General features: G+C 41.0%; 1 protein-coding gene across 2 annotated transcripts; it reads left to right on the forward strand.

The window, feature by feature from the left end:
* The first annotated feature begins 9,173 nt into the window (after positions 1-9,173).
* On the forward strand, positions 9,174-20,377 carry LOC139754007 (uncharacterized). 2 transcript variants are annotated; one of them, XM_071670968.1, is made up of 3 exons: positions 9,174-10,064; positions 17,458-17,789; positions 19,698-20,377. In XM_071670968.1, the coding sequence occupies exons 1-3, from the start codon at positions 9,444-9,446 to the stop codon at positions 19,948-19,950; spliced, it is 1,206 nt and encodes a 401-aa protein (XP_071527069.1). In that variant the 5' UTR covers positions 9,174-9,443; the 3' UTR covers positions 19,951-20,377. The 2 variants fall into 2 exon arrangements, with proteins under 2 accessions (XP_071527069.1, XP_071527070.1); XM_071670969.1 differs by having other exon boundaries at positions 19,701-20,377.
* The last annotated feature ends 51,712 nt before the right edge of the window (positions 20,378-72,089 follow it).

Here is a 72,089-nt window from a genome sequence, read left to right on the forward strand (position 1 = left end):
TCTTCTCTCTTGAATTTTGTTCATTATCAAGTAGCTTTATATCAAACATTTGTATGCTGCCAGAGTTTATAATTTCATTACTTAGTCTGTTCTAACCATCCACCACCCTCACATTAAAACAGTACTTCTTCAACTTCTTTCTAACGAGCTTCATGCCTAGCTTGTTATGCGTGTCTGTGTTTGTAATTGCCTATCTGCGTGGTTGTGTAATCATTAAGCCTCATGTCTAGAATTTCATCTACTGTCATACAACTTTTAAAGTCTTTATGCTGCCCACATGCACAATCTCATCATTGGTATATTCATTTCATTCAATACTCCTATTCTAATGTAAAATTATCTCCCATCTTTTCGAACGAGTTTCTTGCTTAATTTCATATTTTGGTCTACGTTGTTCGATCTTTGTATTTTTCAAAAAACTATTCATTGGTGATATCGTCAAGCTTGTTTGGAAAATCAGAGATTGAGAATAAGTCGTTCATTACTCTTTCCTCTTTCATGTTGGATAATTCATGGCTTCTGAACGCTTATTGTACATCAGCTCTCGTAAATCTGATCTCATCTTTACCGTCTGGTCTTGTTCTTTTCTTTAAGTTCTTTGTGCTTCTTTTAGTGCGATGACTGAACTTAAGATGCATAATCTAATTTCAACCTTTTATAGGAAGCTACCAGTTCACTGAATATTTCCATATCAACATAACTGAATGTAACTCTATTTTTGCCAGTAAGCATTCTCTCCTTTCCATTTCTTTCAAGGTCGGGTTCTGCCGACAAGTTAGATATAGTGTCGACTCCCACGTCCCTCTACAACACAAGATTCCTCGCAGCATATTTTCATTTAGGTAACATTCCTATCGAGCGCACGTTTTCATTGTGTCCCATTCTAATTGTTTTGTTTTTCGTCGGGTTGAATTTCACCATGCAAATATCAAACCAACTTTTGAGTTTGCTTATATCTTTTTGAAAATAGACGCAATCTTCCTCACTGTTTTCTTTCCTCGTGACCTTGATATTATTCGCAAACACTATCTAATGCTGGAGGCTCAAGTCATGGATACAGGTGCACCATAAGGCCGGAAGTTACCTGAAATCTAAATGAGGTTAATGAGAGGGGGGGGGGGGAGAAAAGAGAGAACAAAGGTAACTTCCTATCCTACTCTGCTAATAGCTTCTTTGCTCACTTGACTCTGACTGGAGACTGTGGTTACAATCTCTATACCGGCGAACCGAAAACATTTCAGCATATTTGTTTGCTGAAAACATATCAAGTCGAAGATAGACCCACTAAGAATAAACATGTCTTTTATTTTTTTCGTTAAATCCAGACCCCCACATGAAACTTGTATCTTTGTTTTTATGGAACCCTTGATAATCTGTTCATCTAGTTTTATTTGAAAAAATGTGAATTTCATAAAGACTTTTTACACATAATTTTTGTTTTCCAACTAAACTGGCAACTGTTTGATTGGCAAGAAAGGAACAGGAACTTACAAGGAAGACAAAACCAATGTTGCTATTGTGTGAGGTTGTCAGGTGAAGCAGCATGATGACCAGCTGGGCACCAGGTAAACACAGCCAGGGACCAGCGTCAGGGACAGGGCACTAGTGTCACTTGACGGTTTAGGGATACATGAAGCCGCACGTCTGGAGCTGTCGTCAAGGAAGTGTAGGATGGAGGAGATAAGTGGTTGAGAAGAGAGCGGTGAGAGGAATGATTTGAGAGTATGTTTGTGTGTAGGGAGAGGCAGGATTGAGGTGGGTAAGAGGCTTTTTTAACAGTGAAGCTTTTTAGGAATGAGAATTGTAGTAAAGAAATACTGGAAGAAATTTAAGCAGCGGAGTAAGCGTAGCATTGACGTGGGAGGAATGCATAGAGGACGAAAGGGAAAAAGAGAGAAGTAAAAATTAATGACCAAAGGAGTTAAGACGAAGGCGGGGACATTTTAAAGGGATAAATAAAGTTACGTGTATCAACGTAGAAATATTTCTGTTTCATTATTAACAGAAAACGAAACAGTGTGAAGGGGCCCGCCTCATGAATGGAGTTAGGAAAGACTGGGAGACTGAGCTGGCTGAAAGAGTGAGGCTTTCAGCAAACACTGAGGTAGGTATCGCTGACTGGAGGATGAGAGAGAGAGAGAGAGAGAGAGAGAGAGAGAGAGAGAGAGAGAGAGAGAGAGAGAGAGAGAGAGAGAGAGAGAGAGAGAGAGAGAGAGAGAGAGAGAGAGAGAGAGAGTTTCTAGCGTGTACCATATATGCACGACATCGTCCTAAGGCGAGACAAGTGTTGGCAAACCAAAAGACCAACAGATTTTTTATGCCAATAGTTCACGACTTACTGCATGATACGAAGCGAACAAAGTAATCTCTGATATTCCAGTAGCATCTGATCTCATGCAACAAACTCTTATCAGCTCTCTGTGTACAGTAAAAATTTCGATAAGACTGGATCGAAAGCCAGTAACCTTTATCAGGGTAAGTAACTGCCTGTTGACATATGAATGGAACGAATGTAGGGCCTTCATTGTTGTCTGTCTTTACGAGAACGAGACGGTTGTCTGTTAGCTTCGTGTTGTAGCTGAGTATTGACATGTGCAGGAGTATCTGAGTGGTGCAATCTCCCTCCCCCGGGAGTCCGTTCCACCTTTGATACGGAAGAAAACATGGCTGAGTCATGACTCTCTGTACATCTATCACGTCTTGTTGTAAACATTTTCTAATATGACAAGTTATTTGACTTTTTATAATTTTCTTCACTTTTTCACACACGAGTATTTCCAATTTAGTGGTTTCCATGACAGACAATATTTTCATTGTTGGTTTTCTGTGGAGGTCTGGTTGACTCTCCTCTTGTGTATCTTTGGGTGTTGGCTCGGCAGTCCTCGGGGAGACGACGGCAGGTGTGCACTCACCTGTAAGATAACAGTAAAGGTAAACTGGACTTCATACATACATGACTCTTCTCTCTCGCTCCCGGCTCCTGTTGAAGGGAGCAAATATCCAGGTGTTCTCCCAGGTGAGAAGAAACTGTGTGGCCTAAAAATGATGTATATCAACTGACTTATATTTCTCTCTTGTGTCTTCCTTGATGATTTGATTATTACACGAAAGTGTACTTGGGAACTTATCGTGTTTCATTTTCCCCGTGAACTCATAGGAGTATCTTGATATATTCCTTTCTTTCTTTCAAACTATTCGCCATTTCCCGCGTTAGCAAGGTAGCGTTAAGAACAGAGGATTGGACCTTTGAGGGAATATCCTCACCTGACCCCCTTCTCTGTTCCTCTTTTGGAAAATTAAAAAAAAACGAGAGGGGAGGATTTCCAGCCCCCCGCTCCCTCCCCTTTAAGTCGCCTTCTACGACACGCAGGGAATACGTGGGAAGTATTCTTTCTCCCCTATCCCCAGGGATAATCTTGATATATATATATATATATATATATATATATATATATATATATATATATATATATATATATATATATATATATATATATATATATATTTTTTTTTTTTTTTTTTTTTATACTTTGTCGCTGTCTCCCGCGTTTGCGAGGTAGCGCAAGGAAACAGACGAAAGAAATGGCCCAACCCCCCCCATACACATGTACATACACACGTCCACACACGCAAATATACATACCTACACAGCTTTCCTTGGTTTACCCCGGACGCTTCACATGCCTTGATTCAATCCACTGACAGCACGTCAACCCCTGTATACCACATCGCTCCAATTCACTCTATTCCTTGCCCTCCTTTCACCCTCCTGCATGTTCAGGCCCCGATCACACAAAATCCTTTTCACTCCATCTTTCCACCTCCAATTTGGTCTCCCTCTTCTCCTCGTTCCCTCCACCTCCGACACATATATCCTCTTGGTCAATCTTTCCTCACTCATTCTCTCCATGTGCCCAAACCATTTCAAAACACCCTCTTCTGCTCTCTCAACCACGCTCTTTTTATTTCCACACATCTCTCTTACCCTTACGTTACTTACTCGATCAAACCACCTCACACCACACATTGTCCTCAAACATCTCATTTCCAGCACATCCATCCTCCTGCGCACAACTCTATCCATAGCCCACGCCTCGCAACCATACAACATTGTTGGAACTACTATTCCTTCAAACATACCCATTTTTGCTTTCCGGGATAATGTTCTCGACTTCCACACATTTTTCAAGGCTCCCAAAATTTTCGCCCCCTCCCCCACCCTATGTTTTAGATATCTGGGAGTGGATCTAGCAGCGGATGGAACCATGGAAGCGGAAGTGGATCATAGGGTAGGGGAGGGGGCGAAAATCCTGGGAGCCTTGAAGAATGTGTGGAAGTCGAGAACATTATCTCCGAAAGCAAAAATGGGTATGTTTGAAGGAATAGTGGTTCCAACAATGTTGTATGGTTGCGAGGCGTGGGCTATGGATAGAGTTGTGCGCAGGAGGATGGATGTGCTGGAAATGAGATGTTTGAGGACACTGTGTGGTGTGAGGTGGTTTGATCGAGTAAGTAATGTAAGGGTAAGAGAGATTTGTGGAAATAAAAAGAGCGTGGTTGAGAGAGCAGAAGAGGGTGTTTTGAAATGGTTTGGGCACATGGAGAGAATGAGTGAGGAAAGATTGACCAAAAGGATATATGTGTCGGAGGTAGAGGGAACGAGGAGAAGTGTGAGACCAAATTGGAGGTGGAAAGATGTAGTGAAAAAGATTTTGAGTGATCGGGGCCTGAACATGCAGGAGGGTGAAAGGCGTGCAAGGAATAGAGTGAATTGGATCGATGTGGTATACCGGGGTTGACGCGCTGTCAGTGGATTGAATCAAGGCATGTGAAGCGTCTGGGGTAAACCATGGAAAGTTCTGTGGAGCCTGGATGTGGAAAGGGAGCTGTGGTTTCGGGCATTATTGCATGACAGCTAGAGACTGAGTGTGAACGAATGGGGCCTTTGTTGTCTTTTCGTAGCGCTACCTCGCACACATGAGGGGGGAGGGGGATGGTATTCCATGTGTGGCGAGGTGGCGATGGGAATGAATAAAGGCAGACAGTGTGAATTGTGTGCATGGGTATATATGTATGTGTCTGTGTGTGTATATATATGTGTACATTGAGATGTATAGGTATGTATATTTGCGTGAGTGGACGTGTATGTATATACATGTGTATGTGGGTGGGTTGGTCCATTTCTTTCGTCTGTTTCCTTGCGCTACCTCTCAAACGCGGGAGACAGCGACAAAGTAAAATAAATAAATAAATAAATATATGTATATATATATATATATATATATATATATATATATATATATATATATATATATATATATATATATATATATATATATATATATCATATTCATAGCCCAAGCCAGGTATCCATCAATAAACTTTATAACTGATTTACGTTGTAAAAAGGAACTGATAAATAACTAGATACCAATAATGGTATGCCTCTGTATACGTTTGGGATGTGTTCTTAAAAACATGAATATAAACCATTGTTTGTATATCGCAATGTTACCTGACCGAAGATGAGCTCGTAAGAAAATGTTCTATGGCCTACAACCTACAAATAAAACACTTCCAGACAACGTGGGTATTTTCGTGTATTATCAGAGGGAATGATAACTAGACAGTTATACCTGGATGAAGCAGACCTAACAATGTTACTAGCCATATATCGCATATGTACTGTGTCTGGTGTTGAGTTACGTGAGTGAGCAACTTCACAATACTGCCCAAGACATTATACATTTACCTCTGTGTTTCTACTTCTTTGTAGAGCTGGCACGGTTTGTGTTCGATATCTGACAATAAATTATACGAGGGCAGAGACTTGTGTAAATCCGATAATGAGGAAATGGAAAGTATTACGTGTCCTTAATAAGGACAAAGAGAATGAAGGATCATTGCTGTGTGTGTGTGTGTGTGTGTGTGTGTGTGTGTAAGATAATGACACGTTTGTCTTCATGTAAGTGATTGAGTTACGGGTTATACTCTTCAATCCTGCATTACCAGATATTTGCTTCACATATGTAACTCTAACCTGTACTTAAGTTTTCACTTAGCAACGATGAACTCAATGTAGAACTATTTTACATGTGTGATTTTTTTTCTCTGAATACGTTGTTGAGCCTGACTTGTAATCAAAGCTCCAGAGGTTCTGTTGCTCTGTGTTCATCACACGGGGGAGGCACCAGCAGACCCTCCATTCCTTACGGCCTCAGCAAACACAAGTATTGAAGTGCACACAAAGCACTTGACCCAGATGATGGAACACCCCTTAACCGTTTTCTATCGGTATGATCACAATTACTTGTAATACATGAGAACAGCACGTTTGTACTAAAACCGTTTTCTCATGAGTTATGTGCGAAGCCAAAATATAGATATGAATGGTAAACAATGGGTTTGTGTAGAATATATACAACATTTTATTAAACGTGAAATTTAGATACCGTCAAATCCTCCCTCGTCCACCCTCACTTGGGAAAAGACAGATGTTTACGTTTTCTGTGAAGTACGCGAAACTTTAGTGCCAATAAAGGTGCTTTTACCCTCAGGTTTAGGCTAGTTTTGGACTTTATGTGCACAAATTAAAAAGATATCATGCAGTGTCTAGAATCTATACCCCTAGAACGTCACTTTTAGGTATCTAGTCTTGAATTTCATTTCTTAGGCATCTTTAATTATCCACACAAATAATCCTCAGTAATTTGCTGTCAAATGGAATCTCATTATTGCCACTAACTTGGCCTAAAATTCTGGCCAGATGGTCGCATGAAGGACCAAGCGGGAGAGACAACACCGTATTGTGTAAACATATATGACGTAGGAGAGGTCTAGTGGAAGACATGGTAAAGAAATGGTAGATGTTTAAAGATTAGAAATATCTCGATATGTCCTGATTCTAAACATTTTCTTTCGTCATGTATATAACTTCAAAATATCTGTGGGAGAAATCTGAGTCGCTATGTTCGGTATTGTCACGAAATCTTTAGAATCATACGTATACACATTTATAGAAAAATAAACAGCCAAGTGAGGAATTTTACTGATACTGTTGTCCTTTTTTGACACTACAACGATAAGGTGGGAAGGGTACGCATGAAATATATATATACATTATATATATATATATATATATATATATATATATATATATATATATATATATATTCTTTCTTTCAAACTATTCGCCATTTCCCGCATTAGCGAGGTAGCGTTAAGAACAGTGGACTGGGCCTTTGAGGGAATACCCTCACCTGGCCCAATTCTCTGTTCCTTCTTTTGGAAAATTAAAAAAAAAACGAGAGGGGAGGATTTCCAGCCCCCCGCTCCCTCCCCTTTTAGTCGCCTTCTACGACACGCAGGGAATACGTGGGAAGTATTCTTTCTCCCCTATCCCCAGGGAAAATATATATATATATATATATATATATATATATATATATATATATATATATATATATATATATATATATATGTGTGTGTGCGTGTGTGTGTGTGTATGTGTGTGTGTGTGTATATAACAACGATAAGATTAACATAAGAGGACAATGTTTGTATAGATAGATTCGATCATACCGACAATTATGCAGACACAATCAACATAAAAATTTGTACTATTAACGTTTACCCAGTCATATATTAAGAGTAAAGAAGAGACTATAAGTCTACTATACACATTTAGTGTAGGATAACGTAGAACATTCAACACCAATACACCCCAAGCAGACATAAGCATAATAGATAACGAAGTCAGGCTAATCGATCGATCGCGTTTAGCGCAAATGTTACGGGTATAAAAATACGGCTTGGCATCTCTGCCACCCCAGCTGTTCCTGGGGTCTGGTACCATGAGACTCACATCGTTCATTCTCCTATTAAGGAACGCTTACGTGTTCTTCGTATTTATTCTTCGTACCTTTAGTTTGAAATCACCATGCACTGGAATTATAAGAAACCTGAAAAAATCGTTTCTATTGAAAAAGAATTTTCCTGGTCAAAAGAACTGAACACTGAAAACACTAAGAGAAAATGAACTTTTTCGGAAAGTTGCTCGTATAAGTGGTAAATTTGACGCTGTCTCGACATGCCAGGGAAGTCCACGGTTCAAATAACTATAGCCGGAACAATGGAGCAAGTTACCAGAAGAACATTAGACTAGATCTGTCCACAATTCTTCGAAGAGAAAGGAAATATCCATAATTACCTTAAAGTGATTTATTCGAAATAATTTAGATCATGGGAAACTTTATCAGACATAATGACTAAATATTTTCCCTCAGTGAGGACCTATTGTGTTCTATGATGAACACAATTCGGATCAACGTAATTGGTTTAATTGACTGATTTCATGTGTGGACCGAGGCCTCCTATTGTTGCTGCAGGATGGGCTTTACCAGAACCTTACGTCGTTTCTCCCTCAGTGACCCCCAGTGTTATAATCACATAGCAATCCATTATCAGCCATACTCTAGCTCTGGACCCTCCTGTTGCCTGGGTTTTATTCTAATCCAATGAGTTATAGCTACATTTTTTTTTTTGAGGGAGATTTAGGTTGTCGGAGAATGTCCATTGTGTCTCCCGATAAAGTTGCCAAACTGACGACCTCCAGTTACCTTAAAATAACAAAGATTTCGACCTCCCCAGTGAGCAGCTACGTGTTAGGTCGCCACGTTGCTCGAAACTGTTTTCTTCGTCATTTTGAGTTAGTGTCCCTACAATAGCGGCAGGTAACACGAGAGAAATACATGATTGTCTCGGGCATGATGGCAACGCTAGAGGATTATAGCCATTCAGATCGGCAGCTGTTCCACGCTGAACCCAATATTATAAGTTTGGGAATTCTGCCGTATCTCTCGAAAAAAAGAAAAATGTTACTCTTCGGTTTGTCACACATTTACAGAAGGTACACGCTATGAGGTGAGAGAATTCAGAACAGTTTCTGGAAGAGAGACAACCGGAGGAGTTCAGTACTTTAACAAAGACCACCACTCAGTTGAGGCACGTGCCACACCGGACACGCGTTACCTACGGCACGAGCTTCACGTGTGCGTGGGCGGAGCCCAAGGCCAGCCAGATCTCCCATTGGTTTTATATTTGGCGGGAGGAATTCTGATTGGAAGGCTATCAGTCGGTGGGTGGGGCTAATGCACGCGCGTAGGTCTTTCAGCCGCGGCACGCGCAGACGCATTCCGTTACCGCCAGTCCGAAGGGAGGTATTGTGCGCCAGAACTGGGGAAAACGTAGGCGAGTTTAAAGTGGAGAGTAAAACCGTTATTACCCGTCAGTGTTACGAAGTCATCAGTATTGGGGTCCCGCGGGACCAGTGCTATCGGCGAGTGACAGAAACAACCGCCTCAGTTTGGGGGTTATGCAGGAGGAAGATCAGTGACGTTTCGAGTAGTGACACTGCAGCCGGCGGTGACTGTAGCCCGACAGCCATGTCTAGTGACGTGGTGGTCATGCAAAGGCCTATCAAGGTGGAGATCCACAGCCCAGTTAAACCAGAGATCCTCAAGCCCTCCAACGCCGCCAATCTCCAAAATATTACGAACATAGCTGCCAACTTCTCGAGCAAACCCCCTCCAGTAACCAGTAAGGCAACAACAAATACTTCTAACAAAAGTACATCAAACACAACAATTAAAACGACAGACAGTTCCTTCAACCGAAATGTGTCCGGGAAAGTTAATGTAAGAATCCATCCAATCACTTCTAAAGCTTCCGTGATAAGATCGTCTTCCCCACAGGTTGCGAAATCCCCTTTTAAGCCTCTCACACCTATCAGACCTTCTCCAACAGTCAAGACCTCCATCATCACCACTCGGTCTCCTCCCTCCTCCACAGTAACCACCATAATAAGAACGCCCAAGTCTGTCGTTAAACCACTGGGGTCTGCATCCTTGTCGTCGTCGTTGTCCATGTCTACTTCATCATCGTCATCTTCATCGAGTATCAATCTGTCGACAGTCAAGTGCAGGAGAAAAATAAACTATACCGAAGACGAAGCTCGGGTTCCAGTGTCTAGGAGAAATGCCAGAGAGAGAAACAGAGTGAAACAGGTATGATTAATTCTAATTGTATAGTTTTTCCTTGTTTCACCACCATGGTTATACCTAATACATGTTTTGTTAGTACGCTAACACAGGCAGTTGGCTACGGCTGCAGTGTAAGAGAAGATTATCACATGTGTAAGTTATGATAACTGCTTTATGTTGTAGTTTGTGCTACAGGTATTAAGGCTACTAACTTTCCCATGCCAATATAAATGGTAGAAATCAACATTGCTGTTTCTTCGTCATTGATATATATACCCGTAGTTGTAAATACGACTCCTGACACTGGTGTTACCAGCATATATGCTTCATATGTGGCTTTTCATTGATATGTTATAAATGCCGTTGTTTAACCATTTGAAAATGATGGTGCGATCCTCGGGAAGACAGTAACGTCCAAGGATATGGTGGCCTGGTTCTTCATCTTTGCCTCTGAGGGTCAGGACAGTGGTCAAGCCATCATTCCCAGGAGTTGAGCTCTTGTGCCTTTCACCCACCTGTATGTTCAGGCTCCAATCGCTCAAAATCTTGTTCACTCCATCCTTCCATCTTTGATATGGTCTCCCCATTCGCCTTGATCCCTCCACCTCTGACACATATATCCTCTTTGTCAACCTTTCCTCACTCATTCTTTCCATGTGACCCAACCATTTCAACACACCCTCTTCTGCTATCTCGATCACACTATTACCACACATCTCTCTTACCCTTTCATTACTTACTCGATCAAACCATCTCACACCACACATTGCCCTCAAACATTTCATTTCCAACACATCCACCCTCCTCTGCACAACCCTACCCATAGCCCATTCCTTGCATCCGTATGATATTGTTGGAACTACTATTCCTTCAGTCATACCCATTTTTGCCTCCCAGTTAACGTTCTCTCTGTCCATACATGCTTCATTGCTCCCAGAACTTTCATTCCCTCCCCCACCCTATGACTCACTTCCACTTCCATGGTTCCATTCGCTGCTAAGTCCACTCCAAGATATATAAGATACTTCACTTCCTCCACATTATCTCCATTCAAACAAACACCTCAAATAACTTGTCCTTCAAACCTGCTGAAATTAATAACCTTGTATTTATCACCATTTACTCTCACCTTTCTCCTTTCATACACTCTTCCAAACTCAGTCCATAACTTTTGCAGTTTTTCACTCGAATCTGCCACAAGTAATGTATCATCAGCAAACAACAACTGACTTTGTTCTCAGGCCCTGTCATCCCTCACGAACTACATACTCGTCCCTCTCTTCAAGAATCTCGCATTTACCTCCCTAACCACCCCATTCATAAACAAATGAGACAAACCATGGTGACGTCACACACCCCTGCCGCAGACCAACCTTCACTCAGAACCACTCACTCTTCTCTCTTCCTACTGGTACACGTGCCTTACACCATTGATGAGAACTTCTCACTGCTTCTAGCAGCTTACCTTCAATATGCCTTCTCCAGATCCATAGATGCCACATGCAAATCCACTCACCTTTATCTCCCTTGAGCGTAAGCAAGTGAGTGTGATTCGTGATTGTCTAGGTAGTGTGGTTTCTGATGGGTGTCTTAATGGAGAGGTGGAGTTTAAGACTTTGTTGTTTATGTTTTTTTGTCATTGTTCTGTTTGTTGGGGTTGGGATGATCTGTGATTAGAGGTAATATAAGTGTAAGGCCTTTTATTTCTTCCTTGGGGTTGGTGTTTGGATACAGAATGGTTATGAAGGCAAGGGTCTGGTGCTGTTGTATAGAAGGCGAATGTTCTGGGAGTGTTGAAGAATGTGTGGAAGGCGAGAACATTATCTCGGAGAGCAAAAATGGGTATGCTTGAAGGAATTGTGGTTCCAACAGTGTTATATGGTTCCGAGGCATGGGCTATAGAAAGGGTTGTGCGGAGGAGGGTGGATATGTTGTAAACGAAATGTTTGAGTACAATATGTGATGTGAGGTGGTTTGATCGAGTAAGTAATGAAAAGGTAAGAGAGATGTGTGGTAATGAAAGAGTGTGGTTGAGAGAGCAGAAGAGGGTGTGTTGAAATGGTTTGGTCACATGGAGAGAATAATTGAGGAAAGATTGACAAAGAGGATATATGTGTCAGAGGTAGAGGGAGCGAGGAGAAGCGGGAGACCAAATTGGAGGTGGAAGGATAGAGTGAAAAAGATTTTGAGTGATCGGGGCCTAAACATACAGGAGGGTGAAAGGCGTGCAAGGAATAGAGTGAATTGGAACGATGTGGTATACTGGGGTCGACGTGCTATCAATGGATTGAACCAGGGCATATGAAACGTAATGTTCATGGAAAGCTTTGTGGGGCCTAGATGTGAAAGGGGCGCTGTGGTTTCGGTGCATTACACATGACAGCTAGAGACTGAGTGTACATAAGATATAGGTAAATCCACAAGGAAATGGATGATACGATGTCACACATTTCGTATTACCCCTCTCCCTGTGATTTTACCTGCATGTTATATGTATACTGAAAGTCTTTCATCTCCCAGGCATTGACAAAAAAGGTGATTATAAGACATGATAAAGTAGCGACTTTCAGCAAATATAATGCTGCTCCTGATCAGCATCCATGTCCATTGTGGAGGCTGCCTGTGACTGTGTGTGGTCTGTCTGTGGCTGTGAGGATTGCCTGTGGCTGTGTGCGGAGGATGTCTGTGGCTGTGTGCGGAGGATGCCTGTGGCTGTGTGTAAGGGCTGCCTGTGGCTGTGTGCAGGGGATGTCTGTGGATGTGGGTGGAGGCTGCCTGCTGCTCTGTATGGATGCTGTCTGTGACTGTGTGTGGAGGCAACAGTTGCCTCCCTACTTCCCTCCCCTCCAGCTATTGTGTACCGTCCTGACTCGGCCACAGCTGCCTTCATGGTACGTGCACTGCTGCCCCCTGGCTCGGTGCACGAGGTCCTTCCCTCAGCCTGGTACAAGTGGTACACTGCCTCTTTATCTATATAATCTGTTGTACAGGCTCTTGTCTATGTGGGACGTAAAGTCAACCTGGGCAACATGATGTTGATCCAATATATCGGGTGTATAGACTCTTTTCACGCTGGACTCTCGGGATACAGAGTCCTGTTTATCCAGAATATCGATCGTTCAGAGTTGCTGTTTATTCATATATCGACTGTATCCTGTCGGTGATCCAGGAGATCGTTTCGTAAACAAACGTGGATGTAGAAGGTTAACCGTCTCCGTCATTCAGAACTATGGTCAGATTCTGAGCAAGTTTAACCTTTGTCATTTCCATTGTGTTTAGACTTAATTTCTGTCAACCAGTATACTGTTAAGAATATTTTTTCCATAATCCGGACTGTGTTCAATGCTTAGTCGTTAATCCGATTATACTGAAAAGTTTCTCATTCAGCAAGGAACATTATCATATTATTTACCAACAAAGTCTACAGAAGACTGCCCTGGTCTACCAAATAGTTAAATCTAGAAAAGTGATCACTACCAGGATTAAGTGACATATTAACAATTAAGACATTTACATTGAATGAATAGTGTGGCAGCAGTAAGTGTTGCTTCATGAAGGGAGCTTTTACAAGTTTGTCTTCCACGAAGGACGCTGGTTTCACTCGACGAATCTCCTAGTGTCTAAGGTGGATCACTGACAAGCGCCAGCAAACTGTACAAGACTCTCTTCCTTGTCACATTGGATGAAAGTTGAGGTTGTGCATCCGATGCCGGTCTTGGACGGTGCCTCTCTGTCCTCGAGTGATGACAGAGGATGGAAGGAGTGGCGTGCCTTCCTGCATTATTGAAGGAGATCATTGATGTTGGTTCGCGATTGGATATGATATCATTCATTAGATGAAATTAAATTTGTTCACTGAAAGTATGCACATCATCCGATTTTTGGCAGTAGAATTCTGTATGTTGAACATAAAGGCGCTAGTTCTGAAGTTTTGTTGCTTTCTTCGCTGGATCAGTGTGAAGCAAATAGGTGAGTTGCTGTGCTCGAAGGCCACACTTGAGAGGTCAAAGATCTGTTCTCGGAATCAAATTGAGATAGTGAAGGGTTGAGGTATTCTTTACTCTAATGATTCAGTTGGTTTACGAGGAGACGGAGTTTCACTCAAGAGGCTGTAAGCTCAAAGAATAAACTCCTCTCCTTTATGGTCGCTATAGCAGTGAAACACATCCTCAGATGGTGCTTCTAAGATGACCATAGCTTATTGGTATAACTTTCAAAATACGTAAACATGATAGATCATTCGCTTTTACTTAACAATGGATACATTCTTGACAGGTATGAAAAAAGTTCTCCCAGAACTTCTTTCACTGGTTACTTTGCGTGACGCTCTTGTGAGGAAGAGTTGTGATCACTGGATTCGTAGGTGTCATTACATGACACAATGTGTGGTAAACTTTCTAATTGGTTGAATGCGTGATATTACTACATAAAAAGTCCTGATTGGCTCATTTCCAGAGCGAACCAACATAGTACATGAAGACAGTGTATCATCCATGTCTGTTGGTCACGAACTCTCCCTCTCTAAGCAACGTCGTACAACTTTTCATTAGTAGCACTCGCACGGCTCACACCTGATTATGATTTTAATGATTGTATCCTAAGGATCCCGCAGTTCACTCCGCCACCTCCGGAAGCCAAATCCACACGCCGCTGCCGGGCACGAGATCTGTTGGATGAAGTGTAGGAAAACAGAAACGTTTTACCTACACGCAACTACTGTGTATGTCTCTCGTATACATCTATAATGGTACAAGTCCCGTTATCATACGTGTGTCCCAGGCCACCAGTAACTGGACTTTTATATGATTTAAATCAGCTTAATCTTTCCCTAAGTCAACGAGTTCCAAACCTTTGTTGACTGGATCCATTTGTCTCAGACCCCTTACTGGAACCCTGTGGTCTACTCCCACGTGCTCCACACTCACACATGTGTTCTACAGCCATATTTCTGTTCTAGTATGTTCCATCCCCTCAGTGACCAGACTTGTTGTAGTTGACTGTGATCCAGACCTTCGATGGTTGGACATCTTTGTTGGACTGTCATACAGATGGATCCATTCCAGACCAACGCATAGAAGTTCTGAAGGTCCACAGGAGAATTCTGGTTTGGTTTGTCCTTGACCATCGTTGGCTGGTACACTGTTCTCCAGTTTCTCTCTTGCTGTGTATGTTATCATCTTTATTTGGTTGTTCAGTGTCTTACGTATCCTTTCTTGCTAGTTCATGTACTCTTTGTCCTCGGGTTATGGTCTTTCTCCTGGCTTGATATACAGTAATGAGCTCCTCCCATCATGTAGATTTTCTGTTCCAGTACTTCACATCACAAATTCGTCGCTTACTAAACTCTTCAATTCACAAGTGGACTCACATCCTACTCTACGATGAGCTACTTAATTGTTATGCTTATGTTTTGATGTATCTTTCAGGATCATGCCTTGCGTAACCCTGTCTTCTTTAGCATAATGGCTTTGTGCCCCTTCTCATAGTCTCATTGGTTAGGTTAGGTTAGGTCTGGCCTCTCTCATCCTGAAGCTAATATGTAAGTACTTACCCGCGGAGCTCATATGGCTCTCAACTATGTTTGAGTGAGTGTTTCCAACCCTAACTGGGAAAAAAATGTTATAGTTCCATCCTCAGTAGAGCCGGGATTCCTGAGCCTTGACTTATTCGAGTCGAGTTCTAGAAGGCCGTACTTACTGGAGCACTGTTCTCAGTCCTTACTCTCCAGCGAGGTACGAATGACAAGACTTGTTAACAAAAGTGTAGTTTCTTTTCCTTAAAGGTCTGCAGGTATGGATTATCGTACTAAGATCTATGGACAACTTCAAAAATTAAACAAAACCTATTGAACAATCGGCTGAGGAATATTGTAGAAGATTCTACAAAGAAACCGGCTACAGGTTTACCAAAACTCCAAAACATATTTTTTCTTAGAAATAAACTGTTTTATTCTACCATCGTCCCTCCGTGTCCCCGGAAGAGTCAGAGCATGGTGCTCCAGGCAGCCGAATGATGTACCTACCAAACCTGCCACCTTGGCTTTTGACTTTCCTGTCTTATCTATTTACTTTATTAATTGTTTAACGCAAGTAAAACTACAATAGGTATCACATACACTATCCTCCGCGACAAACGCCTCTAACTTTAAGTATCATCTGAGTGTGATAATGAACGATAGACAGATGCTACCTCGCAGATGACTGTCTTTTTGGAGGTAAAATGAACCAGTGAAAATCTAATGAACAGGGTTAAGAATATGATGAGAATTGGTTCTGATTGATGCTTTTAATTTCAGTAAACAGTTCATTATGTACGGAAGTTAACAATGAATAAGTTAAGAAACTGACTGTAATTAGTCTACCAAGAACCGACAAAAAGATAATACAATTCTATAGACTCGGTGTACAGATACCGGTAACGTCCCAACATTCATAGTTTCGTCTTCCTGTAGACTAGTTAACTGTCTCATGAGAACTCGAGTAAGATGATTCGCTTGTCTTCCTGTTACTGGCAAGTCGACGAACCTCTGCTCTAAAAGGAATTGATTTTGTGTTCCTGCCGCAGCATCCAGCTCGCGAGAGGAGTGGATAGTCTCTCTCCCCATCCACGTCCCCCCATCCCCTCAAAGACTCGCGGAAGGTCAAGGTTAACTGGACAAAGGTACCGGAAAGTTCCCCGCCCCACTCTCCCCTTCCAATTTTCCCCATACTCTCCCCCTTCCCACTCTCCCCTACCGTGTCCCCACTCTCCCGATGATTCCCTCCATCATCACTCACCTCTCCCCTCATGTACCCTCCCAGCAGCTCCTTCCTATGCGAATTCATGATTTCGTTGAGGACCAAATAATACATTCCTTTAGGAAACATAACGCGGAATAGTTTACCTTCATATGTGTGTGGAAGTTGGCCCTAAATCACAACATGATATAATTCATGATATTTTATTTGATGTAATTTCAAACTATTGCAAAAGTGTTGCCCTTGTTCTACAGCTGGTATCGCAGTCAGACTTATGATTCCCCTCTAGAAACACATTAAGATTTTTTTCATTTATCGTGCTTCTGTCTCCCAGTGTAAGGTCAACATGACTGATACACCCTTCCTTCAGGTACCACATAACAACTTTTGCTACTCTGCTGTGTCTTCGGTGTTGCATATCTCGCCTAGGATATGAAATCCTTTTTTTCCTTCAAGTATTGCATTGCTAGCCACTTGTGTTTCGGCGCCTAAGGTATTGCAGGGTAATGTTCCGTCTTCACAAGCACCGAATAAGGGTAGTGATTTTCTTCTCTGCCTCCCAGGTATTGCACAGTCCCCTCCCCCCAACCCAACCCAACCCCCTTTATTCCGTCACTCTTTGATTATGGATGTTTTCTTCCCTGCCTCTTGTCCCGGGTGTCCGGCTGGCCGGTCGGAAGGTGTCACAAGGGTTCGCCATCCTCAGGCAGCACGTTCCTCACGCCGCCCGCAAGAAGAAGCTCAGCAAGGTGGAGACTTTACGTTGCGCCGTCGACTACATCCGGGGGCTCCAGCTGCTCTTGGATGACCACCCCACCGCCCAGACGGCCGCACCCATCCCATCCACCGCCACCCACCACCTCCCCACCACTCACCACCACCACCACCACCACCAGCAGCAGCTGCAGCAGCAACATCCCCAGGTGTTTCTGCAGCCCCACCACGCTATAGAGCCGCATATCCTGAAGCTTCCTGCGGCAGATGAGACCTTCCAGTCGCCCCTCTCTCTCTGGTGAGTCCTCCAACACTGTCCTTCTGGGATGATATTTTCCTGGCACACCTGCGGGTGTTGATGAGTGTTATATACACGTATTCACTCATGATTCCAGTGTAATACATTACGGAATGTAGATGTACATATTTGGCACAAAATGTTCAGCTTGAAATGAAAATTTAGATAAATGAGAATGAAGCCAAAGAGATATGAATCAAACAGATATAACAGCAGATGATACTGTACAAGACACAGACATCCTTGACGGGCAGTATGTATACTTATAACAATACGTGACTCTCACTGCATATCCAAACATTATCACACATCAAATCCATGCACGAGGGTCACATCACATCCACACAAGATCCCAAATCGTATCCACGAATGGCCTCATATCACATCGACAACTGGCCTCACATAACCTCAACAGATGACCGCACATCATATCCAAATATGAACTCACATTATATCCAAACTTGGTCTCGCTTCTCATCCACACATGATTTCATATTGCGTATGCGCATGATCCCATATCAATTCCACACATGACCTCAAGTCACATCCACAAATGGCCTCGCATCGCATCAACAGGTAGCTTCATTTCACATAGAAAGATTGCATTACACCACATATACATATAACTTTGCGCCATATCCACAGACGACCTCAAATTACACTCCCATGTGACCTCATATCCCATCTAGAGATGGTCTCACAATATATCCACAAATGGCCTCACATGAAATTGACAGATAACCTTACGTCACATTTACACACGACCTCACATTGCATCTATACATAGCCCCACACCATAACAACAGATTGTCTCATGTCACAACGACAGATAATCAGTTCATGTGCACAATTAATCTCATGTCACTTCCACACATGGCCTCACATTACATCCAGATATAGCCTCACATTACATCGACATAGAGCCTCACATCACATCCACAAACTAGTTGATATCACATCTACTGATGGCTTCATATCATATCCACAACTGGCGTCAGATTACATATACAGATGGTCTCGCATCACACCCACAGATGGCTTGATACATCACATCCACAGATGAAATCACATCACAGCCACAGATATACTTCACAGTAGTACGATTACCACTCCCACAACCTGTGTGGTGATGCAGTTTTACTTTGCTGTCATTCTGAACCACAAGTAGACCTTGGCCTCAAAGTCAACATCACATCTAATTGCAACAAGTGTTTTTGAATAATGTTAGGGCATGAAGACCTGAAAACGCTAAGAATTTCATTTGCTAACGTTTTCAAAACAGTCCGGAACATCACTCACACATATCCTCAACCCATGCTCAATGCATTACAATGAAACATGGTTTTCCAGATTTGTCAAAGCACTTTTTGATTATTCAATTTGCACACGAAGTTAATTCGCTGGTTGAGACCAGTGTCTCCATTCATACCACCATCATACACAATGCATGCATTGTGTTCTATTTCCGGTCATTCCTCTAACATCATCTGAACTATCCCATCCTCAGCAGTGATCAGTTCTCTCATTTCCTCTATCCATCTCTCCCGTGGTCTACCTTCTACATCATAATGTATTGTGCTATAGTTTCATGACCAATCTATCTTTTGTCATTAGTTCTACATTTCTTTACATTTCTCAAACATTTCCAGCCATGCGTCTTTTAAATGAGCACACCACTTAACCCTCTCTCATCTTCATTCTACATATTATCCTTATGCTAACTATACTACACAAATTATCCATCTCTACTTTTCTTACTTTTACCAATTATGACCTGATGTAAATGTCGAAGTGATTTATCCCAATTCATGATTTCACGTGTTATGTCTGAGATAAAAATCTTCAGTCATTTGGGTACAAACCTGAACTTTGTACATCACCATGACTCACGACTCAATCTTTCCTCAGCAGGCAAGAGAGTGTGGCTGGTGCTTTTATCAGGACTTCTCCCACCCACTCCGAGGGCGGCCATTCTCCTGCTCAGTCTCTCTACAGCGACAAGTTCTCCCCGCCCACCACTACCAACACCACCATCTCCCCTGCCCTCAGTGTAGGCGTAGGCATGATCAAGAGTGAGGGCGGGGAAGGGCGTTCTTACGCCCGAGAGGAACAAGACTTGCTGGACGCCCTAGCTTGGTGGCAACATAATATCCAGCAATAGGGGAAGTGTGAATGTATGTGAGGAGCATGGCCGTGTGTGAATGGCGGTAACGGGTTGCGTGTAGATAAAATTGTTGAGTAACAGAGATGTCTCTTTCTGTCGTTCTAAAGTCTCTTGATCCCTATATCTGCTGACTCAGACTCTGGTCGTAGCAAACAACGCAGAGTTCTTACACTTCACTTGGAGAAGTATCTTACAGAAATGTTCATCCACTAGGCAAAGATGTAATCAGATTAGATTTCAAATATCTAATAATGTAAGATGAAATCCCTCTCCGTATTTAGTGCTTCGCTTAATACAGAATATACTCTTGTACAGGGAAATAGTTGTATTGATATAATGGGTACCTTAATATGTGTTAATGTGTGTGTGTGTGTGTGTGTGTGTGTGTGTGTGTGTGTGTGTGTGATGAAGAATAAGCTCAGAACCTGCCAATCTTATTGTGCAGTAAGAGGAAAAGAAGTAGAAAGAAAATTTACTCGATGATAGCGAGGAAAATATGTCTGTTATGAATGTGAGCAAAACTTGCCAATCTTCGTGCTCATTCATCAAGCTAGATCTCCTGTCTAGTTTCCCTTCGTTGATCTGTTATTCACAACTAGTCAAAATGATATTTCTCGTTCCTTCTTAATTTTTGTTTCCCACTTCATTAATTTTCTGTTGCTCTCGATATCTCCTGATGCCTTCCCCTCTCAGTGGTTTATCCTATCTGCTCAGAATAATCTTATTACTCTATACCTTCAAGAAAAATGATGTCATTTGTATCATTTGTTGTTGCCTCGTAACATGACAAATGACTGTCTGCCGGGATATCTGAGCTAATTTTTGTCACCCTGTGTTCTAGTCCAAGCTGCGCTGGAGGTGTCTTTCAGCTCAGGCTCAGATCTCCAAATGTATGTACTTTATTTCCCATCACTTTAGTCATTGACTCAATTTTTTCTGAACTTTGTAAGTAGTTAGGTACAATGCATTGTAGTCTTAATTTATTGATGTACATTTTTCACCAGGTTAAGTTATATTTTATCAAATACCATTGTTAAGTGTGTAGTTGCACCTTCTCTGAACACTATATTACAGAAAAAGTTCCTTGCACAAAGAATGAAGTGCCTCTCTACTACAACAGTGCCTTATGGGATAGTGCCTTATGAAGTAGAGGTGTTCATTGTCTGTATTTATGATTGTAAGTCAGACGATCCCTTCCTGCGAGAAGACTAATTGGTAATGTACTCTGGTGCCAATCTTAGATTTGCCTGGCTCCCTGAAGGTAAAAACTCGTGTCTCTAGGTACCTGAGATAGCTGTAAATAAAATCATGACAGAGGGCGGGGACGCAGACGTATCTAGGTGCACCCAAGTCCTCATCTGATGCCTTCTTTACTCCTTCTTCCTTGCTTTAATCCGTAATAAGTTTATAAATAAAGAATGCAACGGACGATGTTGTATAACAGCCTACAAGACCACACCTGACGCAACCGACTTTGGGAAAATGCTGGTCGTATCCTGGAAGCGTGCCACATATCTGGCTCTCCCCATAATGATGATTAAACCTTACCTCTAATATAGCGTCACAGGAAAAGGATATTTCCTTAGTTAGTATATATTAGTGGTGTTATATTTCCATATTAACTTCAATGATGCTAAGACGATCATGTGAATTCATATGAGCGAAAACAAAAGAAACAAAAACATATATATATATATATATGCCCAAAGCATTTGTCTCATTTAAGTACGAAGCATTTTGATAAAATTTCTTTGAAAGAACATTAAAAAAAGTTTCATAGGAGCTACACATGCATACATATACATATACATATATACACATATGTACATATTCATACTTGCTTGCCTTCATCCATTTCTAGCGCCACCCCGCCTCAGAGGAAACAGCATCATTATCCTCTGCGTCAGAGAGGTAGTGCCAGGAAACAGACAGAAAAAGACCGCATCCGCTCACACTCAGTCTCTAGCTGTCATATATATATATATATATATATATATATATATATATATATATATATATATATATATATATATATATATATATATATATATATATATATATATATATATATATATATATGTATTTTCTTTTTTTTTTTTGCTTTGTCGCTGTCTCCCGCGTTTGGGAGGTAGCGCAAGGAAACAGACGAAAGAAATGGCCCAACCCACCCCCATACACATGTATATACATACGTCCACACACGCAAATATACATACCTACACAGCTTTCCATGGTTTACCCCAGACGCTTCACATGCCTTGATTCAATCCACTGACAGCACGTCAACCCCGGTATACCACATCGCTCCAATTCACTCTATTCCTTGCCCTCCTTTCACCCTCCTGCATGTTCAGGCCCCGATCACACAAAATCTTTTTCACTCCATCTTTCCACCTCCAATTTGGTCTCCCTCTTCTCCTCGTTCCCTCCACCTCCGACACATATATCCTCTTGGTCAATCTTTCCTCACTCATTAGGTACAGTAGGGTTGAGGGTCAATTCAATTGGGAGGTGAGTTTGAATGGAGAAAAACTGGAGGAAGTGAAGTGTTTTAGATATCTGGGAGTGGATCTGGCAGCGGATGGAACCATGGAAGCGGAAGTGGATCATAGGGTGGGGGAGGGGGCGAAAATTCTGGGAGCCTTGAAGAATGTGTGGAAGTCGAAAACATTATCTCGGAAAGCAAAAATGGGTATGTTTGAAGGAATAGTGATTCCAACAATGTTGTATGGTTGCGAGGCGTGGACTATGGATAGAGTTGTGCGCAGGAGGATGGATGTGCTGGAAATGAGATGTTTGAGGACAATGTGTGGTGTGAGGTGGTTTGATCGAGTAAGTAACGTAAGGGTAAGAGAGATGTGTGGAAATAAAAAGAGCGTGGTTGAGAGAGCAGAAGAGGGTGTTTTGAAATGGTTTGGTCACATTGAGAGAATGAGTGAGGAAAGATTGACCAAGAGGATATATGTGTCGGAGGTGGAGGGAACGAGGAGAAGAGGGAGACCAAATTGGAGGTGGAAAGATGGAGTGAAAAAGATTTTGTGTGATCGGGGCCTGAACATGCAGGAGGGTGAAAGGAGGACAAAGAATAGAGTGAATTGGAGCGATGTGGTATACCGGGGTTGACGTGCTGTCAGTGGATTGAATCAAGGCATGTGTATGGGGGTGGGTTGGGCCATTTCTTTCGTCTGTTTCCTTGCGCTACCTCGCAAACGCGGGAGACAGCGACGAAAAAAAAAAAAAAAAAAATATATATATATATATATATATATATATATATATATATATATATATATATATATATATATAAAAAAAAAATATATATATATATATATATATATATATATATATATATGATTATCCCTGGGGATAGGGGATTAAGAATACTGCCCACGTATTCCCTGCGTGTCGTAGAAGGCGACTAAAAGGGGAGGGAGCGGGGGGCTGGAAATCCTCCCCTCTCGTTTTTTTTTTTTAATTTTCCAAAAGAAGGAACAGAGGGGGCCAGGTGAGGATATTCCAAAAAAGGCCCAGTCCTCTGTTCTTAACGCTACCTCGCCAACGCGGGAAATGGCAAATAGTTTAAAAGAAAAGAAAGATATATATATATATATATATATATATATATATATATATATATATATATATATATATATATATATATATATATATATATATATATATATGTATATATATATATATATACATATATATATATATATATATATATGTATACATATGTGTGTGTGTGTGTATGCATGGAATATTTGTAAGTGCTTATGAACTGAAGATATCTGTGATGCTGTTGATTACACACTAGTTCACTTCGAAATCATCCAGTAGTTAGCAGATTACTCAGTTTTTTATGACGTCTATCAAGTCAATAAAAACTCTCATTAACATCTAATCTTATCTCCAGATATCTCAAGCTACAGCTAAACCTCTTACGATCCACTCAGAGTTCATCAGGTTTTTCATAAAGCGATGTTTATCGTTGTAGTTAATCATAGTTCTGATTATGAATTTTATTGATGCAGGAGACGAAGAGCGTTTATGGCCGTCCTTCTAGTAAATGCTTCATTTGGCTCTGGAGTTCTTTTACTTCCTTAACCGATGACTTTTGTTTTCGAGAATTTGTGGTGTTCTTGTAAAGCATATTGTTCACTTTATCACGTGTTGAGATCATACCCCGAAGCAGAATGTGTTCTGAAATCGGAGCAACGAAGAAACCCACTTGAAAGATAAGATGACACCCACATAAAGTGTGAGCATTAAACCAAATATCGAGGTGTGAGACCAACCTGTTGCACCACCGTTCATTAAAGAAATTTAGACCAAACAATGGACCAAGTCCTCAGACATGCCTCCCTATCATACGTACACGCAAGGATTTCAGACAAGTTCTACAGACGACTCTTACAGGAAATTCTTTCTGACAACGTCTGCCAGTCATGGATACTGGCAGACGTTACATCTATATACAGAAAGGGAAACCACAAATTGTCCGACAGTTACCGTCCTATTCAGCCTCACTTCAATTACATGTAAACTTCTGGTGTCAATTATCAGAATAAAATCGTAGCCTACCTGGAGCAACACAGCCTGATGAATAGTACACAGCATGGTTTTATGCGACATAGATCATGTCTTACAAACCAACTTGATTTTTTCATAAATTGATTAATACCAACGACAAGACAAAAGCAATAGATATCATATTTCTAGACTTCCAAAAAAGCATTCGCCGAAGTCCCTCACGTTAAACTGTGGATTATTGGTTGCATAGAAGATTGGATAGAAGCCTGGTTACGTGGTAAGAGGCAGAGGGTCGTAATAATTGGGGAATCATCACTGTGGTCACCCGTTGCTAGTAGGAATCTCCCAGGGATCCGCACTTGGGCCCACACTTGTCATCATCTATGCTAACAATATTGATCGAGGGCTGAATAACTTAGTGTTCAGATTTGTAGAGGACACGTTCCCCTGCTTTTCTTAAGAAGTGTTATGGCCAGACCACCTCGCTTGGATCTTGGGTCTGCGTGGTCTGTGTATGCATGTAACAATGGTTTACAGACCATCCCTTAGATAAGTCCCATAGATTAATTCCTCAAACCGCGCCTGAGATTAATGCTCATTTTCACTAGAGCGTTCTGATGCTGGCATCATTGGCCTCCTCTCCCTTCTACACGCCATTGTCTGCCACACACCGCGTATGCAAGACACGGTACTGCTATTTAACGCGTAAACAGGGGAACGTGTCGCGCAACAATTCGGGTTACACTGGGGGAACCCAACCCGATGCTGTGCAGTTGTCAAGTCAGTTTAGAAAGCGACGTTGACGAATGATCCTGCTATAGTGGTCAGCTCCAACGTCTGACTTTACATGTGAGAGGAACTAGTGTCATTATGACGTACAGGTTCGGTAAGGGAGAAGGAGATGGGAGGTCTAAGGTGTAGATAAACTCTCAAGGATGTGTTGAGTGGCAGTTGTATAGTTGTTTCTATAAGTCATGACATAACTGAGAAGTCATGGATTACATGGTGGGTACAAATCATAATGTACAAACTTGGAAAGAACAAATCATAGTACAATTGGTTGGTACAAGCCGTGGCGCAGCAACAAGTCGTAGAGTACTTTCTAATAACAATTACAAGTCATAGTGTATTGTGAGTGGACAGGTTATGACCTTATCAACCAGACTTGCAGTTAAGCCATCATATCATTTCAAATGCAATATCACGCCTGATGCTTCAGTAATTGTGTAAGGAGTTAAGAGTTGATCATGAGACAAAGGAGTGAATAACTACATAAGTTTTCACATATTCTGATAACAGATTGTTGACGTAGTGTGTATCACTTACTAAGCTATTTTTTAAGTGAGAAGTATATAGGTCTGTTATGAATTAATTGTATCAATTCTTCATCTAACCGATGAAATGATCCTTGAATGTGTTATCCGAAACTAGTCATCATTTAGACCCTTGATTATTCGGAAACGTTTACTTCAGTATGAACACACACACACACACACACACACACACACACGAACCTCTTTGGTGTGGCATTTAGCATTACTGACCCTCAAGCATGCATAGGCCGCCTTGGATCCAACCCACACAGGTTCGAATCCTGATAACGGCAGCGGGTCCACAGTCCACCCAACCTTCTCATCCTACCCTTGGGGCCGGTCGATCAAAAGTGTACTTAACATAGGCTAGGGTGTGTATGTGTTTGCATACATAGGATAAAAACATGGTACAGATATACAAGGTTAAGAGACGGACCAAGGAACAGAGTAGGCAGCCTCTGGAGGTCATGACGGAACTAGACTGTGTGATCGAACCCTGTTTCAAACTTGGCATAAACACAGCTAAGTTAACCTCTAATTTGCGGTTGACCGCTGATCACTCCTACTTATGTCTTTCAAAGGGAATCCAATAAGATCAATTTCATTTGTGTGGAGAGGGACCCGAAGCCTGTTTCTGCCGTGGCTGGGATGGTCAAGATACGATGGGTAACAAGTTAATCATCGTTGCCTCAACTGGGCTCATTGTTGCACAACGTTTGCCTTTAATGATTTTTACGGGAGAGTAATTGGTCCAGTACATGGGGAATAATGACTGGATTGATAGCACAACCACGGGGTAAATGGTTCTCCTAGACTAAATAATTGTACATATTTTTGTTTTTTCTTGCCCTGCGAGCCTGTAGATGGTACATAGTAAACAAACTGTTGTATTTTGTTAAAGAATATTTAAAATATATTCACGCCATCTCCAGTAAGGTTATCAGGTTTAACAGGGTTGAGGGACAAGTAAATTGGGATGTAAGTCTGAATAAAGAAAAATTGGAGGAAGTGAAGTGTTTTAATTATCTGGGGGTGGACTCAGCAGCGAATGGAACCATGGAAGCAGAAGTGAGTCACAGGGTCGGGGAGGGGAAGAAGGTATTGGGAGCGTTGAAGAATGTGTGGAAAACGAGAACATTATCTCGGAAATCAAAAATGGATATGCTTGAAGGAATATTGGTTCCAACAATGTTATATGGTTGAGAGGCATGTGCTATAGATAGGGTTGTAAGGAAGAGGATTAATTTGGAAATAAAATGTTTGAGGGCAATATGTGGTGTGAGATGGTTTGATCGAGTAAGTAATGAAAGGGTAAGAATGTGTGGTAATAAAAAGAGTGTGGTTGAGAGAGCAGAAGAGGGTGTATTGAAATGGTTTGGACATGCCTCACAACCATATGATATGATTTGAACTACTATTCCCTCAAACATACCCAATTATTATGTATATATATATATATATATATATATATATATATATATATATATATATATATATATATATATATATATATATATATATATACACCCTAAAAGCTTAGTCGATGATATCTTCATCGAGAGAATGGCCTCATTTGTGTATCAGGTACTGCATCATGAACTTGTCGTAAATATCATAACCGTCTCTTAAATTCAAACAGTCTATTCCCAGACTAAATAGATAAAAGAATGATTAGCTAGAGTTGTAGTTATACTTATAACTTATTATGAATCAGCATCTTGGCGTATAGAATTTTAGAAAAAGAGAAGATAGTCCAAAGATAATGCAGATGGTCACAGTACATAACGCCATCTCTTAATATTTGGTTGGTGTGATAGGTTTCGGACATGGCCTTGTCCTCTGTCAGGTTGGCGGGAACGTTGCGGCGATCAATAACTTTCCCGTGCAAACTGTACCATCCAGAGACGAACCCACTGCCAGTGGTCTGGTCATGACCGTCAGGGACGAGATCAGTTGTCTCGATATGACTATTAGGATCTCTGATGATTTTGATCCTGTAGTGACCTTTAGGATGTTCATGAATTTCTCTCTCTCTCTCTCTCTCTCTCTCTCTCTCTCTCTCTCTCTCTCTCTCTCTCTCTCTCTCTCTCTCTCTCTCACATACAGTCTCATTCCTTTGCATCATAGTGGCTCAATCACTTTCCTCGTGTTCTCTCTCTCTGAATATCTAGCATTCCTGCAAATGTAAATCAGTATCATAATAAAGAGAGCTTTTGTCTCAGGCCAGTGAAAGTAAGTGCTGTGTCCTTCAACACTGGCAGATAACGTTATTGTCACCGTCAAGTTCCTGTGAACAGTAAAGCAGACCTGCAAGTGGGTGAGAACGGCTGCGTTTTGAACCAACGATGCAATACTGAGTGAGGTAAGAACTGAACGAATTACTCAATGAAATATTTAAAAAACCAAATATTTGCCTTGAACGATAGTTTTCGGGATTGTAGTTGCTTACTCGATTAAATTTTTGGTTAGGTGAGGAGATGGGATGTTATGTATGTTATATTTCTACCTTTTGAAGCATAGGTAAGATCAAACTTCTGAACTATTTTAACACCATTCACCACGCTACACAGGACATCCACTTGACCAGTCAACCAGTCACCCGGCCTCTGAAGGAAATGGCCCCATGAATAAAGTTCATAGTCTAAAAAATATTTAGAGGCGCACCTCGAAACACTGACACCTTATCAGGAGGAGCCTCACCACAACACAAGCATCAGGAGGAGCCTCACCACAACACAAACATCAGGAGGAGCCTCACCACAACACAAGCATCAGGAGGAGCCTCACCACAACACAAACATCAGGAGGAGCCTCACCACAACACAAACATCAGGAGGAGCCTCACCACAACACAAGCATCAGGAGGAGCCTCACCACAACACAAACATCAGGAGGAGCCTCACCACAACACAAACATCAGGAGGAGCCTCACCACAACACAAACATCAGGAGGAGACTTACCGTTATACCTCCACTAACGTCATTCATTGTTTACTGATAAGACGTAGAGCGCAAATGGAAGGACCATGGTGATAATTTTGCCAGTTCTTTACGGGAAAATCTGCTCTCTCTCTCTCTCTCTCTCTCTCTCTCTCTCTCTCTCTCTCTCTCTCTCTCTCTCTCTCTCTCTCTCTCTCTCTCTGGGAAGCAGTTGGCAGGACACCCCTGACCACCAGGGACGTACTACCACTATGGTGTCGGGAGGGTTAGTAACGGCGACTCAGTGAGCCAGCACTTCAGTGGCTGTAGAGTTCCACTCTTTGTTTCAAGTTGTTGTCTTTCCTTGCTGCCTAACCTACACGTAGAATGCTATCATTTACTTCACAAACACAGACACTCTACTCCTGACAAAATGTAACTCACACAACTTGTTGTTCTGAAGTTCAATTTTCCTGGGGTGAGCGATACGCGCTACCCTGCTATTTTTGTAACTATGTAAATGTAGAATCACCGGAATATTTTAACATGAGTTAAGCCTTCAGGCCATGTCAAACGTTGTCTTTGTTCCATGGGTAATATACAGAATACAAATGACCTTCATCAATATGAATAATTTAATCCAAGTCGACCATACTCTTTCTTTGACGGCTCTCGCTCTTATAATGATAAGCAATTCCGCCATTCTAGATATGTATGAATATATGTAAGTTCCCAAGCGTACTTTGGTGTAATAATCACATCGTCAGGATAGATACAAGAATGATACAGAAGACGTAGAATATCTGCTGATATACAGGGAAGAGACGTAGCTTAGACGCCATTGGTAAATAAAAGTTACCGAACACCACCATCCGGTAACGCTTGTTTACTAATGACGTCTTAGCTACGTCTCTTCCTTGTATACCAACCTATTGTTCTACGTCTTCTGTATCATTCTTGTATCTCTCCTGATGATATCATTATACAAAAGTGCACTTGAGAACTTATCGTATATCATTTTCCTGGTAGTTTTATGCATACACTAGATCATGCGCACTCCTGTGACCGCTTGCCATATATGCATATATTAGAAAAGATCACAATGTAGCTCGTGATAGGTTTTATACCGGGCAGACTGGTAAGGATCTTTTTGTTAGACTTATGCAGCATAAATGTAGTATAAGAACAGGACAAGAATCAAATACCTTGTTTAATCATATCAAGAATTATTATCATTGTATTGACTGGAGTAAAGCCATCGCAGTTATCAACTCTAACTCCAGTACCACGAGAAATATTATTGAATCTTCTATTATGAGATACACAAAGAATTGTAACATTAATATTAGTGAAGGTCTATACAAATTGGATAGCTTTATTGTTGATAAGATTTGTAAACAGTTCCCCTTCTTGTCCAAGTAATAGATTTATAATACGCATGTTGCCAGACTTGGCGTCCTAGCTACGTCTCTTCGTTGTATATCAACTGACTGATATGTCTTTTGTGTATCTCCCCTGATGATGTGATTATTACACGGAAGTGCACTTGGGAATTTATGTGTGTGTGTGTGTGTGTGTGTGTGTGTGTGTGTGTGTGTGGGTATCATTCATTATGACAAAATGTGTTACTCGGGTTGACGAATAAACACAGGGAGAACATCCGTGTTTTATCCATACTTATCAACACACCAAAGAGGTCACATCAACAACCTACATATATCAAACAAGTATGATCACAATACCAAAGCTGCCGGGTGGGAGGAAGGCAGGTGCTAAACCCAGCAGCAGCTGCGGGCCCAGCCTTGTGTGACCCGCGCGACACCCTTATATGTCAGGGTCACCAGGCACCGAAAAATGGTTGGTGCAAGGAGTATGTTGACCGGAACGAGAGACAACGCTACTGTCACTACTACTGCTGTCGCTACCATTGTTCGCACTGCTGCTGTCCTCATTGCTACTACTGCTGTTGCTGCTGATGTTGTCACTGCTTCTTCTGCTGTTGCTGCTGATGTCGTCACTGTTGCAGGGTCACTCTAGTTCCCATCCATCATCAGAGACCCTTCAGGTTCTTCAGCTCCTGTAGCACTTGTTAATGATCCACGGATAAGTGAAGGAGGAAGTAGTGTGAGGACGTTTGGTCCAATCAGCCAACTAGACAGCCAGTCAACTATGCTCTAGATGAGTCAGTGATAAACCAGCGCGGTAGAGGGCAGTAGTGGCAACGGTTGAACCAGTGATACCACCCACCACCTGATCAATAATGTCAACATCCGGTGGACGAGGAAAGGTCGACCGTGCTTCCCTGGCGTTTGGCTACTCAACTTCCGGAGGCTGCCTGCTCATTCGGGAGGTGAGGGTGTATAGTAATACTGCTATGCCTGATTTTCAGGAGTTCCTGGTTAACCAGATATGTCTGAACATGATGACAAGCCAAGTTACCCGAGTAACCTTGATTATCCAGAAAGAGTTACTAAAAGGTATCTGATTATCTGGAGTGTTTTTTTTCAACGTTAAAAACTGTTTTATAGTATAAGTAAGCCGTAAGTTCTATGGGAGATCATCATAATTGAAGAAATTACAGGAAAAAGTTTAGATGCAGTAAATGCCAATATGGTAAAAAAACAAACTAACAGGTAACTGGAGAACTGACGCGAGATAACATCGAAATGTTTCAACGCTGAGCTATTCCTTCAACTGAGTTTGCACTTCAGAAGGTGCTCTCAAGTTTGCATGACATTCAAAGGTAAAGAGAAGGATAAACTTAAGCTTAACGGAAGGATATAACCACGAAATGTCAAAATATCTTTTAGAATGGTCTTTAAAAATGCCCGTAAATAACTAATACATCCATAGGTTTTTTCTGTATAAATAAAACTAAACAATTGGAAGGTTCCCAGTGACTGAAGGATCGCTAATGTCACACCAACATCCCAAAGGGGTGAAGTGAAACATCCATTAAACTACCACTCTCACCCCAGGAAATGTGATGTAACGGACCTCCATGGTGTATCGGTTAGTGTTCCTAACGCTTAAAAACAGAAATCATTGTGTTGCATCAGATGGTAAGGTGAATAAATGGGTAGGAGCAGCATGTCAGGTACCACAGGCATCGGTCCTTGGCCCCATTCTCTCCATAATCTTTACTAATGATCTACAGACAGGACTAACCTCAAAAGATCTCTTAAGTTTGCCGAGACGCAAAACAAGGGTGGAACGCCACATCCAAACACGATTATATAAGATGAAATAATGTTGACAAGTTATTTGATTGTTCAGAGACAAATCTACATTACACCACCGAGAAATGTGACGAGAAGCACATCGGTAATACGATCATGTATGAAAGTAAAATGTTTATAAAAACATTATCACTATCGGCTGAAGAGAGGGATCTTATCCTTATTATCAATATCGACACTGTGTAAAGAAAACAAAGTCTTATTGTGAGAATCTATAACAAATTGAATGATAACATTCACAGCCAGAACTCAACATACAAGACCCAGAAACAATATGTACTTTACATAATGCGATGGTCAGACCTCATATCGAATAATTTATGCAGATTTGGTCACTTGATTATCAGATAGACAAACATATGTGAGTCCAGAGTAGACCCACCAGACTCATATAGGGGTTGTGAGACAAGGTGTGCACGGAAACTCAGATAACCTTTCTCTTGCAGTACGAATGAAGACTAAGAAACGATCTCATACATGTTCATAAACAGTTATAGAACACTGACAAAATCACTCACGAGGGTATGTTTCATATGTAAGACCACCTGGTTACCTGATACATCGGTAGTGAAATTACCAAGAAAGAGGTGCTATATAAGAGAGAATAGATAGATGCATATGTTATAGAAGTGAGAAAAGATAGATGCATGCTATAGAAGTGAGAAAAGATATTGCAATAGAAAGGTAATTATACGCTTGGAAAACTACCCTATGATAGCGTTAGTGCATAGTTCGAACATTCATAAAAAGCGACTATATAATAATGTAGAAAAAATCCAGTACGTTTGACTTTTTCTTTCTTTCGAACGAACAAGTAGGACGCTTTCAACAGATAACCTCGTTACAATCCAACAGGTCTGTTACATATTCTCTTATACATTCTCATATAACTTGAGCAAATTGTTTGCAATCATTTCACCCTTCACCGGTCTTCTGTCATCCTACAGCCACTGTATTTATCTCAAAGAATGGTATCGTGCGGAACAGACAGGCGGGGCCGCTTTGGGCAGGTGAACCAGTCATGAAGACACCTACTGGCAGAGCTAGCATGACGCTGCAGTTATCCCGACGTTTAAGTCCTTCACTTGGAGATAATTGGGGCCCTGGCTGGACAACCTCTCCTTTATCATAAGGTTTATACATGTCGCTTAATGACCTAAGTAATTGTAGTTAAAAGTTGGAACGTTGATACATAGAGTCATTAAATTTTCACTTTCATAAATTCGAAGATGTTGGTCACGGTTCCTATTTGGGTGGTTGAAGTTAATGATAGAACTGATTGCAATCAGAGGATAACAAAATTCGATAGAATCAAGTAACGTACCAGTTTACATTGGCTAGATGCTTTAATAAGAAAATCCAGAATTTACTGGCTAAGGTACAGGGAGTCAGAATATCATTAGCTGGTTGGCTGTGATGAATGATGATACTATACATGAATAAAGATAGGATGAGAATTAAAAGCATTTCCTGAGAATATCAATAAAAGTTTTCCCGCGATTATTTTAAGTGGATGTTATGGTTAAGAACTGGATGGAGACATGTCAGCCACACAGATGATTCACGAAACTTGAAGGAATGTGGTCAGACCTGCAGATAATTGACCGTGATCAAGTTAATAATGCAGCTGTTGAAGCCAAGGACGATAGATAACATTTCTCTACAATAACGAAATGGGCGCAGGTGAGGAAGAAGCTGGGATACTCATCGTAAGGCTGGGGAGGCTGGTAAACGGCATTTTGGGGACACCCAAGCAGACACTACAACATAGGTACCAAGCAGGTAAACATCATTGTAGCGTACATGGCTGACGTGGTGGGTGCCAAACCTGTATCCACGCAGAGGACAACTGAATTAGCGAGCCCGCCACACATGAATCACAGGAAGCAACGGCTGTGGTCTGATCGCTCCATGCTATGAAACCCACCACACACATACCACTGGACGCAACACCTGGGCTTTGTCCAGCAGAAAATCCCTTCCCCTGCGCTCCCTCCTTTCAAAGTAGATTTTCTCAGAAGTTTGACAAAATTTACATCACTGAGCACATGAACAGCTTAGGTATTAACCAGTGGCTTGATGTAAACTGTTTTCATAATGTAAATTAATTTTGCGAGCCCATCGTTGCAATAGGAAGCTAGTATTAAGTTTGTTGATCTTTGAGATGGGTTTGTTCAAAAAGGCTAGGATTGGATCTCAACTTTCACTGTAGTTAACAAACATAAAGAAATAAAATCATCAAGGAGAGAGAGAGAGAGAGAGAGAGAGAGAGAGAGAGAGAGAGAGAGAGAGAGAGAGAGAGAGAGAGAGAGAGAGAGAGAGAGAGAGAGAGAGAGAGAGACTCGCCCCGGCATCAACTGATCAATTCACAGTACAGTTTCTAGCAAGTTTTTGTTTATTGTATTCTTATGTTTTTCGTTTATCCTTTATTGGAATAAGAAGCCTAACCTACTGAAACATTTCCATATTCAGAGGTAAATGACACTTGCTATTCTTATGAGTCTCCAAAACTTAAAAGAAAATCAGTAACAATATTACCAAGTTTTATCTGGCAATTTTATTATGACATCTCTATCAGCTGCTCTCTGGTCATTGAAAATTTGTGTTTGTCACCTGTACTGTTCTTGCACATATACGTACATACACGCAGAAGAATGATAAAAGAACAAGTGATACAAGACTTTGCTGGTAGTCACAAGGAAAACGACACACGAAGATTCAAGCACTTTCGTGATATTTCACATCTTTAGAAATAGTCAACATCCACCTAGGCATTCCTGAACATGTGAAATCATACGAAAGCTCTTGAATCCTCGTGTTTCATTATCCTAGTTTCTGCCGATATATATATACATATATATATATATATATATATATATATATATATATATATATATATATATATATATATATATATATATATATATATATATATATATATATATATATAGTGAGTCAGTTGTTGTTCGCTGATGATACAGCGCTGGTGACTGAGTTTGGTAAAGTGGGTTAAAGAAGAAAGTTAAGAGTAAATGTGAATAAGAGCAAGGTTATTAGGTACAGTAGGGTTGAGGGTCAAGTCAATTGGGAGGTAAGTTTGAATGGAGAAAAACTGGAGGAAGTAAAGTGTTTTAGATATCTGGGAGTGGATCTGGCAGCGGATGGAACCATGGAAGCGGAAGTGAATCATAGGGTGGGGGAGGGGGCGAAAATCCTGGGAGCCTTGAAGAATGTGTGGAAGTCGAGAACATTATCTCGGAAAGCAAAAATGGGTATGTTTGAAGGAATAGTGGTTCCAACAATGTTGTATGGTTGCGAGGCGTGGGCTATGGATAGAGTTGTGCGCAGGAGGATGGATGTGCTGGAAATGAGATGTTTGAGGACAATATGTGGTGTGAGGTGGTTTGATCGAGTAAGTAATGTAAGGGTAAGAGAGATTTGTGGAAATAAAAAGAGCGTGGTTGAGAGAGCAGAAGAGGGTGTTTTGAAATGGTTTGAGCACATGGAGAGAATGAGTGAGGAAAGATTGACCAAGAGGATATATGTGTCGGAGGTGGAGGGAACAAGGAGAAGTGGGAGACCAAATTGGAGGTGGAAAGATGGAGTGAAAGAGATTTTGTGTGATCGGGGCCTGAACATGCAGGAGGGTGAAAGGCGGGCAAGGAATAGAGTGAATTGGATCGATGTGGTATACCGGGGTCGACGTGCTGTCAATGGATTGAATCAGGGCATGTGAAGCGTCTGGGGTAAACCATGGAAAGTTGTGTGGGGCCTGGATGTGGAAAGAGAGCTGTGGTTTCGGGCATTATTGCATGGCAGCTAGAGACTGAGTGTGAACGAATGGGGCCTTTGTTGCCTTTCCTAGCGCTACCTCCCACACATGAGGGGGGAGGGGGATGTTATTCCATGTCTGGCGAGGTGGCGATGGAAATGAATAAAAGCAGACAGTGTGAATTGTGTGCATGTCTATATATGTATGTGTCTGTGTTTGTATATATATATATGTGTACAGTGAGATGTATAGGTATGTATATTAGCGTGTGTGGACGTGTATGTATAAACATGGGTATGGGGGTGGGTTTGGCCGTTTCTTTCGTCTGTTTCCTTGCGCTACCTCGCAAACGCGGGAGACAGCAACAAAGCAAAATGAATATAGAATAAATATATATATATACATATATTCCTATGCGTCCACGGGGAAAATAAAACACGAAAAGTTCCCAAGTGCACTTTCGTGTAATGATCACATCATCAGGGGAGGCACAAGAGAGAAATATAACAGTCAGTTGATATACATCGAAGAGACGAAGCTAGGACGCCATTTTGGTAAACATGTGATATATATATATATATATATATATATATATATATATATATATATATATATATATACATATGATGTGTGGAAGGCGAGAACATAATCTCGGAAAGCTAAAATGGGTGTTTGAAGGAATAGTGGTTCCAACAATGTTATATGGTTGCGAGGCGTGCGCTATAGATAGGGTTGTGCGGAGGAGAGTGGATCTGCAGGAAATGAGATGTTTGAGAACAATGTGTGGTGTGAGGTGGTTTGATCGAGTAAGTAATGAAACGGTAAGAGAGACGTGTGGTAATAAAAAGAGTGTGGTTGAGAGAGCAGAAGAGGGTGTTTTGAAATGGTTTGGTCACTTGGAGAGAATGAGTGAAGAACGATTGACAAAGAGGATATAGGTGTCAGAGGTGGAAGGAACGAGAAGTGGGAGACCAAATTGGAGGTGGAAGGATGGAGCGAAAAAGATTTTGAGCGATCGGGGCTTGAACATGCAGGAGGGTGAAAGGCGTGCAAGGACTAGAGTGAATTGGAACGATGCGATATGTCGGTGTCGACGTGCTATCAATGGATTGAACCAGGTCATGTGAAGCGTCTGGGATAAACCATGGACAGTTTTGTGGGGCCTGGATATGGAAAGGGAGCTGTGGTTTCGTTGCATTATACATGGCAGCTAGAGACTGAACGTGAACGAATGTGGCCTTTGTTGTCTTTTTCTAGCGCTACCTTGCAGTAAGTATGAATTATGTACATGTGTATATATGTATATGTCTCTGTATGTATATATATGTATACATTGAAATGTATAAGTATGTATATGTACGTGTGTGGACGTGTATGTATACAAATATATATATATATATATATGTGTATGCGGGTTTCTTCTGCCATTCTTTCGTCTGTTTCCTTGCGCTACCTCGCTAACGCGGGAGACAGCGACAAAGTATAATAAATGAATGAATATATATATATATATATATATATATATATCCCTGGGGATAGGGGAGAAGGAATACTTCCCACGTATTCCCTGCGTGTCGTAGAAGGCGACTAAAAGGGAAGGGAGCGGGGGGCTGGAAATCCTCCCCTCTCGTTTTTTTTCTTTTTTTTTTTTTTTTTAATTTTCCAAAAGAAGGAACAGAGAAGGGGGCCAGGTGAGGGTATTCCCTCAAAGGCCCAGTCCTCTGTTCTTAACGCTACCTCGCTATCGGGGGAAATGCCGAATAGTATGAAAAAAAAAAAAAAAAAATATATATATATATATATATATATATATATATATATATATATGAATGAGAGACAAAGACAAGAATTCGATGCTGTGGTATGAATGCAGACAACATTCACACACGACGATATACTTTCAATCTACCTTTGAAATGGTGTTATTTGATTTACAACTAAACAATTCATTTGGGTCATTTCCTCACAAAGAAAGTTATGGAAATTCCAGTTGGAGCAGGAAAATAAAGATAATATTTCATCTGGATGAGCAAATACTCCAGAAAGATACGAGATTGACGAACGAAAATACTGGAAATTATCGTACATGAGCAGTCTGTGGGCAGCTGGCCGACTGCACCTGTAGTTTCGCATCCTTGCCTCTCACTGGCTATTGAGCTGTGGCAGACACGTGCTACTAGCCAATCAGAGCAGGTGTACTTTCGAGCAGTGACAGCACACCAATTATCACAGTTCCTGTATAACAGTCAGGTCGAACAACGACTTACATGATAGTGGCCTCGCGGTAGAACTGGCCAAGCTGCACTATAATGTGCTTAAACAGAACTATGTAATTTCAGTAATTCTGAAATGTCATTATTCACGGTCAGAGGAATAGTTATCTTACTTCAGCCCTGATTGTCAGGCATCACAACACGGAGGCCACCATCTAATTATTCTCTAACACCTGCCCGCTCTCAATGTCAACAGGTAAATGCATCAAATCTCTTGTCTTTACCAATACATTTTTTCAATAATTCTAGGAGTGAAGACCAGTTGAATGTTCAATAAAACCACTTCATTGAAAGATAGAGTTATGATGATATACTTATAAACCGAAGTAAATATGGATCATCGAATATACGGGAGTATATGCACAAACATACATAAACTCTACATTGCCTGCGGACTACACACTTTTCTTGTTACATCTTGCATGTTTTAGAGGCCTGGCAGTGGAGAGTCTGCTGGAGGCAGAGGCCCTAGTGGGGCACCAAATTCCCCTTCCTCAACTGCTTACTATTCTGTACCCCTGCCCATTATTGTCGCCTTCCAACGCCCTAGCTTTGCCACAGTAGCCTCCCTATCACTAGTCACCAACGGGCAAATGTCTCCACCGACTCATAAAGTTCCACCTCCCCAGCTTCTCTGGTCACACTTAAACACTCCAGTCTCCCCACCAACACACTGTTCCCCACCATACCAATGTCACCCACTATCAAAACCTCAACACCACTCAAACACTTCCTCCACACTCTGTGCCGCCCACACCACCCAGACCCTCCGTAGCTCAAACATCCTAACTAACTCCGCTTTCTTATCCACCACCTGAGTATTCCTAACAACTGACAACCCTCACCTCTATCAAGCATTCCTAAACTTAGTGAGAAATAGAAAAACAAATGGATTTGTATGTAGCATTTATGGATCTGGAGAAGGCATATGATAGAGTTGATAGAGATGCTCTGTGGAAGGTATTAAGAGTATATGGTGTGGGAGGCTAGTTGCTAGAAGCAGTGAAAAGTTTTAATCGCGGATGTAAGGCATGTGTACAAGTAGGAAGAAAGGAAAATGTTTGGTTCCCAGTGAGCGGAGGTTTGCGACAGGGGTGCGTGATGTTTCCATGGTTATTTGATTTGTTTATGGATGGGGTTGTTAGGGAGGTGAATGCAAGTTTTGGAGAGAGGGGCAAGTATGCAGTCTGTTGTGGATGAGAGAGCTTGGGATGTGAATCAGTTGTTGTTCGCTGATGATACATCGCTGGTGGCTGATTCGGGTGAGAAACTGCAGAAGCTGGTGACTGAGTTTGGTAAAGTGTGTGAAAGAAGAAAGCTGAGAGTAAATGTGAATAAGAGCAAGGTTATTAGGTACAGTAGGGTTGAGGGACGAGTCAATTGGGAGGTACGTTTGAATGGAAAAAAACAAGACAGGATTTTAAGATCCTCCAAAAATCGTAAATATTTTCTCGGTTTTTTTTTCTATATCTTTATATATTTTCTATATCTATATATTTTTCTATATCTCAATCAATGTCCGGCCTTGATGTGGACTTTTGTTGGTTAATGGAGCTTCGAACGTATGAATGATGGAAAACACTTTCACAAACAAAGCAAAAATCTCTGGATGATGTGATAAGATTATCTTACCACTCACTTGAGGATAGACTGTAAAAGAAAGGAGAAATCTAAGGTGTTGCGACAAGGTGACGAGTAAAGCCTGAACTCGGGACTCTACTCCTGACTTAACGACCACCACTGAGCTACGGTCATATCTTAGGTTCACGCGATCGTGTAGGAAAGTTGTTCGAACGTTTCTTTTGTTTCCATCTGCATCAGGTTGACTTTGTTAGTATCATGGAAAAGGCTGTCGTATGAGAGTTGTCGTATGTATTACCGTTACGCCTACCACTACCTACAGAATTATTTTGTTTGTCTAAGAGCACGAATAACAACGAATAGAAAACGATTCGAATTTTTCAGACTTCCATCAGGCTCATTCCTTTACGCGACTTAGTCTATAGAATGATAAAAGAAATCAATAATTAGGCCTAACTTCTAAACACTTTACATCTGGTAGCTCTACGTGAATAAGTACGCGGAAAACGTCCAATGATGATGATAGAAGTATGCCAAATGATAAATTGTCAACTTGGTCCAAAAACTGGCAAATAAAACAAAAAGTAACAAGGCAAGTGAGGAAAGTTGAACTAAAGTCAAACTTTTCTTCCTGTTGGAACGGAGAGTCGGGTGGTGACCTGATCGAGTTCTGTTTTGAGGGATAGATTTAAGAACATTACCAGTAGTGTGGTGGTTACTGTAGCTGACTATGAGCCATACACGGGCCCAACGCGCTTCCTGAGCGCATCAGTCGGCCCACATGTCGTCTTGTGGACGAGAATACGCTTGTAGTTTATTTCCCTGACATGATCAGCGTTGCCTTGCATTACATTTGCTCCTCAGCTTTCGTCACAGATATAACATGTGAAAGTGTTTTTGTATTAGCGTCTGCATCTTGGAGTCACTTGTTAGCCTCGTTCCTTTTTACAGGACAACTTATCGAGTTCCAGCAGGAACTCTCGACACACTTTCTTGTACATTCCTTGACACACTTTTCAAGACATCTTTCAACATACTTTCGAGTACAACCCACGGCACACTTTCCTTTCACTGCTTGCCATACTACTTGTAACTGTAGCTGGAGGATAACCCGTCCAATCAGGATCTTCTTCAAGTACTCCTACAACCACACACCTGCAGGTCCCTCACCACCACAAGCCTGAAGGTCCCCCTTCCACCACACACCACCACATGCCTATCTCTACGTAACCCACAATCAAACAGTCCTTCCTAGAACTTCTCCATCCTTTTCGGCAGGGTTTTTCCTCTCATCCTAAATCTTCCGATTCTTGTCTACTCTTCTCCATTTACACTTGACCAATCTCTCTAGCTGCATATAGTGTTTAGGCATGACCATTCCTCCCGAGAAACTATTCTCAGAGTTTATCAAACTCTGCCTCGATGAAATTTTTCTTTAAACTGATTCTGTCTGTCCTCCATATCTCACGTTCACTTCACAAAAAACCAGTCCCGAGCGTCTGCAGTGTATTAGTCATGCGGTTGATTTGGATCAATGCACATTTGCATCTGTGTGGTACATTGGACCACACTTCCCCAGAACCATCATAATTCTTAGAGTTTTTCTCATCGCTTTCTATAACCTTTAGCTCTTCATCGCAACTCACTTCTTCAAAATATCAAAGGATGTCATCAAATGCATTAAACACGAAGCCTTTAAGCCTCTCCATGAATAAATTCCCACATAGCTTGTCTCTGATGTTGTAAAATCATATTAATTTAAATCGGGTTCTTAACATAGTACTCCACATCTTCAGCCAACCTGCCGGTGTGTTGCTGAATTCCAAGCGACCGTATCGGGCACACAAGTCAGCATACTCAACCACACCAGAACTGCAGTGACCATAAGTACTTCTTCCATATTCATATCAATTGATTAGTTTTACGTGAATATACCATGTATAGGGCAGTGTTTTAAGACTCTCCAGCAGTCGATAGCTATTAAACCTAGTAACATGCGGCCACATCTATTTTTCCAATAACATAATGAATGAAGAGTTAAAAAACAAGAGATTCCTATTTTGTTTAACCGTCTATAAGCTTAGGCCGTTCATTCCTCTAGCAGTTCTGACACATGACCTATCTAACGCAAACAATTCATCGCCTCTGAGAGTAACCTTTTTCACATTCCACAACGTTTCTGTTTCTGCTGTGTAGAGGGCTGTTTGCTGGTGCATGAACAGCTGGTGTAGGCATCCCTCCTGTCTTCCTAGAATGTATCATGCCATCAACAATACAAAGATCTGTCTCATGTAAGATTCCACTTTGATAAGACCCGGGCTTTATCTCTCGTCACAATTCATAAGTTTTTGATTCTGTTAGTTGCCATCTTTTGTTTTCATACTTTGAGTGTTGTGATCTTTATTTCGAATGCCTTATACTCATGTTCATCTTTCTATGGCACTTCCATACGCTCGTCTCTTAACTGTATGGAGGCATTATATTTCGTCAAGTTGCACGTCTTTCTTATCAATGAGCTGCGCATATGTGTTAGGAAAGAAATATAATTTTTTACTTTCCTCTTGCTTGAAAACCTCCTTTAGGTTTCTGATGTTTACTTCTTAGTTATGATCTATTTATGTAAAATGGGGAGAGGTCTCCATTAGCAAAGCCTATCTTTTAAACTTTCACTTACTCTACTACGTCGAGTGCAGGAAAATTGAATTTAAGAATAAATATGTGAGGTACATATTGTATAGTGTTGTGTGTGAGATGAATAAAGTGTGTGTGTGCAGACTGAATGTGAGGCAGAAAAGAAATGCAGTTGTCTGGACCAAGAAAGGAAACTTAAAAAACTACTTTAGTGCTAGCTCTCTGTGCTGCCGTTGCTAACCCTCCAGATATCCAAGTGGCAGTACCTTCATGGTCAGTTACTGTCTCCCACCTGCTACGCGGTGCCCCATAGTATGTGCCGCAGAGTTGATGCCCTACGTTGGTGACTAAGACCTGGCCGTTCACACACTCAGTGTTTCCACATGTCTGGAATTGTGGTGCAAACTCACCATTGCTACACTAAGGGAAGGATTCAGTAAGGTGCCACATTACTAGTCTCGGTCAGTACGTAGTAAAACAATCGATAAAAGTAAATAGCAATTTGTTGTCGTAGATGGTCGACACACACACACACACACACACACACACACACACCAGTATGCATATATCGACCAATCCCGAGTGGAGGATGAGGTTAGGCTTGGGCCCGGCTGTAGCACCCGGGATTCGAACCCAGGTGGACCCGTTCTTGATTCATATTCATCGATGCTAATCACAACAGCAAGACAGCTCGTGTACGTATGTGTATATGTGTGTGAGTGTGCATATTGGAGCATGCGGCGTTGTATACATATGCAGTATGTACAATTTTCTGCGAAAATACGCTCAGTGTAGGCATAGCAGCGACGGAGGAGCCGCCTGCGCGGCCTCCGGATCAGTGTTCGCAACGGTGATGCGAACCAACAGGCCACAACCAGAGTTCAGAAATGATGACTTAACTGTTTCGAGACTAGAAGTTCTCCAGCGACCTCCTGTAAAGGCAGCAGCAATACGAGGATAATTTGACTCCCATTAGTTTATGGATATGAAACTTTTAGAAATTATGAGGGGAAGCAGTAGCTAATACCTGCATAGTTAACAGCAAGTACCTACAGATTTTGAACAAACAGAACAGAAATCAGTTATGATTATGAAACATTTTTCGAACAATCGTGGCTGTAAGATATATTTCATTTTCCTTCAAAATATGAAATTCTTAAGTGAGACAACACCAAAAGCATTGAGACATCAAAACAAACAATGAAACATTGCCGTTAGTCACTTTGGATGATGTTGAACTGAGGGGAACTGTATTGGTCTGACTTTCTGTTTCTTTCCTATTTATACATTGTTTCACAAAAACACAATTGCAGCGCAAACACCTGCCTTGGCCTGGCCTATCATGGTGTTGTCTTGTAATCTTCAGTATTATCGGTGTGGGAGGAATGGAATTCTGATGGTGACGAATCCGCTACTGTGAATCTTATCCGCGAGCAATTTTCGCCAAGTCACCAAAATATATCGTTTACTTCTTTCTTTTGAAGTCAGTTTAATGTGTGATGTATAAGAGTAGAACTTAAGGGGATTGTTACTGTCAGTCTGTAGATAACGTCACCATAGATCAACAAGGCTTCGGTGACAATATCCTTCTCATCTACTGTCATCTATCAAACAACATGAATAATGTGACAAAGCAACATAAGTGTCGAGACAGGCATTGAGACACAACAACACAAATAGTAAGACACAATAAAACAAACAACAAAATACAACGCAAGCAATGAGACACAGCACCATAAATAGTATGATACAACAACAAAAGCAGCGAGACAACATAAACTGTAAGATCCAACAACATAAGTAATGATAAACAACAACACAAGCAATAAGGTACAACTGCACCTACTTCTATCGCTCCTTCAATTTGCTCGCTTCATCAAACCAATGGAATCCTCTCATGGGATCTTCCTGTGAGTCTTTGTGTTAATGATTGATTGAGCAAGAATACTCCTCTGTTAGCCACTATCAAAATATTGACCCAGGTGTATCAACTCCTGAAACGCTTTTGGTGGAAGTTTAGAGGAAAAAAGAGATTAATCTATTCTTCGCTTTATTAGGTCAACTTTATGTGCAAATTATGTGCAAATCAATAGATCTTTCGTAAGTTGATGTAGTTGTGCTGAGTTGTAATGGTCTTCCAAGCTACGTAGGGAAATCCTTTACATGAGTTACTGTGTCTTATCTTTTTATCAATCTTTTTTGCTCACAGACGTGAAGAGCTTTTACAGTGCTGAATCTGTAATGAGCTGCATGTACCTGCAAACAAGTACATGTCCAGGTACATGTGTGTTCGATATTCTTGATGAAGCTATAGGGTTTTATCAACATAAATCTGGTTACGATTGGTTAATTAAACTCATCATCTAGCAAACATATATGCTCAATCTCATTAGGGATTAAGCGAGATTACACGTCAACTGTATTCCTATGCTGTGCGTTACTCAGTAAAATTCGTTCTTCACGTACTAACCATCAAGCAACTAAAACACTAATTTATACTTTTGGAAATAATTTCTCTTTCATACACAGAAAATCTTAAGGTATTTCCACTGATGAACAGTGACTGACGATTGTTTACAATGAAAAAGAAAAACTTTGGTCATTGCTGGTGGCCACGTCGGCCCCCTCAGCACGGAGACGTCAGGACGCTGTACGTCTGCCTTTGGTGTATTCATCACCTCTGACGATGTTTGCTGAGCTAACAGATTGGTAACAATAGCCGCGAACAGCGAGAGCAGCAAGAGAGATGCGAAACAAAGATGTTGATGACCAGAAGGAAACTTCAGGACAAAGAGGTTGGCGACCAATGGCTCCGCTGAGGTAAGTGATTGACGACCTTAGGAATGAGAGGGTCGACACAACAATGAGAACAAGTACACAGCAAACATTTGTCGAAAAGAAAATCATAATAAACAAAATTAACAAAGCATTGATTAACTAAACGACTGAAGCTGAAGACTGCAAAGATCCTGATGATGTTGTGTTGAGATAAAGGTAGAGATGGGTGGATCTGGCCATAACGGCCTGCTCAGCCAAGCTCCCAGTGTGGTCGGTGTTCCAGACACTGACTTTGTACACAACATAACATCTCTCCAGTTACGTTCAATATTTATCAGGTAAAGGTTACGGGGAGGCGAGAGCCGATCCTCGTCCAAAAATTAAGAAAATACGACGTGGCTTTCCAAGAGGTGAGTTCATTCCCGTAGGCCGGAGGCAGTGGGAGGTAAGAACCAACATATGAAGACGTGAGCAAACACAAACACGTGACCTTTCTGCAAGCCTATTTGTCTTGCCTATCGTGTAGATCACTGTTGAAGAATACGCTATCAAACCAATCATACCCAGGGGACGTATCATCCTCGCAAGGGTCGTATCATCATGTTAAAGCAATCTGCCGTAGTCCTTAAAAAGATTAAGCATTTTGTGAGGTCATTTACATGGTATGAAACAGAAGATATTACTGAAAAGTAGAATGCAAAGTGAGGTAATTAGCATAGTTCATAAAAACAACAGCAAATGATAGGAATCTTACATAATGCGGTAATTAGGCAGCAAGTGAGAGAAACACTAACCATTCTTCAACAGTAAGGCAACAGGTGACGAGCACCATTACGTTAGATCAACAGTAGAGCAACAGGGGAGGTGAGACAATAGACAAAGGTCAACATTAAAGTAACAGATGATATGGCGCTAAACGAATCTCAGCTGTAAAGTAACAGATAAAGGAAAACACAATACAAATGTCAGCGGTATGAGGAGCTACGAGGAAACTCATTTGAAAAAGTCAACAGTCAATTGGGAAAGTAAGTGTGTTACTGGAGAAAGGTCTGATGTAGCGTCAGATGTTTTCAAAAACAACTAGAGAGGTTAATTATATGGCGATGGATCAGGGTGAGCATAAGACAAAAGTCAAAAGTAAGGTCACAAATATAGGGAGAAACTAAAGTCACTAGCAAGTTCACATGTATGGGAACACACTGAGGAAAGGTTAATGGTAATGTCACAGGAATGGAAACATACTGGGCAGAGGCCAATGATAAGGTCAGAGGTATTAGGAGATAGTTGAGAAAAATTTGGTAAGATCATAGACGTAGAGGGACACTTGCGAAAGGTTAACGGCAAGATCACAGGAGCGGAGATAAATCAAAGAAAGTTCAATGATGATTTCAAAGGTATGGGAGATACTAAAGATAGTCAGGGATAAGGTCACAGATGTGCAGAGGCACGAGACAAGTCAGCTTTATGGTAACTAGGGTCAACAATAAAGTCACAAGACACAAAGAGAGTGGATGTGGAGGATAACTGAACAGAATAATTGATAAGGATAGACAGCTTACAATGGACGATATATCAATGATAAAAAGCGAGAAGTGTAAAGAATGAAGAAAATCAGCAAGATATCGGGTGAGCTGGGGTATAAAACAAAGGCCACTTTCAGGATAGCAGGTGGGTAAGGAGGAACTGAACAAAGAGCACCGGCAAGATAACCAAGAAAAGGTACTACACAAAGGACATGACGCCAGACCTGAGGGAGTGTTGACACGGCGAGAGTAATGCCCGGGTGGTGATCACACGAGTGTTGACGTGCAGGCCACCCTCCCTGCGCGAGTAACCGCACAAAAAGAAAAAAAAATGTCATCAGGAAATAGAAAAGTCATCTCCATCGAGGCGGTGTAATTACTACGAGTGATCCAGAAAACTTGTGAACGAAAAAGAATCGATGTTTGAGCAGACTTGACGGGTATCTTTCAGGTCATGTAAATATCATAAGGCAATTCATATGTAAATTGGACCACGCGGTAGGTTGCGGACTACCATAGGAAGTTTGACAATAAGTGTGAAAAACTTTCAATGAAAGTCATTGGCAAAGTCCTTGTTATCGCTTGTGAGCTTATAAAATGTAAGAAAGAAGAGACTAAGAGTTTCGTCACTTACCTGAATATCTCGACCCTGATATTCAGAATATTTGTCTCAGTCTTTTTCGTAAAATGATGGAACACTGATTTTCAGGACAGAGCAAATCCCATCAATGATTCTGTTAATTCTTTTTTTTTTGCAGTGATGCAGCTCTCATGGTCAAGTCTTGGGCCTCAGAGCAAGACACTGTTATGCACAAGATTCATTTTCTTTTTCTTTATGCGCATGATACTGGGTTGAAGGAATGCATCAAATTATCACAGTAGAATTGCTCCGTAACAATGACATGCATATATATAACTCTTGACAATTTCTGTGCACTTACGTAAATTGATCTTGTCTGCATATTTATAGGAAAATGACTGTATTGCCCCGAGCCATGGCGATGGGGTAGACAGATTCTGTGCTACACAGAGATCTCGGGTATCATCCTCGTCGTTATGTAATGATAACATGGGTCATATCTATATCATATTTTCAGAAGAACAGTTGTGCATGATGGGTATCACCTTTTCAAAACTGACACATCCCATTTCCTTGTTATGCTTCGTGCCACTGACTTGGGTAAGTGGTGAAGTGGCGTAGGTAAGTGTGTGGATAGGTATGAAAACTGGGGTAGGAGGCGCGACCTTGGTGAGTCAATGGGCAAGTGGCGCTGTTGATGATGCTTTGAAAGATTGTTTAGCCTCTTCAGGACGACATTACGACCCTTCAGCACGACCCTTGGGTATGAGGGGGTCACATTAGACCAAACTCTTCAGGGTCAAGAAAAAAGTAAAGGTCATATCATGATACCCAAGAGTCGTTTCATCGCCTTCAAGAGTCGTACCGTTGTCTACAAGGGCTGTAACGTCTAGCTTAAGGAGCCAACATATTTGTGTAGTTACTCACACATATTACAAGCATAAATCATGGTGAAAAACGTAGCTTCTGGTGAATGCTGTGACTGAACATCCACATAATCCAGTATCTGTGTGCAGATGCGAATTGCCACTTCTAGTTGCACGGTTTATTCTTATAGTGTTCTTCACACAAACCAAGAATGCATTCTGTCTATAAGCATGAGCTAACGTTCCATAGGACTACATCCTTAATTCACACTGCCTCTGTATACCATAGCTAATCAATGTGTCATCTGCTCATTTGGATATGAATAGATTTATGCTTAGTCATATTCATCTTTAACAAAGTTGTACCATAATCAGTGCGAAATTTGTCTGTTCGTTTTTATTTAGAGTTCAAAATATATTTTCTGTCAGTCGTGTTGTGGAGAATGATATATATATAAATCTGCTTGATCAACAGAGATATTACCTTCCCAGAGATCATCAGGTTCCAGGTCACCTAACACATACGGTGCACATAAAGTGAGTTGTTCGATGTTGCATCGAGTGAGGCTTTGCTTGTCCAGTAAGATACGTTTACCAAACATGCAATGGCTGTGTGGTGAACTCCAAGCTGACATAGCTTTACGATGCTCGAAAATCTAAAGTCTCTCTGTATTATGTGTTGTGCTTACTTCTCTAAACTTTGATTATTAGTGGGAGTACACTGTACGTACTTCAATGATCAGTGGACTGATCAAAGTTTGAATGAGAAACATCTATGACTATCTTACATATGCCGCTCGTGTGTGTGTGTTCATTGGTGTCCAACCTGCATGTGATCTTTGCTTAATCTGCTTAGCGTTTGCAAAAGTATCTCACTATTGTTGACGTTACATTTAAGGCATCACGTTGCATAAAAAAGCAGCAATAGTTCAGCAGAGGAGGCTCGAGTGAACTATTCTGCATATCAATGTAGCTGGGTATTAGGTACATATATGGCAATGTTCAGCCAGAAGCCTCGATACATCTTTGTATTACAAGAGACAGAGTTCGTGCTTGTTTTGCGCCTACCAATAACCATAAGTGTTCAACAAAATTGTTTTCCATACAAGTTGTTGGTACAATGGAAAACTGCCTAATCATCCTGAAGAGAAATAATTGTTTGCAGCTACGTATTACATTGCTGGTTCATCATACTGAAAATAACCCTTATATCTTTTTTATTGTAATATAAATGTTGAACTTTTCTATATCCATTTAGCCTTATAAGTTCAGGAAATATTACAATTTTTTGCTACATTTTGACAAACCTTTCCTGGGAGATCTTTTCCCCCTGATCGGAGTATGTTTTAGTAAGGCCTTTGTTCTTGCCTTCTTTACTTCATTTCGTCCTCCCTTCCATTCATTCAAGATTTTGTGGAAATATGCCGAGTATCTGTCAAATGTTTTAAACAAGAAATTTCATAACAAGTGTCTTGAATACTCTCCAGTCAAGTGAATAGTCCAGAAGTCACACAACTAATCCTTTTAAACGATTGAATCAATTACTTCTGTCCTTAGAGGCTGATACGTTGGACCTTGCACAGTCGAGATGTGTGTGTGTGTGTGTGTGTATGTGTGTGTGTGTGTGTGTGTGTGTGTGTTACAATTTGTGTATTACAGGGAAAACGTTTTACACTCATGTTGCCCGTCTCTTAACCTTGTATATAAGTACCATGTCTTTACTTCTATGTATGTATACACACACACACACACACACACACACACACACCATCATAAGCCCTATATCCATTTATTGTCGAGGCTCGGAGGGAGGATGAACACCTGCGTTGCCTTTTCTACTCCTCCAGTTCTCAATTCGGTCGAGAAGGATGGGAGATGAAATGAAATCATTGACTGAATTGTCATTTAGGTTCTTATGTCATTAATCCAGAATACTTCATATCCTCTTCAGTGATTTGCTGAAGTTGACATTTAGTTTTCTAACCAATATAGTTTTTTTCTTTTAGATAGATACACTGGAGTCCTCACAAGGCACACGTATATTGCAAGAACCCGTTTACTGAATGAAATACTTGACTTTTAGCCTTCTTAAAACATGTTGATTATACGTTACATAATACGTTACACAATGTGTGAATACCATGTTCTGAGTCTTGTAGCTGCTTGAATAATGGCACAGGCTTTCATGATAGACACCTTACATTACAAACCAAAAGACAGCTAAAGATAACGACAATTTTGACCTTACAAAATGGCGAAGCACATCCTCGAAATGACTAGTTAGGAAGGTTCATGTTCATGAGAATTCAGTCAGAATATTGAACAGTGGTGAAACTTTTGAAAGTAATACTTTATATATATACATACATATATATATATATATATATATATATATATATATATATATATATATATATATATATATATATATATATATATATATATATATATATATATATATATATACATATATATATATATATATATATATATTTTTTTTTTTTTTATTATACTTTGTCGCTGTCTCCCGCGTTTGCGAGGTAGCGCAAGGAAACAGACGAAAGAAATGGCCTAACCCCCCCCATACACATGTATATACATACGTCCACACACGCAAATATACATACCTACACAGCTTTCCATAGCTTACCCCAGACGCTTCACATGCCTTGATTCAATCCACTGACAGCACGTCAACCCCGGTATACCACATCGCTCCAATTCACTCTATTCCTTGCCCTCCTTTCACCCTCCTGCATGTTCAGGCCCCGATCACACAAAATCTTTTTCACTCCATCTTTCCACCTCCAATTTGGTATCCCTCTTCTCCTCGTTCCCTCCACCTCCGACACATATATCCTCTTGGTCAATCTTTCCTCACTCATCCTCTCCATGTGCCCAAACCACTTCAAAACACCCTCTTCTGCTCTCTCAACCACGCTCTTTTTATTTCCACACATCTCTCTTACCCTTACGTTACTCACTCGATCAAACCACCTCACACCACACATTGTCCTCAAATATCTCATTTCCAGCACATCCATCCTCCTGCGCACAACTCTATCCATAGCCCACGCCTCGCAACCATACAACATTGTTGGAACCACTATTCCTTCAAACATACCCATTTTTGCTTTCCGAGATAATGTTCTCGACTTCCACACATTCTTCAAGGCCCCCAGAATTTTCGCCCCCTCCCCCACCCTATGATCCACTTCCGCTTCCATATATATATATATATATATATATATATATATATATATATATATTTCTTTTTTTTTGCTTTGTCGCTGTCTCACGCGTTTGCGAGGTAGCGCAAGGAAACAGACGAAAGAAATGGCCCAACCCACCCCCATACACATGTATATACATACACGTCCATACACGCAAATATACATACCTACACAGCTTTCCATGGTTTACCCCAGACGCTTCACATGCCCTGATTCAACCCACTGACAGCACGTCATCCCCGGTATACCACATCGATCCAATTCACTCTATTCTTTGCCCTCCTTTCACCCTCCTGCATGTTCAGGCCCGATCACACAAAATCTTTTTCACTCCATCTTTCCACCTCCAATTTGGTCTCCCACTTCTCGTTCCCTCCACCTCCGACACATATATCCTCTTGGTCAATCTTTCCTCACTCATTCTCTCCATGTGCCCAAACCATTTAAAAACACCCTCTTCTGCTCTCTCAACCACGCTCTTTTTATTTCCACACATCTCTCTTACCCTTACGTTACTTACTCGATCAAACCACCTCACACCACACATTGTCCTCAAACATCTCATTTCCAGCATATCCACCCTCCTGCGCACAACTCTATCCATAGCCCACGCCTCGCAACCATACAACATTGTTGGAACCACTATTCCTTCAAACATACCCATTTTTGCTTTCCGAGATAATGTTCTCGACTTCCACACATTCCTCAAGGCTCCCAGGATTTTCGCCCCCTCCCCCACCCTATGATCTACTTCCGCTTCCATGGTTCCATCCGCTGCCAGATCCACTTCCAGATATCTAAAACACTTTAACTCCTCCAGTTTTTCTCCATTTAAACTTACCTCCCAATTGACTTGACCCTCAACCCTACTGTACCTAATAACCTTGCTCTTATTCAAATTTACTCTTAACTTCCTTCTTTCACACACTCTACCAAACTCAGTCACCAGCTTCTGCAGTTTCTCACATGAATCAGCCACCAGCGCTGTATCATCAGCGAACAACAGCTGACTCGCTTCTCAAGCTCTCTCATCCACAACAGACTTCATACTTGCCCCTCTTTCCAAAACTCTTGCATTCACCTCTCTAACAACCCCAATCTGTTCAGCTAGGATTGTTGATGATGGGTTGTCAGAATTACCCGGGAGATAACACGTTGTGTGTGAATAGCATTGTCGATGAGGAGGATATTGAAGACTTAGCCACATCGTCAGTAAGTATAAACATGAACATGAATGGCAACGTCAGCGAGTCCAGACACCGCGCGGTCAGACATTACATCGTAGAATTGTACGCGGCCAATCCCGCTGGCGGTTAGCGTAACCAAGAAGCTGTTGCCTTTTGTTACTCTTATTGACGTTGTGACCACCCCTTTGTGTACGCGTCCACACGTGGTGGAGATTGATAAACACATGGTAGTGCACATACGGCTTCTCCACACGTGGTTAGTTCACAGGAAGCTAAAATGCTGGCGAAGAAGTGACTACCCAATTTGTGTTTGTAAAGTCGTCCAAATGTTTTTCGGAAGCAGGTCTGTGGGCTGTTCACATCGGACCTCCCTACATGTGACCAGCATGATCTTCCATGCTTAGTTGTTGGATTGGTTGACAAACCCGACATGCCTACAGCTGATTAATGGGAATGGTCCACACCTAGTATTTTGGTTGGTTTTATAACCTGACCTATCTACAAGAAACTTATAAGATCGTCTACACTAAGTTACTGGACTTGTCTTCACCGGAGGATGCACCTCGCACACTACTCTGTGTCGGCGATGAGCGGTGTTTTACTTATCTAAACAAAGGATAGAAGAAAGATTCATATGCTATCAAAAGTCTATAATTCCAGTTTAAGATATAAGCCAATTATTTTCATTGTTTCCATTTATCAAAAGGGCAACAGAGTAAAAGAAAAGTCCTTGCAGAGGGTTTTTGCCCTAATGACAAGCAGTTATGATCATCTTGTGAACCTTAGCTTCCTGTTCTGGCCAAAATAGAAATCTTTTCATGAAAAGTAACTGATGATTACGGTCTATACTGATATATATAGCACCACATACAAAAAGTAATCATAGTGAAAAAGGGAAAAGGTTTTGCTCGAGAGGTCGAAATTAGTACAATAAAAGTTGCTTAAAACGTCAAATTAGTACAGTAAAAGATAATATATCTTGCGCTACTGATATATCTCCACAGCCTACCACACTCGACCTCTTCACTCACCTCCAGACACACACCCGCCGCTTACCTACTGAACAAATCTACAGTTTAGCAAAAGTGGACATATAAATCATCTGCCTCAGCGAGGAAGGTCTGGGGTGTTCACCTCGCCAGAGTGACTCGTTCCACGCACTTTAAACAACATCCTGCCAGCCATGATAGACAGCAGCCTCCAACCTGCGTCTCACAAGATGTACGTACACAATGTTAACACTGCACTATTGTGCACTCATCCGGAACACCCTCGCTACATGTGTTTTCAGACAAAAGGTTAATCCTCGTCTTTTACCGTTTCCATATATAAATGTTTTCACTTTAAACCTCTCCACAAATCGGATATTTTCGCAGGTCGAACCCTTCCGACACTAGATTGTCCATACACCAGGGCCGACCTTATGTCAATCCTCCACATTCCAAGCCTTCTATTCATCACACACACAAAAGGTCATCCACTGACACAACAGATCTCACACACAGGAATATTCACTTATCAGATCATCTACAGACAGTCAAATACACAACAGATCATCCATATTCTTAATCATATGAAAGACGGGTCTTCTAGATGTCAGGTCCTACATATATAAGACCCTTCACATATCAAGCCATCCACACACCAAACCCTCTACATAATAGCCCCTCCACATACCACACATTTTATATGAATATATATATATATATATATATATATATATATATATATATATATACACTATCCCTGGGGATAGGGGAGAAAGAATACTTCCCCCGTATTCCCTGCGTGTCGTAAAAGGCGACTAAAACGGGAGGGAGCAGGGGGCTGGAAATCCTCCCCTCTCATCATTTTTTTAATTTTCCAAAAGAAGGAACAGAGAAGGGGGCCAGGTGAGGATATTCCCTCAAAGGCCCAGTTCTCTGTTCTTAACGCTACCTCGCTGACGCGGGAAATGGCGAATAGTTTGAAAGAAAAGAAAGAAAGATATATATATATATATATATATATATATATATATATATATATATATATATATATATATATATATATATATATATATATATATATATATGGATGTTAATGTGCAGAGAGGTGCAACTGGAGGGATGTCTGATCATTATCTTGTGGACGCTAAGGTGAAGATTTGTGTGGGTTTTCAGAAAAGGAGAGTGAATGTTGGGGTGAAGAGGGTGGTGAGAGTAAGTGAGCTTGGGAAGGAGACTTGTGTGAGGAAGAACAAGGAGAGACTGAGTACAGAATGAAAAAGGTGAGAACAATGGAAGTAAGGGGAGTGGGGGAGGAATGGGATGTATTTAGGGAATCAGTGATGGATTGCGCAAAAGATGCTTGTGGCATGAGAAGAGTGGGAGGTGGTTGATTAGAAAGGGTAGTGAGTGGTGGGATGAAGAAGTAAGATTATTAGTGAAAGAGAAGAGAGAGGCATTTGGACGATTTTTGCAGGGAAAAAATGCAACTGAGTGGGAGATGTATAAAAGAAAGAGACAGGAGGTCAAGAGAAAGGTGCAAGAGGTGAAAAAGAGGGCAAATGAGAGTTGGGGTGAGAGAGTATCATTAAATTTTAGGGAGAATAAAAAGATGTTCTGGAAGGAGGTAAATAAAGTGCGTAAGACAAGGGAGCAAATGGGAACTTCAGTGAAGGGCGCAAATGGGGAGGTGATAACAAGTAGTGGTGATGTGAGAAGGAGATGGAGTGAGTATTTTGAAGGTTTTTTGAATGTATTTGATGATAGAGTGGCAGATATAGGGTGTTTTCGTCGAGGTGGTGTGCAAAGTGAGAGGGTTAGGGAAAATGAGTTGGTAAACAGAGAAGAGGTAGTAAAAGCTTTGCGGAAGATGAAAGCCGGCAAGGCAGCAGGTTTGGATGGTATTGCAGTGGAATTTATTAAAAAAGGGGGTGACTGTATTGTTGACTGGTTGGTAAGGTTATTTAATGTATGTATGACTCATGGTGAGGTGCCTGAGGATTGGCGGAATGCGTGCATAGTGCCACTGTACAAAGGCAAAGGGGATAAGAGTGAGTGCTCAAATTACAGAGGTATAAGTTTGTTGAGTATTCCTGGTAAATTATATGGGAGGGTATTGATTGAGAGGGTGAAGGCATGTACAGAGCATCAGATTGGGGAAGAGCAGTGTGGTTTCAGAAGTGGTAGAGGATGTGTGGATCAGGTGTTTGCTTTGAAGAATGTATGTGAGAAATACTTAGAAAAGCAAATGGATTTGTATGTAGCATTTATGGATCTGGAGAAGGCATATGATAGAGTTGATAGAGATGCTCTGTGGAAGGTATTAAGAATATATGGTGTGGGAGGAAAGTTGTTAGAAGCAGTGAAAAGTTTTTATCGAGGATGTAAGGCATGTGTATGTGTAGGAAGAGAGGAAAGTGATTGGTTCTCAGTGAATGTAGGTTTACGGCAGGGGTGTGTCATGTCTCCATGGTTGTTTAATTTGTTTATGGATGGGGTTGTTAGGGAGGTAAATGCAAGAGTTTTGGAAAGAGGGGCAAGTATGAAGTCTGTTGGGGATGAGAGAGCTTGGGAAGTGAGTCAGTTGTTGTTCGCTGATGATACAGCGCTGGTGGCTGATTCATGTGAGAAAATGCAGAAGCTGGTGACTGAGTTTGGTAAAGTGTGTGGAAGAAGAAAGTTAAGAGTAATTGTGAATAAGAGCAAGGTTATTAGGTACAGTAGGGTTGAGGGTCAATTCAATTGGGAGGTGAGTTTGAATGGAGAAAAACTGGAGGAAGTGGAGTGTTTTAGATATCTGGGAGTGGATCTGGCAGCGGATGGAACCATGGAAGCGGAAGTGGATCATAGGGTGATCTCTCAACCACGCTCTTTTTATTTCCACACATCTCTCTTACCCTTACATTACTTACTCGATCAAACCACCTCACACCACACATTATCCTCAAACATATCATTTCCAGCACATCCACCCTCCTGCGCACAACTCTATCCATAGCCCACGCCTCGCAACCATACAACATTGTTGGAACCACTATTCCTTCAAACATACCCATTTTTGCTTTCGGAGATAATGTTCTCGACTTCCACACATTCTTCAAGGCCCCCAAAATTTTCGCCCCCTCCCCCACCCTATGATCCACTTCCGCTTCCATGGTTCCATCCGCTGCCAGATCCACTCCCAGATATCTAAAACACTTCACTTCCTCCAGTTTTTCTCCATTCAAACTTCCACACATTCTTCAAGGCTCCCAGGATTTTCGCCCCCTTCCCCACCCTATGATTCACTTCCGCTTCCATGGTTCCATCCGCTGCCAGATCCACTCCCAGATATCTAAAACATTTTACTTCCTCCAGTTTTTCTCCATTCAAACTTATATATATATATATATATATATATATATATATATATATATATATATATATATATATATATATATATATATATATATATATATATATATATATATATATATATATATATATATATATATATATATATATATATGTATTTGTTATTTATTCATTTTGCTTTATCGCTGTCTCCCGCGATTGCGAGGTAGCGCAAGGAAACAACCCGCCCACATACACAGACATATACATATATACACATGTACATAATTCATACTGTCTGCCTTTATTCATCCCCATCGCCACCCTGCCACACATGAAATAACAACACCCCCCCCCCCTCCTGTGCGCGAGGTAGCGCTAGAAAGACAACAAAGGCCCTATTCGTTCACACTCAGTCTCTAGCTGTCATGTAATAATGCACCAAAACCACAGCTCCCTTTCCACATCCAGGCCCCACACAACTTTCCATGGTTTACCCTAGACGCTTCAAATGCCCTGGTTCAATCCATTGACAGCACGTCGACCCCGGTATACCACATCGTTCCAATTCACTGTATTCCTTGCACGCCTTTCACCCTCCTGCATGTTGAGGCCCCGATCACTCAAAATCTTTTTTACTCCATCCTTCCACCTCCAATTAGGTCTCTCACTTCTCCTCGTTCCCTCCACCTCAGACACAAAAATCCTCTTGGTCAATCTTTCCTCACTCATTCTCTCCATGTGACCAAACCATTTCAAGACACCCACTTCTGCTCTCTCAACCACACTCTTTTTATTTCCACACATCTCTCTTACCCTATTATTACTTACTCTATCAAACCACCTCACACCACATATTGTCCTCAAACATCTCATTTCCAGCACGTCCACCTTCCTCCGCACAACTCTATCCATAGCCCACGCCTCGCAACCATACAACATTGTATATATATATATATATATATATATATATATTTTTTTTTTTTTTTTTTTTTTTTTATACTTTGTCGCTGTCTCCCGCGTTTGCGAGGTAGCGCAAGGAAACAGACGAAAGAAATGGCCCAACCCCCCCCCCCCATACACATGTACATACACACGTCCACACACGCAGATATACATACCTACACAGCTTTCCATGGTTTACCCCAGACGCTTCACATGCCTTGATTCAATCCACTGACAGCACGTCAACCCCTGTATACCACATGACTCCAATTCACTCTATTCCTTGCCCTCCTTTCACCCTCCTGCATGTTCAGGCCCCGATCACACAAAATCTTTTTCACTCCATCTTTCCACCTCCAATTTGGTCTCCCTCTTCTCCTCGTTCCCTCCACCTCCGACACATATATCCTCTTGGTCAATCTCTCCTCACTCATTCTCTCCATGTGCCCAAACCATTTCAAAACACCCTCTTCTGCTCTCTCAACCACGCTCTTTTTATTTCCACACATCTCTCTTACCCTTACGTTACTTACTCGATCAAACCACCTCACACCACACATTGTCCTCAAACATCTCATTTCCAGCACATCCATCCTCCTGCGCACATCTCTATCCATAGCCCACGCCTCGCAACCATACAACATTGTTGGAACCACTATTCCCTCAAACATACCCATTTTCGCTTTCCGAGATAATGTTCTCGACTTCCACACATTTTTCAAGGCTCCCAAAATTTTCGCCCCCTCCCCCACCCTATGATCCACTTCCGCTTCCATGGTTCCATCCGCTGACAGATCCACTCCCAGATATCTAAAACACTTCACTTCCTCCAGTTTTTCTCCATTCAAACTCACCTCCCAATTGACTTGACCCTCACCCCTACTGTACCTAATAACCTTGCTCTTATTCACATTTACTCTCAACTTTCTTCTTCCACACACTTTACCAAACTCAGTCACCAGCTTCTGCAGTTTCTCACATGAATCAGCCACCAGCGCTGTATCATCAGCGAACAACAACTGACTCACTTCCCAAGCTCTCTCATCCCCAACAGACTTCATATATATATATATATATATATATATATATATATATATATATATATATATATATATATATATATATATATATATATATATATATATATATATATATATATATATATTATCCCTGGGGATAGGGGATGAAGAATACTTCCCACGTATTCCCTGCGTGTCGTAGAAGGCGACTAAAAGGGGAGGGAGCAGGAGGCTGGAAATCCTCCCCTCTCGTTTTTTTTTTCTTTTTTTTAATTTTCCAAAAGAAGGAACAGAGGGGGGCCAGGTGAGGATATTCCACAAAGGCCCAGTCCTCTGTTCTTAACGCTACCTCGCTAATGCGGGAAATGGCGGATAGTTTAAAAGAAAAAAGAAAAGAATATATATATATATATATATATATATATATATATATATATATATATATATATATATATATATATATATATATTTTATATTTTTTTATTATACTTTGTCGCTGTCTCCCGCGTTTGCGAGGTAGCGCAAGGAAACAGACGAAAGAAATGGCCCAACCCCCCCCATACACATGTATATACATACGTCCACACACGCAAATATACATACCTACACAGCTTTCCATGGTTTACCCCAGACGCTTCACATGCCTTGATTCAATCCACTGACAGCACGTCAACCCCGGTATACCACATCGCTCCAACTCACTCTATTCCTTGTCCGCCTTTCACCCTCCTGCATGTTCAGGCCCCGATCACTCAAAATCTTTTTCACTCCATCTTTCCACCTCCAATTTGGCCTCCCACTTCTCGTTCCCTCCACCTACGACACATATATCCTCTTGGTCAATCTTTCCTCACTCATTCTCTCCACGTGCCCAAACCATTTCAAAACACCCTCTTATGCTCTCTCAACCACGCTCTTTTCATTTCCACACATCTCTCTTACCCTTACATTACTTACTCGATCAAACCACCTCACACCACATATTGTCCTCAAACAACTCATTTCCAGCACATCCACCCTCCTGCGCACTACTCTATCCATAGCCCACGCCTCGCAACCATACAACATTGTTGGAACCACTATTCCTTCAAACATACCCATTTTTGCTTTCGGAGATAATGATCTCGACTTCCACACATTCTTCAAGGCTCCCGGGATTTTCGCCCGCTCCCCCCATATATATATATATATATATATATATATATATATATATATATATATATATATATATATATATATATATATATATATATATATCCTCTCACCTTCAAATTCTCATTTTCTGTTGCATATTTCTTGCTGATGTTTCATTCCTTTCACAATCCATTTTCCGACCATCTGCTCCTCTCACGGCCGGGGTTAGAGCAATTGCGCTTTGAAAATCAAATTACAATTATAATTACAAATACTTTCCATTTTCTTAAATGACAATTATAATTACAATGACATTTGAGAATAGCAATTATATAATATTTACAATTACCATAAAAATCAATTATCATTCAAGTTATAATTACAATTTCCCAAATTTGAAAAAAAATGTTTGTCGTTAAAAAGAAACACTAATCTATTTACAGACAAGTTTTACAAACTATTTTGAAAGCAAAAGGATCTCATTTTCTAGAAGTTGCAGCAGATGATAATTACAAAACTGGTAGTTTTTCTCACAGTTAACCACTGCACTTTATCATCAACACTGAACGGGAACAAATGACACCAAGTTGACCTATGTTAGCAGTGAAAAATTTCCGGCAATGCTGAACATTGGCTCTGATGGAGCAGATGTAGCAGTACGCCCATCACCTCTCTAGCAAGGTTCTTCAGTGGATACAAAGTTTGGGACACTTCTCTCCAGTAGAGCATCGAATCACTTGATAATGACCGAGTTCCTTCCTCTACATCATATTGCTTCAACACAAGACTCACTAACGCTGTGCTTCCCTCTGATCACCGTTAATTTTGGAATTTCGTTGAACATTTCGGTATGAAGGAAAAAGTCTGGGTCTTTGTGATTCAGGTAATATTTCTTTTGCTGGGTCATCCTTGTTACTTTCTTTATCCTCTGTTGATGTTGACCCCTCCTGAACTACCTCCAATTCTTCAAGCATTTTCTTGATACATATCAACACTTGGTCCTTCTGCTCTTGTGATGGAAGCCAGTCCACTTTGAACCTAAGATCCATAAAAGCCACGACTTGAGCATCTATCATTTACATGTGTGGATCTAACCTTTTCTTCACAGAGTCCATTAGGACTTTAGCCAGTTGTTAACAGCATTATATTTGTGTTGCGATCATGAATTAGATTCTCTGGTGAATGTTTAAGTCCCTGAATCACTGGTCTGATAGCTGATATAGTCACCTCCTGCCCCTCCACAACTTCCATGGCCTCGTGTAAAGGTTCGAGAACAATCACAAGCTCCTTTAAGGCAGAAATCTCCACTGGCATGATTATCTTCCTCCTCTGCTCTCTCTCTCTCCGCCACACAGAATCAAACGCATTATTCAACTTTGCAGGTTCTTGAGGTCGTGTAATGTATTGTTTTTGTTGTTATCGGACTGATATTTGGGTCGGGTTAAGGATCAACAGGGTGGATTCAAACAATTAAAAATGAAATAGTACCGCTCGCGAGTATCGCTACCTCCATTATTTTTTTAGATCACTATAGTGCCTTCCTGAGCAGTAACTCCCAGATTGTCGTCACCTGAGGCATAGTTAGATTAGGTCAGGACCCACAACACTGCACACCGATCGTCCTGAACACAGCGATTGTAGTGGACATAGCGACCCATCTCTTGCTGTTACTCTAGAAATACTCGTCGCTTAAGTCGTGTTTGCTCATATTCGGTTAATGGAGTGAGTGTGATGTGAGTGTCTGTATAGCAACAAGACATAGGATTAGAGAGACGACGGCTGATCACAGGGTTATGTGAAAGTAAGTGTTTCTCACCTTCGAGTCCAATGACATATTTTTTCTCTTGGCGGGAATAAAGTTTTTATATGATTCTTAACGAACTTCCTTCCCCTTTTATGGGAATGCCAAATTAAGGCTGAAGTATGGGCTCTGTAAATGAGGGTGTTACATGCAAGCGAGATTACTAATGCTTGGATGGGGAGGTGCTAATGTACCTACTACTGTCGCACAAAAAGTTGTCGGAAAGCTTGTTGGATCTGAATGTTCAGGTAGAGGCAGCCATCAACCGTCACAATAGCTGAGATATAATCAATGAATGATAAACACAATTGGATTACTACATACACTTACCCATACTGGAAAAAGGTGTCCCAATACTAGACACTATCATCTGATCTAGATAAAACTGTCCTAAGGGGGTGTAATAGTAATGACATAATCATGATAATAATGATAATGATGATAATCATAATGATGATAATAATGATACTGGCTTGGCAGGCTCACGCTGGACTCTAGGATAAGGTCGACTTGGGAGAAGAATTGAGAAGAAAGACAGAACTGAGGTAATTTGCATATCCTTACTTCTCAGAGTGTGCAGGAGAGGTAGGGATGTTTGGTGGCGTGAGGCATGTATCTCCATGGACGCTTGACTGGTCCCACCTGGTCAGGGATAAGCTGTAAGAACAGCAGAAACAAGTGTAGGGTTGAGATCCGGCCGAAGTGTACGGCAGAAGCCAACGTCAAGCGTTTTTCCATCCACGTTGCTTGTTGGTTTAACAGAATTTTGGTGGCCACGTTATAAGCAGGTTTAACAATGTCTAATATAGGAAAATCTTTGTGAAAGCTTAACAAATATAAATGCGCTACATTACATCGCTGTAGTCTTCCTTCTTTCGTCATGATGATTTCCAGATATTTTCTGGTTTCTTTCTCATCCATTTCCTCAACTATCTCTGTGTCTTGCTGGAAAGAATTTTGTATTTCTCTCTCCTACAGTCTCTCTCTTTTTCTCACTTTTCATTCGTCAGTTTGCTTCAGTTTTATGTTCTAGCCGCCTTATGTCTTTCATAATTTGACTCACTTCATTCTTCTTTCACTTCTCTCTTCTCCCTTCACTCACTATGTTCCCTCGAAGTGAGTCTTTCAGACTTCATCAATGAAGCAAAAAGCTGCGTCACTACGGCAATTCATAGCATCTCAGAGGTTCACATGATGAATGGGGTCTTTGGTGAACATGTAATTACAGCTGATCAAAGTTGCACCTTATATAGAGCGTAATTATCGATCGTAAATCTGTCCAGTGGCATGAGGAACACAACTTTGTCAATTACCACGACTTGAATGAGGTTAGTCATGGACATATCATCCAGAGGTTCAATAATATACAATGCCGCAGGTATATTTACCCATTAAACTGAATTTCATAAATCCAAGAAACTTTCGGAAGAGTTGTTTAGGTGCCATAAGAGCATTATCTAATGGAATTATGATACCAGGCAGTTGATGAATGAGATACCAGGCGTTAGGTCAATAGGAATTAAGATTCTAAACAAATCAGAAAAATACTTAATTGCGATACCAGCTCCAGTTGATGACCTATTACAATACCCGGTCAATCTTGATTCACCTGTTTCAAATTCTGTTTCTTGAATAGATAATTTCGTTCTATATTAGACTGTGTATCATAATCTGATGGAGAATATCATGCTCTGAAATTTGACATGGTGATGAGTAACCCTCCTTCACCAGTATTAAGTAATTTGTATTGAAATTCTTTAAAACAAAATTACCAAGGGATGCTTACCCTCTAAGACAATCTGGTTTAGATATGTGGATGAAAGTGAAAATTTATATATATATATATATATATATATATATATATATATATATATATATATATATATATATATATATATATATATATATATCTTTCTTTCATACTATTCGCCCATTCCCGCATTAGCAAGGTAGCGTTAAGAACGGAGGACTGAGCCTTTAAGGGAATATCCTCACTTGGCCCCCTCCTCTGTTCCTTCATTAGGAAAACTAAAAACGAGAGGGGAGGATTTCCAGCCACCCGCTCCCTTCCCTTTTAGTCGCCTTCTACGACACGCAGGGTATATATATATATATATTTCTTTTCTTTCAAACTATTCGCCATTTCCCGCATTAGCGAGGTAGCGTTAAGAACAGAGGACTGGGCCTTTGAGGGAATACCCTCACCTGGCCCAATTCTCTGTTCCTTCTTTTGGAAAATTAAAAAAAAAACGAGAGGGGAGGATTTCCAGCCCCCCGCTCCCTCCCCTTTTAGTCGCCTTCTACGACACGCAGGGAATACGTGGGAAGTATTCTTAATCCCCTATCCCCAGGGATAATATATATATATATATATATATATATATATATATATATATATATATATATATATATATATTTATATATATTGAATGCACGTGCTATTGTAAGAGGGTATCAAGGACTAAGGGATACACTGTAGGAGTCGTCAGCGTTTGCTAAAGCGACCATGAGGTTCACTGCAGAAGTTGTCTACAGGTGTCAGACTGGCCAGGTAATCCACCATGTGGGTTCGACCTTGATACGGAAGAAAAAATGCAATGAATGGTGGCAGCGGGAAAGATTAGGAAATATCAAAAGCGAAGAATATTATTACAAAAACGGAACACAAACTGAAGGACATCTATAATCAACTAACTGAAAAGACGATTACAATTCTAACGCTTGAACATTACGACGACTTATGAGTCTCGTAGTTAGCAGGGAGACGGAGTCCATGTTCTGCTGACCTCGGCATCAACAAATGTTGCAGTGTTTACCTAAAGCCAGCCAGCAAGTGTATAATGGCTCCTTCCACCCGCGTTGAAGAGCGGCATCTCGTTAATCATTTTTAGACTAGAATTCCTTCGTGATGACAGTAATCTTACCACAAGTGCTTGTTATCCCTCGGATGTATTACTCATACGATCAATAAAGGTTCCATAATTAGTGAGAGTAATACCATCCTTGTCGTTAATCCTCTGGCAATAATTTATTTTCCTCTCGTTAATTACCCCAACGGTAATTAATAATAATTGTCTGTGCCAATTATAGCGGAGCTTTGTATCTCGGAAAGCTATAGTTCATGACACTCAAATGTATGTCTTTGTCGTCCTGATTCGTTGTAAATTAATTGCTTTATTGTTTACAGTCCCACTGCCCGACCCTCCACACTGCCCGACCCTCCACACTGCCCGACCCTCCACACTGCCCGACCCTCCACACTGCCCGACCCTCCACACTGCCCGACCCTCCACACTGCCTGACCCTCCACACTGCCCGACCCTCCACACTGCCTGACCCTCCACACTGCCCGACCCTCCACACTGCCTGACCCTCCACACTGCCCGACCCTCCACACTGCCTGACCCTCCACACTGCCCGACCCTCCACACTGTACTCCAGGATTACCGACCACTCAATTATCATTTCAGACAACGTGGATGTGAGGATGTTATTGCAATTAGTTGTTCTCATCTTTCAGAGTGAGCCATATCCCTTTACACACACACACACACACACACACACACACACACACACACACACACACACACACACATGAGTTCCCAGTCTGACCTCAACATTTGAACCACTTTTCTGTAGTCTACACTTTTGGTTCCTTCTCATGAAGCCTTTTGGTCAACAATATCCGCAACAACTTGCCAGTATATACTATAAACTAATACATAAATCTAAGATAGATCTAATTCATTATTATCCTCAATATGTATAGCCAACCCGTTCAGAGCATGAAAAAAATCGGGTAGATAAGCAAGCGAGTCAAAATCACATACTAACTGAACTGACTAATTAGAGGCCGCTTGAGAAAGGTGTTTGAAACGCTTTTTTTCAAGGTGATTTTCCATTGCCATTTTACAGGAGTTATCCACTCTCGTCTGAACCAAGCAAATGTAGGTGCAGCTGTATCAAGTGTACAGTTCAGGTACAGATAAACATTACCATCAGGGGAATATCAGCGACGAAGGAAAGCGGAAGATCATATCTTCCTATTAGACTACCAGAAGTAATATCACCCAGGACACCGGGGCAACTATGAGAAAATGGATCTTCTTTACGGAGCCGAACAGACAAGAGGTTGAGGAGGGTAGACTAATACTCTAATTTTCCAGTACCCAAAATGCCGTATGTTCACTAAACTTTGAGCAAGACGCTTGATAGCAGAGTCAGTAGTTAGAAAATTTCAGATGTATCATCTGATTAAAAGAGAATCTCTCCCATTTTATGATGTCATACAGTACGGGAGTAACAAACTCGTCATGGTGTACATCTACATATTCAAACAAGTGACCTTCACCAGTACTGTACCGTATGGTTATCACGAGTGGGGGAAGGAGGTGAGAGAGTTATCTGTAATGACCAATTACAAAGAAATTCTAATGGTGAAAATTATTTCAAGAATTTTCATCAAGGATTGATGAAAAATTCATGCCCTTTTCAATTGTGTAAGGAAACTGGGCATCAGCCCCTCTCACACTCTAACATAAACAACTTCATGGCACAATGTTTTGGGTCGTAAAGTGACGTATGGTTGAGAGGAAGAGCACTTGTGGCTGGCTGATGGCAGTCTCGGTACTGCTACACTCACTGCTCTAAGCAAACGGCCTTAAGGTTATCATAAGAACTTTATCGTGAAATACAGTTATCAATTATCATTTAGGATTTAAGTAATTATATACTAAAAGTCTTAAGAGGTCATTATTGTTAATAGAAAACGCATCCCTTACATTATTCAAGTGGCTGAACCATTTGTGCATTCGTTGTATCTTATCATTTCAGAGTATAAATTACAGTAATACGTAATAATTAATCTTCTCGGTAACTGGATAACATTATCTATCGTTCTGCTTCAGGAGGAGATGAGTCATGTTTAAAACAAACGACGCTCGAACTCAGGCTTGTGGAGATCATTACTCACACTCACCACCTGGGGAAAATATAGCGCCATTGTGGCCCACGTGTTACTGTAATTATAAAAGATAGATTTATATGACTGACAGTCCAACGTAGATTAAATGTCGTCTAATACTGTGTGGTTGTATCAGTGATTATCTAAGTGTGTTATTAAGCAGCTGCTTAAAGATCTCATGGATTTTATCACAAATCTATTATAACATATTAAGACAACAAACACACATGAAGTTCATAACCTTTTAAATGGTCTATGAATGATGTTTTCAGATATCTCTTGAAATTCTTTACGGTCCTCACCACAAGGAACATCTTCACTTAATGACAACATCAGTAGCAAGTTCAAACATCACTATTATTGTTTTCTAAAGAAATTCTGTCTCACAGGTCGAGGCCGTACGTGTCAGTATAGAAGTGCTGTACCAAAGCAACGACGAACCTATCAGTTAATATACCTTCATATTTCACAAGAGTTCTCAATCAGGAAATAAACAACTGCAATATCTACGATGAAATTCAATGAACATGATTGTGGATAATCTCACCAGTTTGCTTCTTTTCATCCTTAACCAACTCAATAATATCAAACCACCAAAGAATACACTGAAATTGCCAAGGAACAAAACCCGGTCCCCTTTTATCATATCCTGATACTTAATGATTCTTGGTACAGATAATTTCTCAAAGATTCATAATCATACATAGAATACACTAATAATTCTCACTGGTATTCTGTAAGGTTCTACCTTTGCTCCAAGTCCCTTTCCTTCGAACAAAGTGCAGAAGTAAACTAATTCACTAGACACATGTCAAAACAGTTCTTCCCTTGTCTGCTTAGCTTCTTTAATAAACCATTTTACTTTCTTCAGTAGGTAAACAAATACACTCATGTGCTGAAGACACAGCACTGCATTTCTCCACTTTCTTCAGTTTTCTCCACCCTCTCTTGTTCGATCTATATCTCGTCCCGATACAACTTCCCCAATAAAATTCAGACTTGGACAGGATACTTCAGTGGGGTAGACAAATAAAAAAAAGAAAACAATTTCTACCCATCAGCCTCTCTAACACCCCTCAATTCTAGTCGATTTGTAAGACTACAGTTTAATACAATAGTCGTACTTGTCATCATTGTAACATGTAACATATCTTGACAACGTCAACTTACACCATTTGCTAAATCTGCCTCTAAGAAACTGTTTATATGCCTCAAGTTCTTATCTTCTGAACTGTTGTCCCACATAAACAAAGGACTGATCCCTACTTGAATGGAATACTGCTTTCATATCTGAGAAGGTTCTAGCTCTGCATACATACTGGACAGGGCCGAGTTAAATGCAGTCCGTCTAACAACTGTCCCAGTTTAACCTAACAACATGATACACTTTCCCTGCGCTGCAAATTTTCTTCACTTTCGTTCTAATACATGTATAACTTCGGCTTTTGCCCCCATGAGCTAGCTATTTTTGTGCCCCCTTCATTAACTAGATCACGCATTATTCGGCAAATTGCTGAGTCGCATAATCAATTAAGCATGTGCCTTATTGACATCTATTTCTTTTCCTACACCTCGAAGCTTTGGAACTCTACCGCCGTACGTTTTTTCGAAGAATCATAACCTAACCCTTTTTGAAAGATGATTTTTCATTTCATTCTACGCTCATCAATAGGTTTTTCACTATTCTTATTTGTCTTTCTCATTCACCTTATTTACATTTCAATAAAGGGCCGATCTCGTTGTTGACTTTCGTTCGTGACTGGAGCCTTCACCATGAAATAAAAAGATGATAGGTATGGGGCATATGAAACTTTACAGATAGTTAAGATGCTGAGTGAGCTAATTCGGAAATATAACACTTGAGTGGGAAGAACCACAAGGAAGTAGGAACAGTATAACAAATCCCTGTCCTCATCTCTACTATTCAGGAACATTACGTACACAGATTGCTTTGCGATTCGTTCTCAAGACAGCCACCACCATGACTAAGGGAGAGTAGCATCTTTAGTCAAGTGATCTTTGTCTTAGATGAGAATGAAACGCATTGTTGACTTCTGTCTACCCAGGCAACTGCGTTCTGAAGCAGTTACTGTAAGTCCTAGTTTTGAAGATTTTTCGGATCAGTTCTAATATGACGATGACACCTACTTTCTTTACGTATGGTAGTTCCAGTGGCCTCCTGGCAGTGCCCCAGGAGATCGCTTCTGATTATCATACAACAGAATTAGTTCTGGTCAGATTAAGGCGTCACGGTCGGTCGACGCTTCAATTCGCAGCAAATTGGCTTTTCTTCAACGCCATCATTACCGTCACAAGACACATCCGTTTTCGTGCCTGATCAGTGTTCAGGACACTTGTTTACACCGAGAATTATGAGGAATTTGAACCTCTCACCATAATACTTGCTGTAATGAAAGGCTGATAATAATGGCTGTTACTGACGACAAATCCGTAAGATGGTTCCGAGTTCGGCTGTTCACTGGAGATGTCTATCGACTGGGCGTCACAACATCCACTTGTGCAGAATATGAGGACCCCGAGGGTGCGTCTCTTACTTCTTCCATGGTGGTGGCAGGAACTCCCTGACACTGCACGTAACAAACAGATACCTGCTTACTACCTTAACAGGAGGAGAAGGTAGTGAGTGTCTCCCCACAATCCCGTTCCTCTCGCACCTCCGAACTCACACGCTCTCTTCGGCATGTGGCAGAACAACGAAGCACGGTTGAACATTCATGAACTTATCTTCGATATTAACTTGAGCTTGATTATGTGTGTATTCTTGATGCAAAGTTGAAGTGCACAGCAGAAATTAGGATTTGTGGTAGGTATACAGTAGTGAAGGGTTTGTGATACCTGTGATCCAATGGTTTCAAGAGAAAAATTTTCGGTACGTTGACTTACTTGAGCATAAATCGATTTCGGAGACACGATAACCAGTGTACACAACTCTCGTGGCGCATACATAATATATGAATAAATCTAGCGGGTTTGAATAATCATTGAAAGAAACCAGGAGGCAAAACAGGCTATTGTGTGTGTTATTTAATGATCACAGACGTGAAAAGCAAACCAGTGGAACTGAAGGTGAACGACATCAACTTACAACTAGCATCGTGTTCTTGATTTTCTATTCTTTGCTTTATCATAATCACGGCAGGATGTAGTAGTGAGTGAGGTTAGGCACTAGAATTTAAAGTTTAGAAGCTATATAATCTGTGGTAAGGTGGTACTGATACTTACATCAGTCAATAAACACATGTTGAATCTGAAAACTACTCTAGAGAGAAAGCTAAACAAACTTAAGAATAGATGCAAATCTTAAGATGAAAGAGGGTATGTCTATATTACCACTAAGAGGAGGACTGATACAGCACAATATCGTCTCCAGGAAGCTTTAGCAGTAATATACTGATACTAGAACAGCGGTTAAGATTTTATAAGAAAGAGAGATTTTAAGAAGCCTGATTTCGAGGTAAGTTAATATCTCTTAGCAAAGAAAGGTCGCAGCTTTTGCGCAAGCCATCACTGCTTCCCTAAATACATCCCATTCCTCACCAACTCCCCATACGTCATTTGCTCTCACCGTTTTCCATTCTGAACTCAATCTCTCCTGGTACTTCTTCACACAAGTCTCTCTCTCTCTCTCTCTCTCTCTCTCTCTCTCTCTCTCTCTCTCTCTCTCTCTCTCTCTCTCTCTCTCTCTCTCTCTCTCTCTCTCTCTATCTCTCTCTCCTTTCAGACGTGGAATCATCCTACACAGCTGTGGCAGTAATCTGCCAGGATACAGCAACCTGCGTTACCATGAAGAAATAGGAGAAGAAAACCATTCGACACAAAACAAAATAAAACAAAAAAGTGCACAAGGTAAAAACTCAGATGCAACGAGAAAGTTGGTGGCCATGACACATTGACTGAAACACAGGAACAGTTATAGATACACCAAAGATCTGAAGTGTTTATATCGATATTCTCTGCCTTTATGTAAAGTGTTTATTTATATCGATATTCACTGTCTTCATGTGAGTGTTCATATCGATATTCTCTGTCTTTATGCAAAGTTCATGTTAATAAAAAACAATATATGTAACTCGCACTACTCATCCACCCCAAGACGAAGCATCCATCAAAGTAAGGATGTAACTGTTGTCCATTTGTCTATTATTTCTTAGTAACTTCTGTTTTGGCTACGGTTTTTCAGTGGGCTCTGAAGAAGAGAGAAAGTGCTTAAAACCATTATTTTTGAAATTCGTATCTAACACTTATTGATAGAGTTTTCTTCTTATTGTTTTCTCTAATCCCAATTGCAGCTTATTTGTGAATAGATTAGGTACATACCTTTATTGACCATCAGCACTACACACACACACACACACACACACACACACACACACATATATATATATATGTATATATATATATATATATATATATATATATATATATATATATATATATATATATATATATATATATATATATATATATATATATACTTATTTCTGTTTATCATACTTTGACGCTGTCTCCTGCGTCAGCGAGGTAGCGCAAGGAAACAGACGAAAGAATGGCCCAACCCACCCACATACACATGTATATACATAAACGCCCACACACGCATATATACATACCTATACATTTCAACTTATACATGCATATACATACACAGACATATACATATATACACATGTACATATTCATACATGCTGCCTTCATCCATTCCTGCCGCCATCCAGCCACACATGAAATGACACCCCCCTCCCCTTATAAATCTTTTCTCATCTTGGTTACATCCACACACATTTAGACACCCCAATCTGAGCCTTCGAAGAGTAAGTGAAGTGTTTCCAATAATTGGGAATGGGCTTGGCAGCGAATGAAGCAGTGGAAGCGGGAGTGAATCATAGGGTGGAGGAGGGGGCGAAGGTTCATGGGGCGATGAATATTGTGGAAAGAGAGAACATTATCTCAGAGAGCAAAAAATGGGTATGTCCGAGGATATAGTAGTTCCAACAATATTATATTGTTGCGAGCCATGGGCTATAGATAGGGTTGTACTGAGGAGGGTGGTTGTGTTTTGAATAAATATTTGAGGGCAGTATGTTGTGTGAGGTGGTTTGAATGAGTAAGTAATGAAAGGGTAAGAGAGATGTGTGGTAATACAAAGAGTGTGGTTGAGAGAGCAGAGGAGGGTATATTGAAAGGTTTGGACATATGGAGAGAATGAGTGAGAAAAGGCTGACAAATAGAATATGTGTGTCAGAGGTGGAGGGAACAAGGAGAAGCGGGAGACCAAATTGGATGTTGAAGGATGGAGTGAAAAAGAGTTTGAGCAATCGGGACCTGAAGAAGCAGTAGGGTGAGAGGCGTGCACGAAATAGACCTAATCTTAGTCTTGAGAGGAGCGACGAATGCTGGCCATCCACAAGTGGACCACTGGTTGACTCACCAGAAGAAGAAGAGCAAGTGTGTTTAATTCCTACAGGAAATCACCAGGATATAGATGCCAGTCAGCAAGTATGTCAAC

Source organism: Panulirus ornatus, chromosome 16, assembly GCF_036320965.1.
Source record: "Panulirus ornatus isolate Po-2019 chromosome 16, ASM3632096v1, whole genome shotgun sequence".
Taxonomy (NCBI): domain Eukaryota; kingdom Metazoa; phylum Arthropoda; class Malacostraca; order Decapoda; family Palinuridae; genus Panulirus; species Panulirus ornatus.

What these genes read in the sequence shown, in the direction of transcription:
- LOC139754007 (XM_071670968.1), top strand. Translation starts at nt 9,444, where the DNA reads ATGTCTAGTGACGTGGTGGTCATGCAAAGGCCTATCAAGGTGGAGATC. An exon ending in AGAGAAACAGAGTGAAACAG is followed by an intron (nt 10,065 to 17,457) that starts GTATGATTAATT and finishes GCCGGTCGGAAG; the next exon opens with GTGTCACAAGGGTTCGCCAT. An exon ending in CAGTCGCCCCTCTCTCTCTG is followed by an intron (nt 17,790 to 19,697) that starts GTGAGTCCTCCA and finishes ATCTTTCCTCAG; the next exon opens with CAGGCAAGAGAGTGTGGCTG.